Consider the following 72,089-nt stretch of genomic DNA (forward strand, 5'->3'; position numbering starts at 1 on the left):
TCAGGAACCCACCTGGAGAACAAAGGGAAGCAGTTCAAGTTCGAGGAAAAACTGTGTAAATGTTGGTAATCAAGAGCCCACCTGGAGAACAAAGAGAAAGCAAGAATGTTCAAAGGAGGATGGTGCAACTTCGGCAATCAGGCGTTCACCTGGAAAACAAAGGGAAAACAAGTCAAGTGTCAGAGGAAAGGAAGATAATTCAAATGTTGGTAATCAGGCGCCCACCTGGAGAACAAAGGGAAAACAACAATGTTCAAAGAAAGATGGTTCAAGTTCAGCAATCAGGTACCCACCTAGAGAATAAAGGGAAAGCACCTCAAAATACGGTTCAAGTCAGCAACAAAGTAATTTCGCTTGGAGAGTACAAGTCAACAGAGCAACAGAAATTGCAAGATCAAGTTTGAAGAAATAGATAAGATTCTTGTAATTCATAGATCATAGTTTAGTCTAGCTTCTTTTATTTTGTCTTGGTATAATAAGGAGTTCAACAAGCAGTAGCAGCAGTGAAATCACAGCTTCCTGGTAGTCCCAGCTACCAAAACTTTCGGAACTACACTGACTTGATTCCTTTATAGCCAAGGATATATAGGCAACCTCGGAAGCAGGGTGTGGCCAAATCTTTCAAAAATGCTTCCCACGGAGTATTCAAGCGGGCAAAAATCACTCGTATCCGCTCACTTTATCTTTGCACGAAAAGTCTTCATGTTTCCGAGCAAAGAGGGGCAGCTGTGATCACGTGATTTTTGCCCTATATGAAATACTCCTACAGAATCCCAAAGAAATAGATTTTTCTTTTAATTATTTGCCATTTTAGGAATTTTGTAGAGTTTTCTTAATTATTTGCATTTTCTGTGCATGATTAATTTTTATTTAAATCATGAAAATACAACAATACTCTGCATTTGCATTTAGGATTTATTTTTACACATATAGGTTAATTAGTAAATTAGTTGTTTTATAAAAATAAAAAATCACAAAAATGACTCACTTTACATTTTTAACCTTTTTAATTTTAAATTTTGTAGTTCTTCTTTTAATTTAGGAGTTAATCAATTTTTGTAAATACTATGATTAGTAATTAGCTTAATTTGGTAAATTAATTTAGTTTAAGAGTTAATTTAGATTTTAAATTAATTTGAAAAGGAAAAAGAAAAATTGAAAAGAAAAGAAAAGAAAAGAAATCAGCAAAAGGCTTTTACAACTAATAAGACCAAACGATTTTCTCCTCTAATTTCAGGCCCAAACTCCACCCCAAACCCGGTACAAACCATTCAGCCATGTAGACAACTCAAACGACGCCGTTTTGAGTTGGATTGTTTTAAGCAAATCCTGGCCCTCCATCTCAGGTTCATCCAATGGCCCTAAACACTTCCCCCATCTTTATTTAAAAGTGTCCGAATTCCATTAGAAAACTTAGTACCTTTTTTCACTTCACTTCCCCCATCTCTCAGACCTCTAACCCTAGCCCGCCGCCCTAAAAAACTTTCACCATTTCCATCGGCGACTGACTTCCCTAATCAACCCCAAATCTTTACCACACAACCACCACCCACACCTGATTCCCAATCTACCACCATATCTCCTCAAATCCTCACCAAATCGGACCAGTTTTGGATCTAAAAGAAAAGCAGAAAAAAAAAGAAACATCTTCCAAATTTTGGAGCTTCAATGAACGATTAGGGTTGAAATTGGTGTTGTTCCTCTGTTTTCAACGAGAACACGCAATTAATGCCAATTTCAGCTCAAAATTGAAAGTGTTGAAGGTCCGTTCAAGTCCAATGTTCGTTTGCCTATTCTAGGTATTTTCCATACATTTTTCTTTCTTTCGTGCTTTATTCTCATTCTCATCTCCTTCTGATTCTTTCTTTTTCTTCCTTGTTTATTCTGTTTTTCAATCGCGTCTGTGTGCATGTTAATCTTAAGTTTATTTTAGTCAGTATGTTTTTAATTCATTTAATTTTGTTTGTTTGATTTTGCTCAAATTTCCTCCTGCTTTTGTTTTCTTTGGAATCAGGGCTTCAGGAGTTCCTATAACTTCGATTGGACCATTTTCTCGTGGTTTTCTGTTGGTTTTGAATTACAACTTGGGCTCTATCAGTCAGAAGCCCAAATAGGGAATGGGTAAATGTTGGTCTGTCAGGCCCATGGGGTTAAGTTTGGTTCTGTTTTAACTTGACCCATGTTTGTTCTTGAGAGTAATTAACAGGTGACTAAAGGGTATTTGGGGAATATAAATTAAGGGAATCTTTTAAAAATTGATTGGGAAGCTTCCATGAAAGAGGGGATTGGGTAGTTTCAGTAATTGGTTTTAAAATTCAGGGTTAAAAGTGAAAAATGAAAATTGGGGGAAAAGGTGAATTGATAAAATAGGGAAATCAGTTCTGCTGCCCTAGGACCCTCTATATAAGCTTGCTTTCAGTAAAATGAGCGGAGTTTTTTACAAGATAAAAAGTTAGAAACAGCTGAAGAAATACAAAACATGGAGAGAGTCTGAAAAATCAGAAAGAAAAATACAAAAAAAATTACCATTACTGTTCCATTGAAGATGGCGTATTCATTTTTCTTTGGTTTTTGAATTGCTCCTTTCTTCTGGGTTCAAAATATGAGAAGCTGACTGATAAGTTGTTTTGCTGCTGCTTTAAGACCTGTTGTCATTTAGATTTCCCTGCTGAAGCTCTGTTGGTCTTTTTATTGTCTTTTCAGGTATGTTTGAACTTTGAAAGTGCAAAAATGAAGGATTCAGTGTGCTTTGAATGAAATTAGACTTGTCTGCCAGATTTTGATTTCTTTTATTCAGCATTACTATGAGCACATGATTTTTGCCTCACATGAATTACTCCTACAAAATTCTCAAAAATTAGATTTTCTTTTAATTATTTGTTATTTTAGGAGTCATTGTAGAATTTTCTGATTATCTGCATGTTTTTGCCTTGTTTAATTTTTTTTTTAATTTATAAAAATCCAAAAATACATTGCGCTTGCATTTAGGATTTAATTTTACATTTTTAGATTAATTAGTAAATTAGTTTGTTTTACAAAAATCGAAAAAATCACAAAATATCTCTCTTTTTTTGCATTTTTAATTTTTAGCTTCGAATTTTGGTAGTTTTCTTTTAATTTGGTATTTAATTAGTTGTGACAATTATTATTTAGAGTTAATTAATCTAATTTGGTAGGATAATTTGATTTAGGGATTAATTTAGGTTTTATTTTTATTTTTGAAAAAGAAAAAGAACTTTGAAATAAAAAAGAAAAGGAAAAGAATTGAAAGAAGTCTGATTTTGAGCCTTTCAATTGATTTCCCCTAGCCCAAATAATTTTACCCAAAGAACCCGTCCAAATCTCTAGCACCCAAACGACCCAGTTTTTTTTATCCCCAATCCCAGCCTTTGATCTCCCTCAATCAAACGGTCGAGAACTAGGGTCTGTGACAGTATAAGACTGTCCGAAGGGTTGCACCTCCCCCCCACCCGTTTCATCTCTTCACTTCACCTCAATCTTCAGAGACACTTTCCTAACCCTAGAGCCGCCCCCAAACCCTCCACCCTCTCCGGTGGCGGCGCCGCCTCAGACTAGTCCCAAATCAATACCATGAAATCCCCATGGTTCCCTCTCCCCCAATCTGTAACTGGTTTCCTTCGAATCACCCTAATCTTCGTCGAATCTTGAATCGAAGTTGAAGCCCCAAAAGCCCAAAATCAAATATGTGCATGCAAGGCTATTTCTCCGAGTTTCCTGGATGTTCAAGGTTGGTTTATCACAAAATAATGTTGTTCATTTGTTCTTGATAAAGAACAAGCGATTGACATTATTTTGGGTTAAATGAGAATGTCAGTCTCGATTTCGAGCTTAGTCGGTGAGTTCCTTCATTCTTCTATTCATTTTTGTGTTATTTCAACCCTTATTCCTCCTCATTTCTTCTCCCTTTCTTTGGTTAATTTGACTGAAACTCGACCAAAGTTCTGAACCTAGGTCCTCCCTTTTAGATTGATTTGTTTCGTTTGTTCCATTTGTTATTCTTTAAAGTTTTTTCTCTGATTCATTTTGGTTCAGCCTTATAGGCAATTTAGTTAGTTTTTTTCAATTTAGTATCTTAGCTAATTCTGTAATTATTTATGTCATTGATCAAGTCGTGTAATTAGATTTTTAGTATTGAAATCATTTAAGTGTTTTCTTTTGTTTGTCATAAATTACTGATTTGGCTCGGATCATTCTTGCTTTTTGGGCTTTGAGGACATTTTAGACCCCACTTCAGGGTGTTTGTTTAAGTTCTTGGGTCAAAAATTGGGCCCATGTCCAGCTGACCTTTGGGTCCTTTTGACCCGTTGGGTCCCTGAAGTAAAAATAGGGTTTCTAAGGGTTACATTAGGAATTTTTGGATAGGAAATCCCTTGTAACTGAATGGGAAAACTTCTAGGAAGGTGGGATGGGGATTAATTCTGAAAAACTGATTCTAAGCTAAGGGTATAACATCAAAAACGAAAATTGCAAAAGGATTAAAAGTGCAAAACTGAATTCATTTTAGGCTGCCCTAAGGCTTGCTTATAAAGGCCTAGTTGCTTCATTCTCAAGGGAGAATTTTTCAGAGACTAAAAAAATTTAAAAAGTAAGAAAACGGCTTGGTCTTTTCCAAGCTCTAAAACACTGAAATTTTGCTAAAAATTTGGTTTCTGGCTTCTGGTTTTTGCTTCCTTTTGGTTCATTAGAATTTCTGAAAGATCAAAATCAAGTAGCTGGGTTTTTGTTTGGTATTGCTGGTTGAAAATGATTTGAGTTTGGGATTTTTAAAGTCTGGGTTGAGCTGCTATTAAGATATTGTTTCATTGCTGGTTCTTAAGCTGATTTCTGCTACTGTTGATTGCTGATTCTTCACTTCTTTTGTTTCCTTTTCTGTTTTCAGGTATTTCCTTGAACTATTGAGTGGCAAATGAAGCTATGAATGTGGTTGTTGTGTTTGGAAAATAGGGAATCTATTGAAATGTAATAAGCTTGTTTATTTTTGAAGATCAATTTCCATATGTTCACTTAAGCTATCCAGTTCTTGTCTATCTCCCCTACTTCCTTCTTAAATGTCATAAATATGTAGTAGCAGATGTTTTACTCGTTTCATGTTTGAAATATTGAATTTGTGCAAAACTCTAAAGTAGGGTTCTAATTCTCTCATTTCTGAAGTATTCTATGTGTAAATCCTAAACTATACATATTGTTTCGGCTCTTCTCTTATTACTAATAGGTTGTGGAAATAGATCCATGACGTTAAGAATTTTAGTATGACTTTTGGGATTCAAGTGAATAATATATTGACTCTCTGGATCCTGTTACTGTTGGTAGTAAGAAAGAGTTTAACTGAGTTTAAATTTCATATTATTCATTTGTGAGATTAGCTTAGAATTGAATGTAAGCATGAACATCTGTTTGGTTTGGTTATCAGTGAAATTGGGGATAAGAATGTGTTATTTTAGTGAAATGTGAGTCAATGGCCTGTAAAGCTTCTGCGTTGGTAGGGACTCGACATTGAGTCCTGCTCTTCCGCCTTGGCTCTTGCAAGGTTTAAATTTCTTGGGCCTAGGACTTTAAGGTCACTTGCAAGGAAGAATGGTGTGCCCATTGCTATTTGGGCCTGCTTCTTAAGCCCAGTAACTTGTTCATTTGCTACTGCTATATTTTTCCATAGCGGGATTGGCCCAAAGATGCATGAAAGTTAAAATCCAGAAGTCCAACTAGTTGGTTCATGTTTAAGTAGTTGAAATTCAGAAATAAAATGTTAGTTCGATTTCATGTTTCGTATAGTCTTAGTGGATTTGCATTTAAATGATTTTGCACAAATGTTTGGTTCTGAAAATTGGGCCTAATTCTGGCCCAGTTGATGAAAGTTCAATTTTAGACTCAACTGCATGTTCTATGGCTTGGACGCTCATCCTTCCACTGAAAATGGGGCTCATTTTGGGCCCAAGCCTGAAGGCATCTATAAATAGGATTGTTTACCTTTTGTTATTTGGGTCTGTTTCGTTTCGTCAAATTCAGTTCCTTCGTTTAGTTGCTTTATTGTGGAGGCAATTTCTTTTTAGACAATTGGTTACTTAATATAATGTCTTGCATGTTAGTTGCTACATAGGTTCAAACATTTAGCATAAATTAATTAGAATCCCTTTAAGTTTTTTCTTAATTAACTAGATTCTTAAAATGGATTTGACGCGAGCCATATTAGACAAGTTATAACTTATGGCCCTCAAAAGCTAATTTGAAAATCCATTTAATTTGAGGCGTGCCATGCCAAATAAAATCTTAAAACGCATGGCATTTACTTAATTATTTTTTAATCCTTTAGAAATCGATGTGTGCCATTTAGTTGAATTTTCATGGCCCTCGCAAGTTTGAAAGTGCGTAGGCGCGTAATTTGAATTAACTTCCTTAAACTCGGGTGTGCATTTCATGTGACCCAAATCCAAATCTCAACAACGCTAGATAAAATGTGTCGTGGACCGCGGGTGCATTTCATGTGACGTGGTCCAAGACGTATTTTAGATGACGTTGAATCTTCCTTAAAATAATTAAAAGCGGTTTAATAAGTTAAAATATATTATAGGTTAAAACATGTATTAAAATCTGATAATAAGGTCAATTATGATAGTTTAAACGACCGTGCTATAACCACGGAATCCGGGTGTGCCTAACACCTTCCCTCAGGTTAACAGAATTCCTTATTCAGAATTTTTAGTTTGCAGACTTCAAAAGGAAAGTCGAAATTTCCTCGATTTGGCATTTAAAATAAACCGGTGACTTGGAACACCAATAAATATATTCCAAGTGGCGACTCTGAAATCAAATAAATAATCTCATTTCGAATAATGTCACTTAAATTGGAAAAACTCCCTTATTTCCCCCCTCCGGTGGTGAAAAAGGAGGTGTGATAATTACATGTGTTAATTAGTTTGATAGTCATTTTTTTTAGTTGTAATTAAATGTCAGCCCTAATACCCTATCCCCTAGTAAGATTCAGAGTTCATATGCTTAAGATCTAAGTCTGTATAGTATTCTATTTTGGGGACTGTGCTAAACTATGGTTGTGAGGCTATCATGTGAGTTTGGACATTTGAAAAATTTGACATGTTTGGCAAGAAACCAGTAGGCATTCATGTTTTTTTTTAGATTTGGAATTGGACAGGGTTGAATCCATTCTAGTAGATGAATTTTTCTGAAAATCATGTTAGTTTTGTTTGGTTTTAAAAATCGAATTCTGTTATGATGTAAATAACAAGACAAACTGTATATGAGTTATTATGACATTAAGGGTTGCATTTTATTATAGAATGTGATTTGGCCTCAAAAAATATGTTTTGCATCTGTTTTAAAACTTGCAAGAATTGCTAGTATTTGTTTTAATTTCAAGATTTTCATGAAGAAGTGTAATGTGTTTCAATTGGTTATGCTGAGTCATGCAATTGGGCTTTTGGCGTTGGCCCAGTTGTGCCCAAATTCCCCTTCGCTGATCACATGTGCATTCTGGGCTTCGTGTGAGCCCAGTCGTCCTTTTTGCCTTGATATGGAAGCTTTCAAAAAGACATTTGGGCCTGCTGCCAGTTCAGGCCCTTCAAACAACCGAATACCCAATTTCTTTCAACACCAGCCCTTTAATTATTAAGTTTTAGTTTGAACATTAGCTAAAAATAGATTCAAACTCCATTAGTCTTTTTTAATTAGTTGGACTCTTTTAAATTAGATTGAGGTCTCCCATGTTACCAAAACCAATGATCCATGGCCCTCAAAAGATTAGTTCAAACATCCTTTGAAAGAATAGACTTGAGGTGTGCCATTTCCAGTAAATAACCCATGGCCCTCATATAATTGTTACTGACTCTTTAAAATCGGGGTGTGCCATCAATTGAATTTTCCATGACCCTCGCAAACTTCATTATTAATTTGAACTTTCGTAGTCGCTTTCGTTCTTTAAATTGATTTTCTTTAATTACTAATTTCGGGTGTGCATTTCATGTGACCCAATTTCAATTCTTAACAACGTTAAATAGAACGTGTCGCGAACCGCGGGTGCATTTCATGTGGTGTAGTTCAAGGCATGTTTTAAATAACGTTGAATCTTCCTAAAAGCGATTTGAAATAATTGAAAGCGGTTAATAAGCTAAAAATGCATCATAGGCTAAAACATGTAATTAATCAGATAATTAGGCCTATAATAATAGTTGAACGACCGTGCTAGAACCACAGAACTCGGGAATGCCTAACACCTTCTCCCGGGTTAACAAAATTCCTTACTCGGCTTTCTGTGTTCGCAGACCATAAATAAGAGTCAACTTTCCTCGATTCGGGATTTAAAACCGGTGACTTGAGACACCATAAATTATCGCAAGTGGCGACTCTGAATAAATCAATAAATCTTGTCTCGATTATCACTTAAATTGGAAAAACTCTCTTATACCCCTCTGAGGGCAGGAAAAAGGAAGTGTGACAGCTACAAATGTTGACTTATCAACAGAAATTTTTCAAGTGTGGCTGAAAATTCTTATAATCGTCAAGATTCAGCACGGGGTTATTTCCTAATACTTTTCTTAACAGGGTCAAAATATAAATGGTGGTCCTAAATATATCCATCCAGCGAACCTGACCCAAATTAAAAATCTTTTTTGTGGGTAATTTAATCTCAGAATTGGTGTTTCGGAACGTGTGATACACTTCTCACATAGAGAGGAAAAAACTTAATAGAACATTAACCAAATCTCTCTTTCCATTATTACTTAATAGAGAGAGGTATATTTACTCTCTAAGATCACGAACTTCTTATATTTCTGCATTTTTTTTTCTATCTAAAAGAATAAAACCAAAGAGCCAAAATTTAGTCATTTGAGTTCACTAACATTTCTGATATACAATAGCGAACATGATGTTTTTTCAGTAGGGACGAGAATTATACAAATGGCTAATTCAGTAAAGCCAATGTGCCAATCACGTGCATGAGAAATGCTAGCGCAAAATAAAAATAAAATAAATGTTTGATACAGAGTGAAATCATTGAATCAATCATATTGTTGCAAGAGAACATATAGTAAAAGTTAAGTTACAAATACACATCTATCTTCCCAGAAACCTATACTTTGGCGACATTGCACAACATGAAATTCGACAACACAGTAATAGATGTGGATCTCTGTCCACGTTTCAGCAAGTCCAAATCTGATCACGACAACACAGCATTGCTTCTTAACTTGTTAATCAGCATGAATGTATGTCTATAGTTCCTTTAGTTCAAGTTCATAAGACAACAACCACTGCTTTGTTTTCTGTACATCTGCACAACGTAACTTCACCTGATGGTTTGTGTTGGCAAGATAGATTAAGCTATTCTTGAATGTTTCAAAGGGACAGATTATACCAGGGAGAAAAGGAGACCACTTCAAATGCAACTAAATTGTTGCCTTAGCGTGGTACCCTCTTTCTACTCAGTATTTCCTGCTCTTTCAATCGATGCTGGAATCTGGAAAGGCGAGCCTGAAGGCTAACCAGGCTTGCTGCTTTTCGTGACAGCACATAGCTCAACTGCGATACATAATTGTCTATTAGACTTCCAGGCTGATCTACTTCTGCCAGCAGTTTCATTTCCTGGTAGAGAAAAGGCAACATATGTTAATTATCTTAAGTGAATAGCTTATACCCTTCTTTCTTCTGGATCCAACCTTTCATTTGTATGTTGATAGGTAGTCAGAGGACATAATAACAAGTTCACTACATATGGCTATTCCCTCATAAAATAATCACCCTTAAAGATGGGACAAAATTTCAAAACTATAGCATCTATTTTCACAATGCTGAAAGAAAATCATTTAGTTTGTCTTGAGCGAGAGAAAAGACAGAAATAGGTGACAAGTCCTGGATGAGCAAAGTAGCAACTAAGTGATAAAAATCCTACTACCCTCCTCTTCAAATCCAAACTTAAAAAGCCAAAAGTTATAAAAATGCCAGCAGATAGTATAGTTTTAAAGGGAGACAAACGGATAAAGATTAAAAAGAAAAAGAAAAAGCATAACTTTGTGCAGAAAACCAGTGCAAGACTTTTATAGTTTCACAAACAAAGCATCCGGACTCTTAGTCAGCGTAGTAGAGCATCCAAGGAAAATGCTAAGGAGATACCAGAATTAGGATAGAACTCAAGGAAGAGTGACTTGCAGTTAGGTTTTAGCAATTGTCATGCATGTTGTAGAAATGCAGGAACCTTCCCGGACACACCTATAAATATTCCTAATTTGCAGGGAGATAAAGTATTAAGAACTTTATTAGACTAGAATAACAATGACTTCGCTTACTTCACGAACAATGTCCATTGTATCTTCAATTTCTTTCCTGTGCGCAGCCATCAGGGCTTCTTCTTCCTTTACAACAAAAAGAGGAAAAGTACACATATGTGAATGTAAGGTCATAACTGTTATTAGTAAGGATATCTCATGAGATAACAAGTTACATCGAAGTCTAACCTGCAGTAATTCATTGATATTCTCATCACAAGGGGGTGAACTAGGTTCATTTTGTCCCGACCCATTACTTCTTATATTAGGAATACTTGCGCTTTGCTGTTTATAACTTGTTGAGAATGACTCAGAGCTTGATACATCTTTTCTTGACCATTTTCCCGGCTTTTCAAGTTTCTCATCACGATAAACTTTCCTCCGAGGTGGAGACACTTTCTGCACCTTGTCCTCTGTATCAGTTGAGCTCTGCAAATTTGATGCCGAGATCATTCTTTGACCAGCTGGAACACCATAGCTATTCTTAACCTCAAACCTGTCCCTATCTGTCCCACCAAAATTTGCTCCTTCCTCCAGACAATTGAAAGTATGATTTGAAGAAAATCTACAGGTTTGTTTATCAAAATCATTTGTGGAATTGTATGATGTGCTTTCTTTCTCCATAACTCTCCTACTTGCTTCTGATACTTTAGATTCATGGGGTTGCTCATAAGCGTTTTCTGCCTCAACAGAAGCAGCCAATGTAGTCGCTAAAGGAGGTTCCTTGATTGTAGGAGGTATTATGCTTGCACTCTGATCTTTTTTGGTGTTTCCACCTTTGGATAGACTTTTAACCCTGTAAATACAATGTCAATAGGTTCATCCACATAATCAAACGAATAAAACATTCAATTTGTACAAAAAAGGCAAGAGCTACCTGTCAGCATATCTCAAGGTATTTAGTGTATGTTCACATGATCCAGCATTGGGAGAAATGCAGGAAATCATAACAGTTTTTGAGTTGCCAACAAAGGAGTCACGAAGTACTTCAGTGAGTTTGCTCCCACGGAACGGTATATGAAGCTGATCATTGTCAAGAGCACGAATACACTCTTTAAGAGCCAACAAGCTCTTGTTAATTTCTGCTCCCTCAATCCTAAACCAGACAAAAATGAAGATTTCAAAGTATTCTACTTCAACATATTGGCAGCAAAGGGCCATAAAAGTGCTTTTTTTTGGGGGGGTGGGGGTGAGGTGGGGTGGGGTGGGGATAAGGAATAATCTGGACCTCAAGCATTTTATGCAACAAACAAGCTTCAAGTGTTGCGGTTTCTAACTGGCCAAAGTGAAAACTCAGAACATCTCTACAATAGAACTGAATGTACTTGCTACAGTCAAGATCTTTTCCAGAGTAAAAGAAAACCATCCCTTGAGCATTAATACAGAATAGTAATATGAAACATACAACTCTCTTGAACTTCATCCAAAACAAAGCCATACAACTGTGCTGATCACCGTAGCCTTTTCTCCTTACTGGAGAATCAATCAATACCATCGGAACTCCAGCTTGGCCTATGTTCAGTGTGGTGGTTCGACATATAACTTCATGAAATAGATTTCTTTCCCTTTATTTTTGACAAGTCAAACTTTTCGAAACAGATGCAATGACACGGACTAGTTCAACCTCTAAAGAAAAAAAATAGAATGAAGAAGTCCAAAGAGTTCCAGGAAAGGAATATACAAGAGCAGCCAGATGCATTCATAAGAAGGTACCTTGTCTGTCTGTCATTATCAGTTGTGTCCGCCCCCCTCTCACTACCAGCAAGGTCAATAAAAGAAATCTTTCCGACGACTTTCCCACCCTTGGATTCATTTCCATCATTATTTCGCCTAGAGTCCTTTACTTCATTGTGTTTCTTGATGACAAGTTGTAATATCGCGTGTGATCTTGACGATTCCTCATTTGCACCAGTGGAACCTGTACTTCTTGCAGCACTTCCCCTCTCAATATACTCTTTCACAACCTGCACATCTGAAACTTCAAATTCCTGGAGCCCAACGATGCAAACCTGCTGACGCCCATCTTCTCTCATACAAAGTTTCCTACATAAGAGCGCAAAGGAACAAATGATAAGAAAATGACAGAATATACATGTTTCAAACATGAAGCTCCATATTGGTGAAACAAACAATAAGAAAGGTTTGACAATGATTTATTCTTCAATATGTTGGAGAACCAAGACACCTGAAAATGACATTGAATTGCTGGCAAGGGCAGATAGTGGAAAAGAGATGAAGACATAATTGGAAGATCACACCTTTATGCTTATTGTGGACTGTTTGGGTAGAGAGGAACCTTATAACTTTTGAAGCAAAAAAGAAGACACTGCTTTTTATCATCAAATCAATGAAGATACTTTAAATCTTCAAGTGTCTTCCTCTCTCTTTTTTTTTTTTGATAACCGTGGTGTCTGGGCCAGCTTGCGCGCACCTCTACTAATTCCACGGGATACCTACCACCTCCCACCAGTAACAGGTAACTCTATCCACTAAGGCTTGGATAGATGGGAAGAAATCACCTGGTGTTTTTTGCCTCCGCTGGGATTTGAACCTGAGACCTCATGGTTCTCACCCACTTTATTGACCACTAGGCCACACCCTTGGGTGCTTCCTCTCTATTTTTTATCTTCATCTTTAGTGGAAAGTTATCTATAAGATCAGATACCACCAAAGGATGAATGTTGGAGACCCATTCAGAGGTTCTAGATTAACCATTCTAATTTTTGTGTTATGCAGGGTATAACCTACTTGAAAAGGGGGGGGGGGAAATTACGCATTTAAAATTCTATTGACATTCAAAGGAGAGAGAGATTTTCAATGCAGGTAAGGATACTAACTTTCTATCACTGAGAAGATCGAACAGTTTCCCACCATATATTTCAAAAAAGCTGAGCCACAACTTGAACTTCTGATTACGATAAATTGGCTGATACAACAATCTGACAAGATCATCTGCAGCTCTGAGAGGCAATGGTTGCATCGTGTATGTCTTACCACTACCTGAACCATCAATAAGGGAAGGAAAAAGGAAAAAACATCAATTCTATGATAACTGATCGAGGAGCTGCCCACAATAGCAATGCCCAAATGCAAACAAACTAGTAGTGATAAGAGGCATAAACTTAAAAGCAATGACACTGAGAAATTCATATGATTGGCTTACAGTAAAACATGTATCGCTCATGAACATGCGAGAAAGATGTCAAGAAGAATATGGAGTGCAACACTTTCATAATTTGAAACATCTAAAAGCAGAAATATGAAGAATGAGATGTGGCAAACCATTCCATCAACTCCAGAAGAAAAGGTATCCAAGAAAAATTAGAATAATCTAATCTCTACTCGATCAAATATGTTGTTTATAAGCATGCTGGTCAAACAAGTCTGGATCCCAAACAATCTCTATATTCCTAATCGTAAAAGTCACAAATTTAAAGGGCCATTTCAGAAACATGCGCACTTCAACCTGAAAGCAAGGAACTGGCAACTCGAAAAACCGGATAACTCAAATTTAGACATATTTTTTCTAGATGCATCTCTTTTACTGACAAAATAAATCAAGCTTGTGGAAAATATAGCAAACCTGTCTGGCCATAAGCAAAACATGTTGCTTTTGTGCGCTGAAAGATGGTAGGAATAATTGGTTCCACGGTAGCACGATAAACCTGCAAAATGCATGAGGAAAGATAATGTTTAAGCCGAAAACTTGACATAAGCAAGTAAAACCACATAAACAAAAGTCGAACCAAGCACTTTTGCGCAGTAATTAGTGTTTGGCCAAGCTTTTAAAAAGTATTTCTAAGTGTATTTTCTTGAAAAGTACTTTTGGGGAGAAACAACTTTTTTCAGCTTCTCAAAAACAACTTCTGCTTCTACTCAAAAACACTTTTTTCCTTCTAAAAGTTTGGCCAAACACCTAAACTTTGGGAAAAAAACATTTTTGGCAAAGAAAAGCTTGGCCAAAACAGGCTATAAATCTCAAATCCCAATACTTGGATAGGTTATATAAATCCTCTATATCCGTCACGTTCTATTCGAGCACGTTCATTCCAATTCTAGTAAATAATTTGTTTCATAAAGCAAATTAGGGGTTCCTAAGAACTAAAGGTTCTCTAAATCTCACACTTACCCAACACTGACATACAAACATCAAACCAAATTAGACCAAATAACCTATAAAGACCTAACATAAGTACCAAAATAAAACAATTAAGATTTAATTCCAACAAGTTGGTATTGCCTATATGATCTTTTTCTTTCATTATGGTATTGTCTTAGCTACAATCATACTGATTCTGAGAGATTATAGGTCTTTAAAACAACTTCTATCCATATAATTTTGGATCTACATTATTCCTTTTAGCACCTTCAATAATCTTAGTGTTGCACCTATTGACTGATGCACTTGGAGGTCCACATAGGACATGACTAAACCATCTCCAGCAACCCTCTTTCATTTTATCCTCTATGTGGGTTATTTACTATCAGTCTAACGTGATTATTTCAAATCTTGTCCGATCTTGTATGAAGGCACACCATCTTAAGATCTGCATTATTATGTCACAAATGTTGTGGATATGTTCCGCCTTAGAGGCCCAACATTCACTCTCAAATAACATTACCAATCCCATGACCATTTTTCTAGGTATCTCATTATAGCATAAAAAGCGCTCTCCCATTTTTCACCATCATATTTTACTTCTATATATTACATCTTCATCTACCATGCCATTCTCTTGAAAGATTAATCCTAGATATCGAAATTGCCTACATTTAGGCAACACAGTAAATCACCAATTATGGGGGGGAAAGATTGAAGGCAGTCCATATCTTATTCCAAATTGTTGTTTGGAATAATACCTCATCATTTGTAATGTGCTCGTCTAGAATAGCATCAAAACAGAACTCATGCTTCTCAACATAAGCAGTCAAGTCCACCTTCAATAGTGAAACAAACCTTAGTTAGTCTCAGACATAAGCTGATGCCTGATGCATAATCAGAACAATGAATTCCAAACCTTTAGTTTGGGTTCATGGACAGTGAGACAAGCATTGTCTGTTACAGTGACGATGTCATCCTCCTTCCGAGAAATTTCTTTCTTGTTTAGAGGTCTTTTCCGCACCTGGTCAAACATCATGATCGCTCTTAGAAATTTTAGACAGGAAGTAACTCGAATCATCAACCGAACCGCCATATGACACACATAGAAAGGGATTAAAACAGAAGATGAAACAACAACAATAACTACGCCTCAGTCCCAAACAAGTTGGGGTCGGCTATATGAATCCTCACTAACCATGTTACTCCATATAAACTCAGGCTAATTTATACAAAAGAAAAAAAAAAGAAAAATAGAAGTACTAGAAGTTCTTTATATTTTCTACTGACATACGACATATAAATCTCAAAGGCTAAAAAACTCCTACAAAAGCAGGAGTACTACATATAAGCATAACTATGACAAATCAGTTTCTTTTATACCTCTCAGGAAACAGAAAAAATGTCATCTTATTTCTAATAGAGCCACAAATATTTCCAAAGCTGCTGCTTACAAGTACGGCAATCGAAATGATTTCAAATGTTCACCTTTACAGAGAATAACAAGGGTTTTCACAGCCTCAATGGTGTTTCATTACCATAGTTTACATGTGTCCATGATTGATGGTTCAAGCACAAGTGACATACCACTACTTTAATCTTTGCCACATTGTTTTCTCTTGCGTTGCTTTCCTTTTCAATTATGGGCAATCCATCTGCAATATCAGCTTCTGGTTGTGCTTTTTGTTGCCAATGGGTTGGGGCATCAAAGTTACTATCAAATGCTCCATTCACCGCAGGCACGAAAGGTGACTGCTCAAATGGTTCTGAAGTTACATGCTATCAAAAAGTAAAGCAACAGTTATTGAACAGCAATTGCCCTCTAGACAACAAGTAAACAGCAAGTATGGTTTTCACTCTTCACATAAAAAGAATTCCAATCCCATAGCTATTCTACCAATATGTGAAGACACTTCTAACTTCAAACTTCAATTGGGCATTTTTTGACTAAAAATCTCTTATCTTTGATTTCAAAATAGTCTACTGTTAAATAGAACCCAAATAATTAGGATTCTTGTGCCATCTGAACGTATTCGACGAGGATACAAGATAGCTCCTCCACCATTGGATAACCTTCCAGAGAATGGACAAAAAGACTCCAAATAGAGCACAACTATGTTCTCTAAATGAAAAAAAAGTCTCAGTACACTTCCTTTCTCGTCTCGTTACTCCCTTTCTTTTTACTGGAGGGTGGGGATGGAGCGTAATTGGTGGCAGAAAGGGAGTCAGCTAGAGGAATCCTAGTCCAACCAATGTTCCCAGCAAAAGAATGTATACTCAAACAGGAGCAGTGGACTGCAGAACTATGTGCTAAATATCATGCCTCCAAATAATATTTCCATACCTCAGATAAGAGCTCTGTGTCATCCATAGAATGCAGATCCAGAAGCCCAGCACCAAAGTCTCCTCTGAACTCAGGAGAGTAGAAACCATCTGATGCTCCGATCCCTCCTGAACTTTCAGCAGTAGGAGTATATGGCTCGGATGCAGATTCGCTGTTAAAGTTGAGGTTTCTCATTAATTTGAAAAGCCTCTGTTTCTCTTCCATAGACTGAGCTCCATATCCCTTCAAACAACATCCCAAGCTTCAATTATTGAAAAAATCAATACGGCAACATCTAAACAAGACCAAGAATGCCAAAATAAACACACATGACCCAGAACCATAAGAAAGAGAAAGGGTGAAAATCAGACAAAATGATCAATATTTATTTCTAGAGCCTTTAGACGCTACATCAGACAGAACCTCGGAACAATTCAATTTTAACTAATGTAGCAATTATGCTATCGACTGGTGCAGTGCCTTGTGCTCAAACTATAAAGTCCAGATTTGAACAAAATATATGAAATATTCATCTGATACATGAGAACTATTATTAAATCAACAATGCTTCAATCTCAAACTAGTTCTGATCAGCTATATGAAACCTCTAAGTACCTTATGTTCTATTCAGGATCATTTTATTCCAATACTCATTCTATCCCAATTTGAGTGATATTATCTGACTGAACACGAAGCTTAAGAAAGAAAGAAAGAAAGAATTTTAAAACTTGAGATCTAAAACAAGTCAGAGATATTTAAGTGGCTATAAATCATCTCATTAAGGGTTAAATGAGAAGTTTCTAACTTAAATTATTTCTAAATACAGAAATGTATCACTCTTTTGGAATAAAATAAAAAGGAAAGAGTATCACGGAGGGGTATTAAATAACTTGTCAAGGCAATTATGGGAATATTACCTGCATAATTAGGAGTCGGTGATCCACACCGGTAGAGGCTGCCATTGGGGAGGCCAGATGCTGCAAGCCCGCAGACTGAAGCCATCGCGCCATGACAGCATCTCCTGCATCAGCAGCGGGGCTGGCATTGCCCTGCTGCTGATCATACAGACCAGCAGTAGCCGCCCCGTTGCTCTGCTGCATCTGGCCACCCACGTGGCGCTGTGATCTGCGTTGCGGCGCCAATTTCACGATCTGTTATTATACACTTCAACAACAACATCCAAAAAACCCCCAACATCAAAATACAGCAATATCACTGATACCGATCCCAAAACACACACACAAAAAATGAAGAAAACATTATAGATCGTAATTGAAGAACTTACAGGGAGATGTAAAGTCGAAATCGAAGCAGCACATTTACGTGCTTAACACGTTAACAAAACGACTGCGTTTTGAAACGATAAATGCGATTACTTGAATTATAATGCACCGGTTCAAATTTGTCCTAATACACAATGCATGTAAAAATTGCATAAATCCATTGAGAAAAATTGAAATTAAACACGTAGAATAGTCCAATTTGCAGAATTTTATACACACACAGTAGATATTTATGAATAAGAAAATGCCGTACCTGATAAAGATTAAGAAAGTGAATCTGGCGATCCGAATACTTTAATTGTATAGGGATAGATCTGAGAGCGATAAGAGCAAAAAAGGAAACCCTAAATTTGTTTGTTGGATTCAATTCAATGTGGAGAATTCATGGAATTGTTGCTTGGAAGCAATGATAATGGAGAGAGAGAGAATGCCTTTTATCATGAGCTAATTCATTTTCTAACTTTCATGACTCAGAAATTACATATATCTATTTAATTTTTTAATTTTTTATTTTTAAATTTTTAAATGTAGATGTAGGACTCTTTTATTTTTATTTTTATTTTTTATTTTTACATCCGCTGATGTGGTTCTTTTTTCAATTTTTTTTTCCTTGGATTATTATATTTTCCATTCCTCATTTGTTAGCAGGGGGTGATCGTCGGTTGGTACGGTACGGTATTTGGACATTTCAGTTCGGTATTCGGTTTCTTAAAATCCTATACCAATACCGTACTTAATTAAATTCGGTATGGTTCAGGTTTTCTCCTTTCGATTTTGGTTCATTCGGTTCGGTAACTTCGGTTTATTCGGTTTGAATATTAACTAGTGCATAGAGCCATAGACTCTAATATTCTTAATTAAAGTACTCAAAAATACAAAACTAAAAATATTTGTAGACAAAAATATTGTCCAAAACTAGTAAATATCGACCCAAATAGAGAAAATTGTACATAAAAGAATATTTGATCATTAGAAATGTCTTGTTACCTGTTTAGAGTTAATTGATGAACTTAGAGAATAAAGAAAAGTAAAATTTTAGATTTTTTATATTTGTGTTATAATTAATAATATATGTTTTGTATAATATAATATATATTTCGGTACGGTATCATTATTTCGGTATTTTATTTTAAAGTACCAAATACCATACCTAATACCAATTTTTTTTAAAAAACTTAAACCAAATACCAAAATACTGTATACCAAATACCAAAATTTTCGGTTTTGGTACGATAATTCGGTATTTACCAAATTATGCACAGCCCTAGTTATTAGTAAATTCTTATTTCAAATCAATCCTCAGGTATTGTATTGTCTGTTGTTATTATTTGGTATTTACTTATCTTATCTCCCTCTTTTTTTTCTCTCTTCCTTTCTTGCTTTCCTTCTTCTTTTTTTTCTTCTTCCTCTTCTTCTCCTTCTTTTTTCCGAGCCGATGGTCTATTGGAAATAGCCTCTCTACCTTCATTAGATAGGGATAAGTTCTGCGTACAAATTACTTTTTCCAGACCCCACCTATTGAGAATATACTGAGTATGTTGTGTTGTTATTGTTCTTATTTCAAATCAATATTTGATAAATAATACTACTATTTAAAATTCAATTAGCATAAACACATGCTATTGGTCCCTCTATGTAAAAATGTACTATGTTTAGAATATTTTTTCAATTATATTACCTCAAAATATTATCTAGAAAAAGAAACTTAGTATAACATAAGTGTAATTACAAAGTTTAGTAGTTAGTGTGTTATTTTTTGGGGAATTGTTGAAAGATCAAAACGGAGTATTTACCTAGATTGTTGATGTCAATTGCCAAATGTTATATTTCTCTTATAAAAGAGCCTTTTTAAATATAATTGACGAAAAACACAAAAAAAACATAACATTAGATTGACAATCCTAAATTGAGATTTAATTAAAAAAAAAAAACTAAGTATGTATTTACAACTAAGAGGATTATATTTGCTTCTAAAAACGCATATTTTTGTATCAGCAAAAAAAATTGACATATCAAAAGGGAGTAATTATAAAATCAGAAGCTAAATAAAAAATATTCTCAAACATATTTTTTACTATTAATTTTTGTAAAATCTAAAAAGTTCAATTAATATTTCTGTAGTGACCAAGAGATCATTAAGGTGTGTTTGGTACGAAGGAAAATATTTTTCGGAAAATATTTTCTAATTTTCCATATTTAGTTGGCTTAAATGTTTTGAAAAATATTTTCCTCATGAATTTATTTTCTTCCAATTGGGTCTACCTATCACAAGAAGGGAAAATATTTTCCAAAACTCCTTCTCAACCTTTCTCACCCTATTCCCTAGCACACCCCACCCCATTCACCCAATCCCTACCCCAACCCCAACTCCCACTTATCCACCCCACGCCCCCACGCCTAAATAAAAATATTATTAATAGTACTTTATTTTCATGTTATAGATAAAAAATCATTTCAATAAATGAGTTTTTTTTTTCATGATATGAAAAATATCTTTTCCATTTTAACAAAAAAAATACTTTCTTTTCATGTAGAAAAAAGTATTTTTTTTTTTGGTTAAATTACAAACTTTTATTTAACCAAGTGAAATATGTACATCCACCCACTCATTTGACTCTAGAGTCGGGTCCTACAAAAATAGCCTATTTTTGACACTTTAGTTCCATATCCGGAACTTACTATCTATGTTAACATGGATACCTATTTATCTTTTCTAAGACTCCTCTTCATTTACAGTAGCTCTCACCTTTAACGTGTAAATGTAATATAATTTCTATAACTATATCCCTACTTTCTCTTCTTGACTGTTGAAATCTTCGCAGGTTTCTTTCCATCCATATTTGATATATTGCTGCTGCAAATGCACTTCCCAGGATCTTCCATAGTTCATTTCTGCTCTTTGTTCTTGTTGTCAGCCATGTAGTTTCCTTTTGCCATCTTCCTACTTGTCGACTTATTCCAAAGAGTTTTAGCAGCTGTTCCCATATAAATCTTGAATATGAACACTCAAAGAACAAATGTTCATGAGTTTCCTCTGTATCAGTCATACATAAAACACATTCCTTAGGCACTATTATTCCCCATTTGCTTAGCTTGTCCACCGTTGCTAATCTCTGATGCAATGACATCCACAAAACAAACTGATGTCTAGGTAATATTCCTTGTGTCAAGAGCAATGTTTTCCAGCTGACCTTTGGATATTGTGGCATAATTGAAGTATACGTTTTACTGATTAGATACTTCCCCTTTACTGCATATAACTCCAACTCCTTCACTCCAGTAGTTAGCCATCTCCTTGCTTCAAAAATTTTCCTTATCACCCAGCTAACTTGTTTTGGAGTTTTCATATTTTCCAAATCCTTCTTCTTCATATAGTGATGATGAATCCACAGAACCCATAACTTGTCCTTCTTTTGTGCAATTGCCCATAGTAGTTTGCATATTGCTGCCTTGTTCCATACTAAGAAGTTTATGACATTCAAGCCTCCTGCTGCTTTTGGTTTACAGACAATTTCACATGCTATTGGTACCTTCTTCCCTTCAATGCTTCCTTTCCATAGAAAATTCCTACATATAGTAGTAACCATTTCATGAACTTTTTTTGGAATCAGAAACACTTGTGCCTAGTAGGTTTGCATTTCAAACAATACACTTTTGATCAACTGAACCCTTCATGCATATGATAAAAATCTGGTTGTCCAGCATCTAATTATTCCTACTATTCTATCCACCAGTGGCATGCATTGGTTAATGTTGAGCTTCTTTGAGGATAGTGGAACTCCTAAGTATTTGAATGGTATTTCTCCAATGGTCAGCTTCAACTTCTGCAGAATTTCTTCTCTATACTGTGTAGATATTCCTGCCATATAGAGTGAGCTCTTCTCCATATTTGCTTGTAAACCAGACACAGTCGAGAATTCCTCAAACTGTTTCATCATCAATTCAATAGATACCTTGTCCGCTCTACAACACATTAGTAAATCATCAGCAAAACATATATGAATCACTCTCAGTTTTGCATACTTGGGATGATAGTTGAAATCTGGATTTGAATCCAGTTGCTTCAGATCCATGTTCAAGTACTCTATCACTAAAACAAATAGATAAGGTGACATTGGATCACCTTGTCTTAGCCCCTTCTTTGCCTGAAACTTTGGTGTCAAACCTCCGTTAATCAGAAGTGAATAAGAGACTGTACTTACACATTCCATAATAAGGTTGACCATTTTGTATGGGATACCCAATTCCAGCATTAGAGTCCTTAAGAAGTTCCAGCCAACAGAGTCATATGCCTTTTTTATATCCACTTTTAGTATACATCTTGGAGAGACTGTTTTGTAGTTGTATCCTTTAATTAGTTCATGGGCCAGTAGGACATTGTCCAAATGTTTCTTCCTTCTATGAAAGCCGACTGTGAAGGTCCCACCAAATAATCTACTACCAACTTTAGTTTGTTAGTAAGCTGCTTAGCAATGATCTTGTACATGGTCGAGCAGCATGCAATAGGTCTGAACTCCTTTACAAAGTTGGGATTTACTACCTTAGGAATGAGTGTGATAGTAGTACAATTTATTTCTTTAAGCAGCTTCCCTGTATCAAAAAATTTCAGTACTGCCTTTATAACATCTTCACCAATTATTTGCCAGTTTTCTTTAAAGAACTCTGCTGGATATCCATCTATTCCTGGAGCTTTGTCTCTTGATAATTCTTGAACCACCTTTATAATCTCCTCTCTTGTTATAGGTACCATCATTTCTTGTTGTTGTGCTAGTGATAAACAGGGTCCATCTCTAGCTATAGTAACATCAATTCCAGTCATTATTGGGGCAGCTTCACCTAACAACTTTTTGAAGAACTGTATGAACTTCTGCTGGATCTGCTTTGGATCAGTCACTCTCACATTCTGTTCTGTACAAATAGAACTGACTTTATTCCTTTCTTGCCTAGCCTTCAATTGTGCATGGAAGTATTTGGTGTTTGAGTATCTATATTTGATCTATATTGCCCTTGACTTCTGTCTTAAAATCTTCTCATATACTGCATCCCATTTTTCAATTAGCATCAGCACTTTCTTCTCTTGTTCAATGAGAGTTGGATTTAAATGATCATCATTTATATCATGTTGTATATCATTTAACTCCTCATTTAATTGTTTGAGTTTCACCTCTACTGATGAGTATTGTCTCTGAATCTCCCTAGTATGAATCTACAATTATTTCAGCTTTCTGCATATTTTATACATGGTGTATCCTTGTATGTTTTGGTTCCATATAAACTCGACTGCTCCCTTGAATTCTTCTTGCTGTAGTAGTACATTTAGTAATCTATAAGGTTTCCTCATCTTCATTCTGTGCACCTATGAATTTAACAATATAGGTGTATGATCAGAACATCCTGGGACTAGATATACTGCTTTAATTCTTGCATACATTCCAAACCAATCTGCATTTTCAAACACCCAGTCTATATGACTATAGATCCTGTCATCAGCCCTTCTCTTATTGCTCCATGAATATTGTATCCCTTTTTTATTGATCAGTCCTACTCCAATATCCTCAATGCACTGATTGAAATCAATTACTTCATTTTGATGAACGGGAGCCCCATTTATTCTATCCTCTACTATCATTATACTATTGAAGTCACCTAGAGTTAACCAAGGACCTATAGTCACTGCATTTATACTACTTAGTTGAGCCCATAAAGCTTTCCTATCAGCAATAGTATGTAGGCCATACACAATAGTCAAGTAACTCTGAAAATCAGAATTATTATCTTGTATATGGCAATGAACCAGTTGTGATGATAACTGTAGCAAGTCTAGCTTCACTTCTGCCTCTTTCCAACACACCCATATTCTACCATTAGGTGCTTCTGAATAGTTATCTATCACTTTTCATTCTCTTCCAAACTTCATCTGAATCTTCTTTGCTCTTCTTTGTTTTACTCTAGTCTCCAAACATCCTACCAAATCTACTTTATTCTTATTCAGAAATTCTTTAAACTCTCTCTGTTTAAAGGACTTATTGAGTCCTCTAATATTCCAAGTACTGAATATCATATTGGTGGAATGGTAGTTGGAGTAGACCCTTTTGTAATCCCTTGTATATGCTTATTGCTTTCAATCTTGTCAAGTGGCTCATTCTCCTGAATTCTCAATACTGCATACTTGTTCCTTCTTGTTAGCTTCTCAAGTTCGATAGCTAGTTGTCCTTTTGTTCTAGATTTGCCATGATATATCTTAATCTGTTTGCCTCTTTCTTCAATCTGCATTTGGACCTCCTGAGTCTTTTCTTGTGTATTCTCTTCTCCATTCTTTGTCTCCTCAGCAAGTGGTACTATGTTATCCTCATTATTATCTGCTTTGGTTTTCCTCACCCATTTTTGCTTTTTGTCCTTTTTCCTCTGTATCCCTGGCTATGATTCCCATTTGCATTCACCATTAGGATGCCCAAATCTGTTGCATTCTTGACAGAACACTGGTTTCCATTCATATTCCACTGTTTGCACCCTAATTTTACCATCTGGCTATTCTAAGGTCAGCTCATCTGGTAATGGTTGTGTTATATCCATCTCAATTAACACACGAGCATAAGGTATTCTCTCACATTTTGCTGCTAATCTATCAGTACATACAGGCTTCCCCAAGCAGCTAGCAATTCTTCCCAGGTTTTCCTCTGCCCAACATTGGATAGGTAGTCCTGGAAAAGTGACCCACAGTGGCATCACACGCATAGGCTCCTTGTCAATTTCAAAATCCGGCTCCCAGTTCTTTAACACCAGTGGTCTATTATTGAAAGTATAATGCCCTTTTGCCATAATCAGCATTTTTTCCTCAATTGATTCAGACCTAAATATGAAGTAGCCATCATCGTGCATAAGAACCGTAGGAGTAGTTACTGAATTTCACACTCCATAGGTAAATTTCAACATCTCCTTGAATGTAGGGTTACCTCCCATAACATACCCTATAAGAGCTGATTCCCATTTTTTACACTGTATTTCAATTTCTTTCTGATTCAGCTTTACAATTTTAACTCCATCTCTCACTTTTGGTGGATAGAGTTTCAGTTGTAATCCCTGTTGCACTATTCTATTGCCTTTAACCACGTCTGCCATAGTTCGCTTTTGTTCTCCAGATCCAGCAGAATAGGTCAATACAGTTGTAGTTTCAGTATCCTTCGGTTGTGGTCCTTGCCTGATCGTCGGTGCACTCTCCATTCCGGTCATCCATTGTACAAGTTGAATTGGAGCTAGCTGTTGTGTAGTTCGTGATTCCGGCGTAACCATTCGATTCGATGTTTCCTCAGTACTCTCCTCCGTTTGTGCTTGCTGAGAATTACCTTTCCGACCTGTTTTCCGGCGAGTCATCGTTATCAGCGTACATTAGCTATTCCTTGCTAAACGTGCACCTCTATAGCGATAACCCCCTTTCTTTTCATGATTAAAAAAGTATTTTTTTTCATTTCAACAAAAAAGTATTTTCTTTTCATGATGTAAAAAAGTATTTTTTTTCCATTTTAACAAAATGAGTATTTTCTTTTCATGATATAGATAAAGTATTTTTTTATTTCAATAAAATGAATACTTTATTTTTTATTGTAGAAAGAGTACTTTCTTTTTCAACCAAAAAAAGAGTATTTTTTTTAGTTATGGAGCACAAATTTCAACGTTATTTTTGCATAAAAAAGTAAAGCAACACATTAGTTCCTTTGGGTTTGTATAAATTTTTAGAGACTTGGGGGAGGAGGGAGAGGAGAGTAGCATAAAAAAATATTTTTTACTCTCTAACCAAACACTAAAAAATACTTTCTGGAAAAATTTTCCACTCACCAACCAAACAAGGAAAAATAAGTGAAAAAGAGAGTGATTTTATTTTGTGTCTCACACAACGGACACTAGTTGTGTGAGACCTTTTTTTATCTCACATATTTGTGGACCCATATCTTACACATCCGGGTCCACAAAATTCTGGGACCATACAGTTGTGAGATAAAAATAGGCCTCACACAACTAGTGTTAGTTATGTGAGGCACAAAATAAAAATTTTCAGTGAAAAAAACCCACTTATTTTCCATGAAAATATTTTCTAGGAAAACATTATCCTTCGTACCAAACACACCCTTTATTAGAACCCTTAGTTTCTATTGAAATGGCAGCTATTAGTTTAAGGTGCACACCTTAAGGAAAGTTTTAGAGTAAAATTCAATTTACCGCTTTATAACTTGGGAAAAATACCCCCCTCCCCCCCCCCCCGAATGGGAAAGGGAACTTATGTATTCTTTTTCTCATTAGGCTTTCTCTTTCTTTTGTTTCTTCTTTTCTTTCAAAAAAAAAATATTGCCCATAAATATAAAAAGTCAAAATAGTCCATTTTTGGAGGAATATTATTTTAGTACTAGAAAATATTTTTGGCGCTATATTCCCGTAAAATTTTGGTTGCACAAGTTAGTAATTTATTTTTAAGTGAAATCTTAGACTAGTGGCTCTGGAACTTGGTGAAAACCTAAACTCATCTCAATGCCAGACAAACTTTTCAAGCTGAGTTACTTTGTTTAGAGTCATTGAAAATACGTTGAACATCTTCGAGTAATGACATTGTATTCTATGATCCTTTAACTTACTTTTGCTGGTTTGATTTTTAGTAAAGAATGGTTGTAGTTGGCTTTCATCCGGAAGAACAACAATGTAGCAGATTGTCCTAAGGACTTTAGTCACACTTCTATATTTAATCATGGTTAGTTAATGTGTAAGTTCAAGAATAAATAAGGCATTGTTTTTTCAAATAAAAGAAGAAGAAGAAACAGAAAAGTTAATTGGAAAAAGAATGCATAAGGGGATTCCCTTTCTGTGAAGGGGTATCATTTCTCAAGCTATAAAGATTAAAGAAGTAAACTGGGTTTTACTCAAAGTTTTAACACTCAACGGTAGCAACTAACCACGGGGCTATTTCCGTAGAGACACTTTTAGCGGTCGTTTGGTAGGAGGTATTAGAAAAAATAATGCAAACATTAGCTTTATGCATTACTAATACCTTGTTTGGTACCTTTTTTCAACTTGTGTATAACTAAACATCATACTTGGCATTATCCTATACATAAGTAATGCATAGAAAATCATGGCATTAGTAATACCAAGGCTTTAATGCATGCATTAGCATGGTTAAAGACAAAATTGTCCTTAAAGTCTCTTAAAGCTAGAGAATATGGAGGACATTTTTGTAAGCAACTATTTTTAAAAAAAATTATGCAATACATTATAATTTTAATACACCACACCAAATAATAGATAAGAAATAATATTTGCATAACTAATGCTTGCATTACTAATACATACATTACTAATACATGCATTACTAATACACATTATTCCGCACTATTCTTATACACCCTACCAAAAATAGTTTCACTTATGTAAAGTCAACACTTACCGAGATACTTCCGTCGAATAATAAAAGGGAAAAAATTAAGTTATAGTCAAGAAATAACTTTTTTAGGTAATATGTCAAGTATTTCATACATAGTTTATAGCGGTGGGCATAGTTTGGCAAACTTGAGATCCAAATTTTTTGAATTTCTGGTTTGGATTTTTAGATTGTGGATTGCATTTCGGATTTTATTTTAAAAATTTTTGAATTTGGAATTTGGGATTTCGAATTTTTGAATATAAGAAAATTAGATATTTTTATACCTTATATTTAGCACTATCCATTAAACACTAGTCTATTATTCATATACTCAAGTTACTAATAAATCCAATACCCCACTCATTAGACAATAGCTCATGTTTCACTGTGAGAATATTTTCTATTTTAGATTTTCAGCATGGTTTACTATGTGGTACTTATTAATTTTTAACGCTTTGTTAATGCTTCTTGTATTTTCTTGATAATGGTTTCATTATTTGTAATATGACTAGTATGAATACTTTATTTGGGTGACTATGGTGGGAATACTTTATTTGGATTTTATTTTTTTGCAAGAAGAAAAAGCTAACTTATAAGATCAAAATTGAAAATTCAAAATATTCAAACTGTTTAATTCGAATCGAACTGAAAAAATCCAATTCAACTCGAGCTTATTTAGATTATAATTTCTTCAATTATTTAAAAATATAAAATCTAAACCGAAATTTTTATATTCAATTTAAACTGTCCAAACGCAAACCCTAATAATTTATATGTCTTGTCGATGACAATGATTACTCAACGTGTGGGTGATGGAGCATTATGTGCTGACATGAAAAATAATTTTGAATATCTGGAAAGAAATATCTACTAAGACAATGGTATTTTTTATAATTTTGAGATCTTGAGGAGGTCTGCTAAAGCATCAATATTGCTGGTTCTATCTTTTTTGGGGGACTTAATTTGGAAAGCTTAGCAGTTAGCACGTAAAATGGTCTACGTTGCTGACCACATGAGCATTTCTCAACCAAGCAGGAAAAAGAAAAAGAAAAAAAGCAAAAGAATGCACCAAAGAAATGGACATTTAGCCTAATTAATGAAAAGCAAAAAGATAAAATAATGGTTTAGTCTTATATATAAATTTGTGATTCATGCAGGGTGTACGGAATGTTATTTCTGTGTGATCTATAAATCACGCGTTCGCGAGCCGTGGAAGTAGTCAGTAATGTTTGCAATAGGGTTGAATATCTATATCACATTTCTTGAAATATAATCCTTCCTCAAACCTTATGTATATACTGGATATTTTGTGCATCGAACTGTCCGCATAAGGTGCACAAAAACCTTGCAATTGGTAACTAAAATAAATATCCGAAAAAAGAAAACAAAAGGAAAGGAAATAGTTAGGCCAAAGTAGTGGAGCCTTTACGTAGTGCTTGGCATGATATTATTTTTGTCATTTTCCCAATCACTTGACCAATTAAACCCTAGCTATACCTTGATATCCAAAGAGGGAATAAAAAGTTAGAGAAAAATAAGAGTCCCGAAGGGACGGCCCAGTTGGTTTGGAGGGTGTTGTCTACACGGGCGACGCGAGTTCGATCCCTTTTAATGTTCTCGGTATCTAAGCCTATTGCACGAGGCTTATCTAGTGCATTTTATATTCACTGTATGGTTTGCATGCTATTATACAGTGAGGGATTTATCCAGTGCGCATAGAGAGCTCACCACAGAGTGCTCACCCGAAGGGCAGAGGCCGTAACAACTATGGGTTTTCCTGAGGTTCAAAAAAATGTCAGTTTGTTTTTCTTTTTTCGAATATTGTTAGGACTTAACTCGTACTTACTTCGACTAATTTATCATACCATTTGTTCATCTCATATATGTATAGATTGTCACTGTCAAGATAATCTCTTGTTCACCTAAATCAAAGTAGATGGACTCACGCCAGTTGTGGTATGTAACTGAGACTCGAACTTGTGAAATCTCGAGATTATTATAATCTTGTTACAATTTGAACCATTTTATATATACGAAAGAAAATTATAAAAACGATTGGATATACACTTCAAAACTCACATTCTCACTTCAGAAACTGCAGCATAAAAATTTTAGATCCAACATTTTATCTAAGTAATTGCTAAGCAATTAATGCTAGCTAGGGCACATATTTAACTTAATTACCACTAAGTTGGAGTAGCACTTTCATAAATTTGGATATTTACATGTTTAGTTTATTAGTGGCCTGACTTATCATTCCTTACAGAGTACTTCTGTTTTAATAAAGCAATTCTACTTCAATTTAAAGCAACCGCGTGAGATGGAAATGCAACAATTATTATTGTAAAACTTAATTGAAGTCCCAATCAATACATAGACTTCGGCAAAGAGCGAACATATTAATAAAAATTTAACAACGTGGACAGAAAAATATTGAAGCTGCTATCTAGCAGTGGCGGCTCAACCCTAAAGCCACTAAAGCAGTGGCTTTAGGCCCCCAAAAAATTAAGGCCTCAAATTTACTTAAATTATATAGCATAAATAATTATGTATTTATTATTAGTGATAAATAAATTAGTTTTAATTATTTGTTGTCAATTTTTAATTGTTATACTAAAAATTGTAGATTATTAAATTTGCATTTACTTCCTATTTTTTATTATTCTTTTTTGTTACCTCACGCATGGTGGATGGGCTCAACTTCCTAATTTTTGTCTAACTCACTTTAACTTGAATCAATTTTGTTTATAACTATGATTTTGTATAATCTTCTTCTATTCTTTAAGTGCTTTTTCGACAATTTTTCAATCTTGAGCTAATGAAATTATCAAAGGATCAAATATGAAAAAGCATTTCTTAATCTCGAATGTCTTTTGAGGCCTCTTTTTAAATTTTCGCTTTAAGCCACATGTAGTGTTGAGCAGCCTCTGCTATCTAGTTAGTAAAATAGATATGAAACGAGAGGTTATATATAGTAAAGCACATATACATGCAAAAGCCTAAACTGTCTTTGAGTATAAATACAATGGCAAAACACATGAGTTGACACATGAACTAAGGATTAAATCCCTTTACATATTTTTTGTAGACGATAATGTATTACACACGCTATTTTTCTATAGCGTATCTAGTGCACATCTTCTTTGACCAGGTCCAAGCATGTGTAAAACAAAATGTCAGAAGCACGTAAAAAGTAGAAGTAGACATTTTTTTGACTTAAATCAACGGTCTGAAACATATCCCAATGGCCATTTTTAATTAAATAAAAGGGCCCTCAACCCATTTCTCGTAAAATTGGACCCATTTCCCCCTTTAGTTATTCCTCATTTAAAGCTCGATAGTTGCAGAAATATTCTTCTTCTTGACATCTTCTTATGTGATTTTTGTTGCCAATATAATCATCTTCTTCTGCTTCTTCCTTCTCTGTTTTTACATTGTAATTTTTAGGGTGCAAATTTAGGGTTAGGAAAAATGCATAATCTGAGAAAAAATTGTTATTGTAATGAAGAAGCTGTGGTGACACAGTTATGGAGTGTTGATAATCCTGATCGTCGATTTTACGGATGTAAATTTTATGATGTAAATATCAATTGTACTATTATAATCGATTTTATATTCCTTAATAATTTTTTTCCTTCGATTTTCAGAGGGACAATGGCTCGGGATGTAATTTCTTTGTGTGGTTTGATCCCCCAACTCCAGAACACTTTAAAGTTCTAATTTTGGGATTACTTAAGAAGAAGAGGGGTTTGATGCATTATTGAAGGAAAATAAAAATTAAATTTTTTTAGAGGAGATTGTGTGTATTGATTTTAATTATAATTGTATTGAAGTTAATTGTGTTTAGTAGTTCTACAGATTGCTATATAATGTAAGACAATGAATGGAAATTTTTGATGGATTTTGCATGCATTTGTTGCAAATGAATGAAAATCTTTGTAACCGTTAATGTTGTTTGGTTTGTGATTGTTGTTATGTGAGCTGAAAATGCAGATAATACACTCTACCTAAAAGTTAAATGGTGGTTGAAATTGCTGCCTAAAAATACAGCTCAAGTGCTTAAACACTGAAGTGGTAAAATGATGATAAAGAGCTAAAATGTAGTAATAATAAAGAGATGAACAACTACCCAGAAATTTTCAGTTTAAAACATATAGCACCATAGAGTAAGGTGTTCATTACAGTCACCTAGTAATATCAGCCACGCTTAACAAAAATAAGTACATCTTGTCTTAACCAACACTAAACATCACAATAATAACCCTAACAGTTTGAATGCAAATTCTAGTGTTTCAAAATAACTTAACAGTATAAGATTCTGTCACACCCCAAACCTGAGGAGGCGTGGCTGGTACCTGGTACCGTTGTGGCCCGAACGAGTCACTCTGTAACTCATCCATTCCTTTTGTAACTATCGTGGGCCAACATGACCACAACTCGTAATGTACAATTGTAAGTGGGCAAATGTCATATTACTAAACCATCGTTCTTAAAATATGAATACATATATGCCGTCAAGGCCACTGACATACTGCACAAAATGAACCTCTACCTACAAAGCCTCTAAGATTAACTGACATTAAATGAGACAGGGTACCGGCCTACCCATAAGTCTGTAACAAAATTATGACACGATGACTCATAGATTCGGCTGCACTCCGAATGAGATGGAGTCTTACCGATCCTCGGCTGAATGCTAATCTCGTCTACTATAAGGGCTCATCAAATTGATTACTTATACCTGCAGGCATGAATGCAACGTCCCCAACAAAAGAACGTTAGTATGAATAATATATCGAGTATGTAATGTATGTAAATTAATATATAAAGGGCATGAAAGAAACATGGAGTACATAACTCAACCTGTAAGTCTGGATAACTTTGTATATTATTTAATACTTATAGTGTCATGCATATGCATATGAATGTCATGTAATGCATAGGTCTGTACGAACATAACATCATCAAGCCTCTGAGGGCATCCCATCATATCATTTAGCCACTGTGGGCAACATCATCATCGTATACTAGCTGATCAGGTGGTGATGCTTATATAACGCCGTAACCTTTTCCCATACCCCATATACATATATATACATATATACGCGTATATAACACCGTCTGAATCATGGGTAAATTGTCATGACCACAAAATTGACCAGATCGTGATGGCGCCTATCGTGAAACTAGGCCAGCCAACTCATTTCCAAAACCAACCACATTTTCATTTAAAACTTAAGTAAAACCAATTTTTCAACAGAAATCCGATAAAGATATAAAATCAAGTTTAACAAAGTAGAAAAATACAAGCTCGACCTCTAGTGTCACTAAGTCATGAGCAAACTACTACAACTATTCGAAATAAACAAGACTAATATGGTCTGAGATTATCCAACAAATACACTAAGAGGAAGATAAGGAAGGAGAAGGAGGAACTGTGATCGCCAGGCAGCTACCTCGCTTTCTCCAAGGAAATTCCACAACTGATATGATCAGCAACCACTACCGTGGCCTGAGATACCTGGATCTGCACCAACTCAGTAAGTAACAAGTCCAAACTATGGACTAACAGGTAGTGACGAACCAAAGCTTAACAAGTAATACAAATAAACTGTACGGAAAAGTAGACATGCTTGCAGTTCAAGTAAAAACTCAGCAGTAAATAAATACAGTATGCAGTACGGAGTAATAAGCTCAAGAATCTCTATGTACCAATGCATAGATAGCATGAACAATGTTCTGTGTACCTCCACTCATAAGTGCTCAACCACTCGGTACAGTATATGGCCATCCGGCCCAGGGAAGATCCATCTCGGAAAATATACACCTCACTAACTGTAGTCATCCAGTACCAAGGAAGATCCATCTCTAGGTGTAAATACTTCGGACAAGATCCATGTCCAGGGAAGATCCATTCTTCAATATCATCAACTGCGCTCACTAGGGGTGTAAAGACTCTGGAGGGGCTCCTTTTAGCCCAAGCGCTATAATAAGCCAACAAAGGCATAATCAATATCTCGCTACGGCGTGCATCACGATACCATACTGTCACTCACTATCAGGCTCTTGGCCTCACTCAGTCATCACTCTCCAGTCTCACATACATGGGCTCAAAATGTCATGATACTAGCCCGAACAATGATAGGATGTGCCAAATAACAATAATCAAGACTAAAGCATGATATAATATGCATGAACAGGACTGAGTACATAATATCAATGAAGCTAATAATATGACAACAAGAAACGACCTCTCGAGTCTCAACAATATTGGTGTAAAGCCCTAACATGATAATTAGCATGATTTACAGCTCATTAACTTAATCACATAGTTACAACATAGATATCAGCAAGAAATAGTCACTAGGCGGTGTCATGGAATGATTTTGGCCGTGATCCTCACGGTGCCCGCCCACACGCCCGTCACTTGGCATTTGCATCACCTCAATAATAATCATAGAACATATAGTTCGAGGTTTCGAACCCTCAGAACCAAGTTTGGAAGCGTTACTTACCTCAAGCCAAGCCAAACTTTAGCCTGCGGTGCCCTGGTCTCTCGATTCGGCCTCTAAATGCCACAAATCTAACCAAAATCAGTATATTATCATCAATATATGCTAAAGGAATGAAACCCAGACAAAAATTATCAATTTAATTCAAAAATCCCGAAATTGGCCAAACCCAACCCCCGAGCCCACATCTTGGAATCCAATAAAAATTATAAAATTGGAAAACTCATTCGCTCACGAGTCTACCCATATCAAATTCATCAAAATCCAACGTCAAAAGGTCATCCAAATCCCAAAAATCCATTCTCCAATTTTCTTTCATTTTCTCCAATTTTTAGCACAAATTCTCAAATTAAATGATAAGAATCAAGACATAATCATGAAATTTAACCCAAACAAGTGAAGTACACTTACCCCAATCACTCCTCTGAAAATCCTCTTTAAATTCACCTTCTCCCAAGCTCTCTAATGAGTTTTTGAAAATATGGACTAAACCTCGTTTTTGAACTTAAAGATTCTGCCCAGGTGCTGCCTTCTTCGCGAACGCGGTCAAGCATAAATATCCACTGCCCAATTATTCCTCTTTCGCGAACGTGAACCTTCAGCTGCCAAAGCCTTCGCGAACGCGACCCTTCCTACGCGAACGTGATGCACAAACTCCTGGGGTCTCAGCTGCTCCAACTTCCCTGCGCGAACACGACTCCTCTCACGCGTTCGCGATTCACTGGAATGAAAACCTACGCGAACGCGTCCCCCGAATCGCGAACGTGAAGAGAATTTTCTCCCCTAGACCCAACTCTTCTTTGCGAATGTGGGACAATCTTCACGAACGCGAAAAACAAATTCTTCTACAACAGAAACCAGCAAAATCTGCAACTCTCTAAAACTAAGAATTGGTTCGTTAACCATCCGAAACTCACCCGAGGCTTCGGGGACCTCAACCAAACATACCAACACATCCCATAACATCATTCAAACTTAGTCGAGTCTTCAAATCACTCAAAACAACATCAAAACACCAAATCAACCTCGGATTCAAGCATAAGAATTTAGAAACTTCCAAATTCCACAAACGACGCCAAAATTGATCAAATCAACTCCGAATGACTTGAAATTTTGCCCACGCGTCACAAATGACACTATAGATCTACTCCAATTTTCAGAATTCCAGTACAACGATGATATCAAGATTTCCACTGCCGACCGAAAATGCCAAATTTTCAATTTTTCCAATTCAAGCCTAAATCTTCCACGGACCTCCAAATTGCATTCCGAACACGCTCCTAAGTCCCAAATCACCTAGCGAAGCTATCCGAACCATAAAAACCAAATTCCGAGATCTTTTACTCACAAGTCAACTTTTGGTTGACTTTTCCAACTAAATGGCCAACTTAAGAGACTATGTATCTCATAACACTCCAAAACTACTCCAAACTCGAACCAACCAACACAACACGAACGTAGCTAAACAACACATAAGAAAGCAGGAATAGGGGAAACAGGGCTGAAATTCATAAAACGACCGGTCGAGTCATTACATCCTCCCCCTCTTAAACAAACGTTCGTCCTTGAACGAGTCAAGAAACATACCTGAAGCCTCAAACATGTGTGGATATCTGCTCCGCATCTCCCGCTCGGTCTCCCGGGTAGCCTCCTCCACGGGTCGACCTCTCCACTACACTTTCACTGAAGCTATATCCTTTGACCTCAACTTTCGAACCTAACGCTCCAAAATAGCCACTGGCTCCACATCATAAGTCAAATCATTGTCTAACTAAACCGTGCTGAAGTCCAAAACATGAGATGGATCACCAATATACTTTCGGATCACAGAAACATGAAATATCGGATGCACACTTGATAAGCTGGGTGGCAAGGCAAGCTCATAAGCCACCTCCCCAATCCTCTGAAGCACCTCAAAAGGCCCAATGAACCGATGACTCAATTTACCGTTCTTCCCAAATCTTATAACACCCTTCATGGGTGAAACCTTCAATAGAACTTTCTCCCCAACTATGTAGGACACATCACGAACTTTCCTGTCACCATAACTCTTTTATCTCGACTTCGCTGTACGAAGCCGCTCCTGAATCACCTTCACCTTGTCTAAAGCATCCTGCACCAAGTATGTTCCCAAAAACCTAGCCGGGCTCAAACCAACCGCCGGGCTCAGACCCAAAAACCTCGCTGGGCTCAAACCAACCAACTGGAGATCTACACCGTCTCCCATATAAAGCCTTATATGGGGCCATCTGAATGCTCGACTGATAACTGTTGTTATATGCAAACTCCGCAAGCGGCAGAAACTGATCCCATGAACCACCAAAATCAATGACATAAGCGAGCAACATGTCCTCCAATATCTGAATAGTGCGCTCGGACTGCCCGTCCGTATGAGGGTGAAAAGCTGTGCTCAACTCAACCTGAGTACACAACTCTAGCTGCATGGCCCTCAAAAACTGCAAAGTAAACTGAGTACCTCTATCTGAAATGATGGAAACTGGGATGCCATGCAAGCGAACAATCTCTCGGATATATATCTCTGCCAACCGCTCTGAAGAATAGGTAGTGCACACAGGAATGAAGTGCACAGACTTGGTCAGTCGATCCACAATTACCCTAATTGCATCAAACTTCTTCAAAGTCCGTGGGAGTCCAACTACAAAATCTATGGTTATTCGCTCCCACTTCCACTCTGGAATATCAAACCGCTGAAGTAAGCTACTGTCACGACCCGGATTTTCTACCCTCGGGAGTTGTGACGGCGCCTACTAGTGAAAGCTAGGCAAGCCAATTATTCCAATTATTTTACCTTTTTTTCTTTTTAATCCATTAACAATTATTAGTTAATATTTTATAAACAACGAAAATAATAAAATGGAAGAATGAAATGTAACAATTTAACACAATACCAATACAAATCCATAAACATAAACCACCCAGAACTAGTGTCACAATCTCACAGACTATCTAAGAATACTACAAATAGGGTCCGAACAAAATAGATACATGTCTGTCTCTGAAATAGTAAAGAATAGAAGAAAAACTAGATAGGAAGGGGACGCCAAGGCCTGCGGATGCCTGCAAGACTACCTCGGGTCGCTTGATGGACTGAAGGCAGCAACCTCACTGTGGTCCAAAAGCTGCAGCATCAGGATCTGCACACAGTGCAAAGTGTAGTATCAGCACAACCGACCCCATGTGTTGGTAAGTTCCTAGCCTAACCTCGGTGAAGTAGTGACGAGGCTAGGACAAGACTACCAAATAAACCCGTGCAGTTATATCATATACAACAAGTAATAATGACATAAACTAGCAGTTAAAGATGGGAAGGGGAAACAGGCTGCGGAGAATACAATGTACCGCCAAAATTTTAGTAAAGAAGTGAAAGGAATACAAAAAATCCAACTATAAGGAAATCAATGATAAGTGCACGACATCACCCTTAGTGCTTTTACTCTCAACCTCACCATAAAAATCAATATAATCGGCACGACATCACCCTTCGTGCTTTTACCTCACATAATCATGGCACGGAATTATCCTTCGTGCATTATCACTCATATCATGGCACGACATTGTACATCGTGCGACACGACATCACCTTTCGTGCTTTTACCTCACAATATCAGCATGGCATCACCCTTCGTGCATTAACACTCTCAAAATCATGCATGACATCACCCTTCGTGCTTTATACTCTTCCTCACCCAAGCAACAATCACAAAGCAATTTGGGCAAGGGAATCAATAATATCACAATAAAATCCTTGCAAGGGAACAATAGCATAACAACAATATCCCGGCAAGGGAAATAATATCATGAATAATAACATCCCGGCAAGGGAGATAATATCAAAAGCAATAACATCTCGGCAAGGGAGACAGTATCATAAAACTCTTCTCTTTTCCACAATTACTTCATAACCCAATTCTCAGCTTGAGCCAACGCTCTACAATGTTCAATTACCAATAATACTTCCACAAACCTTGTTCAACAATAGAAATCATCATATAAAAGTATGAACAATACAAAACAAAATCACATCAATCATAGTATAAGACTCACGAGCATACTTGACACCGACGTATAGATACTCGTCACCACACCTATACGTCGTACTCAACAATTAACACATAGCATATAAGACACAACTCTTAACCCCTCAAGCTAAGGTTACACCAAACACTTACCTCAATGCCACGAACACAATTTAAGCCTCAACTACCGCTTTACCTCTTGTTTCCACCACCAATTCACTTGTATCTAGCCACAATTTACTTAATGATATCAATAAATGCTAAATGAATCAATTCTAATGCATGAAAATAGGTTTTCTAATGTTTTTCCCAAAAAGTCAAAAATCGACCCCATGCCCACATGGTCAAAACCCGAGGTTCGAACCAAAACCTGATACCCATTCACCCACGAACTCAAATATATAATTTGTTTTGAAATCAGACCTCAAATCGAGGTCCAAATCCCCAAAAATTGAAAATCCTAAGTCCTACCCAAAACACCCAATTTCTCTAATGAAAACCCTTGATTTTGAGTTGAAATCATGCGAAAAGATGTTATAGATTAAAGAAAATGAGTTATAAATGACTTACAATTGATTTGGAGAAGAACTTTTCTTTAGAAAATCGCCCAAGAGAGCTTAGGGTTTGAGGGAGTTTGAAAAATGAAGAAAAATCCGTCTAAGTCCTAATTAACTGGTCGCAGATGTCGCAATTGCGACAAGGGTTCACACCCCTTTAGGACCTATTGCCTTCGCATTTGTGAGGTGCTAGTTGCATTTGCAACATCACATTTGCGATAAAAGGGTCGCATTTGCGACCAAGGCCTTCCTAGACTAGGTTCGCATTTGCGACGCCTGGGTCACAATACCCATGCCTGAGGACTTCGCAATTGCGAAGCCTGATCTCGCAATTGCGAGATTAGAGGCCTGGGCAAAAATATCAGATACCGACAACTTTTTACTAAGTCCAATTACACTCTGTGGCCTATCTAAAACTTACCCGAGCCCTCGGGGCTCCAAACCAAACATGCACGCAAGTCCAAAAATATCATACAAACTTGCTCGTGCAATCAAATCATCAAAATAACATCAACAACTATGAATTAAACCCCAAATTCATGAAATCACTTAAGAACATCAAAATTTTCAATTTCTCAATTAAAGGTCCGATTTATACTAAACGAACTCCGATTCTTACCAAACTTCACAGATTCAACTTAATTACTATATAAGACCTGTACCGGGCTCCAGAACCAAAATACCGCCTGATACCATCAATTTCAAACCTCTTTTCATTTCCAAAAACTCTTATAATTTAAGTTAAATAATTTCTTTCAAAAATTTATTTCTCAGGCTTGGGACCTCGGAATTCGATTTCGGGCATACGCCCAAGTGCCATATTTTACTACAGACCCTACGAGACCGTTGGATCACGGGTCCGAGCCCGTTTACCAAGAATGTTGACCAAAGTCAACTTTATTCAATTTTAAAAGTTAATTTCCTTATTTTACTTAGTTTTCACATAAATGCTTTCTGAAAATATGTGCGGACTGCACACACAAATCGAGGAGAGACATAAAGAGGTTTTTAAGGCCTCCGAACACAGAATTTTCTTTCAAAACGGGTGATGACCTTTTGGGTCATCACATTAAAAGGTCATCACATTCTCCACCTCTAAAACAACCGTTCATCCTCGAACAGACATAAGAAAAGTACCTGAGTCGGAAAAAAAATGGGGATATCGACTTCGCATATCAGACTCGGACTCCCAGGTTGCTGCCTCAACAGGCTGACCTCTCCACTGAACACGAACAGAAGGGAAACTCTTCGATCTCAACTGACGAACCTGCCGGTCTAGAATATCTACCGGCTCCTCCTCATAGGACAAGTCCTTGTCCAACTGGACAGTGCTGAAGTCTAACATGTGGGATGGATCGCCGTGATGCTTTCGAAGCATGGACACATAAAACACTGGATGCATGACTGATAAACTCGTCAACAACGCAAGTCTGTAAGCTACCTCTCCCACTCGATCAAGATTCTCAAAAGGACCAATAAATCTAGGGCTTAGCTTGCCCTTCTTTCTAAATCTCATCACGTCCTTCATAGGCGACACCCGAAGCAACACCCGCTCGCCGACCATGAATGCCACATCACGAATCTTACGATTGGCATAACTCTTTTGCCTGGACTGAGCTGTACGAAGCCTATCCTGAATAATCTTAACCTTGTCCAAGGCATACTGTACTAGATCCGTACCCAACAACCGAGCCTCTCCCAGCTCAAACCACCCAATTGGCGACCGACACCGCCTACCATATAAAGTCTCATAAGGAGCCATCTGGATGCTCAACTGGTAGCTGTTGTTGTAGGCAAACTCCGCTAAAGGCAAGAACTGATACCACGAGCCTCCAAAGTCAATGACACAAGCTTGGAGCATATCCTCCAAAATATGAATAGTACACTCGGACTGCCCGTCCGTCTGAGGATGAAATGTTGTACTCAACTTGACCCGTGTACCCAACTTACGCTAAACTGCCCTCTAGAAATGTGAGGTAAACTGCGTACCTCGATCTGAAATGATAGACACGGGTACACTATGAAGATATATAATCTCCCGGATATAGATCTCAGCTAACCTCTCAGAAGAATAGGAAACCACCACAGGAATGAAATTTGCTGACTTGGTCAGCCTATCAATACAATAACCTACACTGCATCGAACTTCCTCTGAGTCCGTGGGAGTCCAACAACGAAGTCCATAGTGATACGCTCCCACTTCCACTCAGGAATCTCAATCTTTTGGAACAAACCACCAGGTCTCTGATGCTTGTACTTTACCTGCTGACAATTCAAACACCGAGCCACAGGTGCAACAATATCCTTCTTCATCCTCCTTCACCAATAATGCTGTTGCAAATCCTGATACATCTTAGAGGCGCCCGGATGAATAGAGTACCAGGAACTATGGGCCTCCTCTAAAATCAAATATCTAAGTCCATCCATATTAGGCACACAAATACGACCCTGCATTCTCAAAACTCCATCATCTCCAACTGTAACCTACTTGGCACCTCCGTGCCATACTGTGTCTCTAAGGACAAGGAAATGAGGATCATCATATTGTTGATCTCTGATATGCTCAAATAATGAAGGACGAGCAACTGTGCAAGCTAACACATAGCTGGGCTCAGAAACATCCAACCTCATGAAGTGATTGGCCAAAGCCTGAACATCCAAAGCAAGCGGTCTCTCACCGACCGGAATATATGCAAGACTGCCCATACTGGCTGAATTTCTACTCAAAGCATCAACCACCACATTGGCCTTTTCCAGATGATATAAGATGGTGATATCATAGTCTTTCAATAGCTCCAACCACCTTCTCTGCCTCAAATTTAGCTCCTTCTACTTGAACAAATACTGTAGACTCTTGTGATCCGTGAACACCTCACACGACACACCATACAGATAATGCCTCCAAATCTTCAATGCGTGAACAATGGCTGCTAACTCCAAATCATGAACTGGATAATTCTTCTCATAAATCTTCAACTGTCGTGAAGCATAATTAATGACCTTGCCATCCTGCATCAACACCGCACCAAGTCCAATACGAGATGCGTCACAATACATTGTATATGGCCTTGAACCTATAGGCAAAACCAACACTGGCACCATAGTCAAAGCTGTCTTGAGCTTCTGAAAGCTCACCTTACACTCGTCCGACTACCTGAACTAGGCACCCTTATGGTTCAACCTGGTCATCGAGCCTGCAATAGATGAAAACCCCTCCACAAACTAACGGTAATAGCCTGCCAAACCCAAGAAACTCCGGATCTATGTAGCTAATGCGGGTCAAGGCCAGTTCTTGACTGCCTCTATCTTTTTCGGATCCACCTGAATATCCTCTGCTGAGACAACGTGACCCAAGAATGCAACTGAACTCAACCAGAACTCACACTTTGAAAATTTAGCATACAACTGACTATCTCTCAAGGTCTGAAAAACAACTCTCAGATGCTGCTCATGCTCCTCCCGGCTGTGGGAATAGATCAAAATATCATCAATGAAGACTATCACGAATGAATACAAGTAAGGTTTGAACACTCGGATCATCAAATCCATGAAAGCTGCTAGGGCATTTGTCAACCCAAATGACATCACCAAGAACTCATAATGCCAGTACCGAGTGTAGAAAGCTGTCTTAGGGACATCGGATGCCCTAATCCTCAACTGATGGTAGCCATATCTCAAATCAATCTTCGAAAATACCTTGGCACCCTGAAGCTGATCAAACAAATCATCAATCCTCGGCAATGGATACTTATTCTTGATTGTGACCTTGTTCAACTGCCGGTAGTCTATATACATCCTCATCAATCTTTCCTTCTTCTTAACAAACAACACTGGCGCACCCCAAGGCGAGACACTAGGTCTATTAAAGCCTTTATCAAGCAAGTCTTGCAACTGCTCCTTCAATTCTTTCAACTCAGGCGGGGCCATACGATACGGCAGAATAGAAATGGGCTGAGTGCCAGGAGCCAAATTAATACAGAAGTCAATATCCCTGTCGGGCGGCATATCCGCCAGGTATGAAGGATTACCTCAGGAAACTCACGAACAACAGGCACAGAATCCATAGAAGGAACCTCGACACTAGAATCGCGAATATACGCCAAATAGGCCAAACATCCCTTATCAACCATACACTGAGCCTTCATATATGAGATAACCTTACGGGTAGAATGACCAGGAGCCCCTCTCCACTCTAAATAAGGTAAAACCGGCAAGGCTAAGGTCACAGTCTTTGCAAGACAGTCCAAATAGCATGGTAAGGTGATAACCAATCCATCCCCAATATGACATCAAAATCAACCATATCTAGAAGTAACAAATCTACTCGAGTCTCAAGACCCCCAATCACAACTATACATGAACGATGGACACAATCTACCACAATAGAATCACCCACCGGTGTAGACACATATACAGGAGCACTCGAGGAATCACTAGGCATGACCAGATACGGTGCAAAATATGATGACACATAGGAGTATGTAGATCCTAGATCAAATAGAACTGAAGCATCTCTATTACAAACCAGAACAATACCTGTGATAACTGCATCGGAAGCCTCAGCCTCAAGCATGGCTGGAAGAGCATAACATCAGGGCTGGGCCCCACCACTCTGAACTACACCTCTGGGACGGCCTCCTGCTGGCTGGCCTCCACCTCTAGTGGCATGACCTCCACCTCTAATACCTCTACCTACACCCTAGCACCTCTACCTCTACCTCTAGCTGGCTGAGCGGGCGGTGGAACACTCGGTTCCTGAACCATGGCACGGGAACCCTGATGCTGAGAGCTGCTCGGTGCTCGAGGGCAAAATCTAGCAATATGCCTCGTGTCAACGCAAGTATAACAAGCCCTCGGCTGCTGAGACTGCTAACCCTGACGCCTAAATAACCACTCTGAAAACTCTAGAGCGAAGCTGCACTAATAGGAGCTAACGATGCACTGTAGGACAACTGATCTAAATATTGCATATGAGAACCACGACCACCTGGAGCACCATGAGAAGCCTGAAGTGCTGAATGAAACAGATTGGGAGGATGGCCCCTGCCAAAAGAATCCATGCCTCCAGATGAGGCACTACTGAACCTGCCCGAATGACGAGGCCTCTCATCAGACCCCTAACCACCCCTTGTGATAGAACCATCTCAACTCTCCTGGCCACATTGGCCGCATCTTGAAATGAAATCTCGCTCCCTGTCTCCTTAGCCATCTACAATCGAATAGGCTGAACGAGTCCCTCAATGAACCTCCTCACTCTCTCTCTCTCTCTCAGTGGGAAATATAAAAAGAGCATGATGGGCCAAGTCAATGAATCTGGTCTCGTACTGAGTGACAGTCATAGAACCCTGTTGGAGACGCTCAAACTGCCTCCGATAGTTCTCCCTCTAAATGATAGGAAGAAACTTCTCCAGAAATAGTTGAGAGAAATGATCCCAAGTCAAAGTTGGTGACTCACCCGGTCTAGCCAAACAATAATCTCTCCACCAAGTCTTGGCAGATCTAGACAAATGAAAAGCAGCAAAGTCGACCTTATTGGTCTCCACTATCCTCATCTTCCAAAGAACCTCATGATAGCTGTCCAAATAATCCTGGGGATCCTCAGAAGATGTACCACCAAAAGAAGTAGTGAAGAGCTTGGTGAACCTGTCCAACCTCCACAAGGCATTAGCAGACATAGCTGGCCCCTCTCCGGTCTGTGCCACAATATCAGGCTGAACTACCCTTACTAGCTGAGCTACTAGAGTCTGAATTGGGGAGCCATCTGCTCCGGAGTGCGAGTAGCAGGAGTCTGGGCTCCTCCTCCAGCCTGAGAGACGGCTGGTGCTATAGGAAGCAAGCCTGCCTGGGCGACACTCTCTATAAGGCCCACTAGACGGACTAGAGCATCCTGAAGTACCGGGGTGGAGTTGAACCCCTCTAGGACCTGAGCTGGTCCTACTGGAACTGTCTGGGCTGGAACCTCATTGTCAAACTCAACCTGAGGCTTCGTCGCTGGTGCTCCTGCTCGAGCTCTAGGCTGAGCTCTACCTCTGCCTCGGGCCCTAGCACGACCTCGACCTCTGCCCCTCGCAGGAGTTGCTACTGGGGGCTCGGGCTGCTGGTCAGCTGATGAAGAGATACGTGTTCTCACCGTCTGCGGAAGAACAAAGTGAAAGTTCAATTAGCATTGAGAAATCAAGTCGCACGATAGGAAATAATATATGCGAAGCTTTTCCTAACTATGTAGCCTTTGGGAAATAAATACAGATGTCTCCGTACCGATCCCTCAAACTCTACTAAGCTTGTCCGTGAATTGTGAGACCTAAGCAACCTAGAGCTCTGATACCAGCTTGTCATGATCCGGATTTTTCACCATTGGGAGTCATGATGGTGCCTACTAGTGAAAGCTAGGCAAGCCAATTATTCTAATTATTTTACCCTTTTTCCTTTTTAGTCTATTAGCAATTGTGAGTTAACATTTTATAAACAGTGGAAATAATAAAATGGAAGAATGAAATGTAACAATTTAACATAATACCAATACAAATCCATAAACATAAACCACCCAGAACTGGTGTCACAATCTCACAAACTATCTAAGAATCCTACAAATAGGGTCCGAAAAATATAGATACATGTCTGTCTCTGAAATAGTGAAGAACAGAAGAAAAACTAGATAGGAAGGGGACGCCAAGGCGTGCGGACGCCTGCAGGACTACCTCTGGTCGCCTGATAGACTAAAGGCAACAACCTCACTGTGGTCCAAAAACTGTAGCACTAGGATCTACACATAGTGTAGAGTGTAGTATCAGCACAACTGACCCCATGTGCTGGTAAGTGCCTAGCCTAACCTCGGCAAAGTAGTGACGAGGCTAGGACAAGACTACTAAATAAACCTGTGCGGTTATATCATATATAACAAGTAATAATGACAGAAACTAGCAGTTAAAGATGGGAAGGGGAAACAGGTTGCGGGGAATATAATGTACAACAAGAATTACAATAAAGAAGTGAAAGGAATACAAAAAAATCCAACTATAAGCAAGAATAAGGAAATCAATGACAAGTGCACGGCATCACCCTTCGTGCTTTTACCTCACATAATCATGACATGAAATTATCCTTCGTGCATTATCACTCATATTATGGCACGACATTGTACATCGTGCGGCACAGCATAACCCTTTGTGCATTAACACTCTCAAAATCATGCACAACATCACCCTTCGTGCATTAACACTCTCAAAATCATGCACGACATCACCCTTCGTGCTTTATACTCTTCCTCACCCAAGCAACAATCACAAAGCAATTTAGGCAAGGGAATCAATAATATCACAATAAAATCATGGCAAGGGAACAATAGCATAACAACAATATCCCGGTAAGGAAAACAAAATCATGAGTAATAACATCCCGGCAAGGGAGATATTATTAAAAACAATAACATTCTGGCAAGGGAGACAATATCATAAACCTCTTCTCTTTTCCACAACTACTTCACAACCCAATTCTCAACTTGAGCCAACGCTCTACAATGTTCAATTACCAATAATACTTCCACAAGCCTTGTTCAACAATAGAAATCATCATATAAAGCATGGACAATACGAAACAGAATCACATCAATCATAGTATAAAACTCAGGGGCATGCATGACACCAACGTATAGATACTCGTCACCACACCTATACCTCGTACTCAACAATTAACACATAGCAAATAAGACACAACTCCTAATCCCTCAAGCTAAGGTTAGACTAAACACTTACCTCAATGTCACGAACATAATTCAAGCCTTAACTACCGCTTTGCCTCTTGTTTCCACCACCAATTCACTTGTATCTAGCCATAATTTACTTAACGATATCAATAAATGCTAAATGAATCAATTCTAATGCATGAAAATAGGTTTTCTAATGTTTTTCCCAAAAAGTCAAAAATCGACCCCAAGCCTATATGGTCAAAACCCGAGGTTTGAACCAAAACTCGATTACCCATTCACCCACGAACTCAAATATATAATTTGTTATGAAATTGGACCTCAAATTGAGGTCCAAATCCCCAAAAATTGAAAATCCTAAGTTCTACCCAAAATGCCCAATTTCCCCCATGAAAACCCTTGATTTTGAGTTGAAATCATGTGAAAAGATGTTATAGATTAAAGAAAATGAGTTAGAAATGAGTTACAATTGATTTGGAGAAGAACTTTTCTTTAGAAAATCGCCCAAGAGAGCTTAGGTTTTGAGGGAGTTTGAAAAATGAAGAAAAATCAGTCTAAGTCTTAATTAACTGGTCGCAGATATCGCAATTGCGACCAGAGTTCGCAATTGCGAACCCCTTCAGGACCTGTTGCCTTCACATTTGGGAGTTTCTAGTCGCATTTGCGACATCGCATTTGCGACATCGCATTTGGATAAAAGGGTCGCATTTGCGACCAAGGCCTAACCAGGCTAGGTTTGCATTTGCGACGCTTGGGTCGCAATTCCCATGCCGGAGGACTTCGTAATTACGAAGCCTGATCTCGCAATTGCGAGATCAGAGGCCTACACAAAAATATCAGATACCAACAACTTTTTTCCTATGTATAATTTCACTCCGTGGCCTATCCAAACTCACCCGAGCCCTCAGGGCTCTAAATCAAACATGCACGCAAGTCCTAAAACATCATACGAACTTGATCATGCAATCAAATCATCAAAATAACATCAACAACTATGAATTAAACCCCAAATTCATGAAATCACTCAAGAACATCAAAATTTCTAATTTCTCAAATAAAGGTCCGATTTATACTAAACGAACTCCGATTCTTACCAAACTTCACAAATTCAACTTAATTACTATATAAAACTTGTACAGGGCTCCGAAACCAAAATACGGGCCCGACACCATCAACTTCAAACCTCTTTTCATTTCCAAAAACTCTTATAATTTTAGTAAAATAATTTCTTTCAAAAATTCATTTCTCGAGCTTGGGACCTCGGAATTCGATTCCGGGATTACGCCAAGTCCCATATTTTTCTATAGACACCATCGGATCATGGGTCCGAGTGTGTTTACCAAGAATGTTGACCAAAGTCAACTTTATTCAATTTTAAAAGCCAATTTCCTTATTTTACTTAGTTTTCACATAAAAACTTTCCGGAAACGCGCCCGGAATACGCACGCAAATCGAGGTGAGACATTAAGAGGTTTTAAGGCCTCAAAATACATAATTTTCTTTCAAAACGAGTGATGACCTTTTGGGTCATCACAGCCAGCCGGTCTCTGATGCTCTTATTTCACCTACTGACACTTGAGACACCGAGCTACAAATCCTACAATATCCTTCTTCATTCTCCTCCACCAATTATGCTGCCTCAAATCCTGATACATCTTCGCGGTAGTTGGATGGATGGAATACCGCGAGCGATGGGCCTCCTCCAGAATCAACTCCCGAAGTCCATCTATATTGGGCACACATATCTGGCCCTACATCCTTAATACCCTATCATCACCAATAGTCACATCTCTGGCATCGTCGTGCTGAACCTTATCCTTAAGGACAAGTAAATGAGGATCATCATACTGGCACTCTCCGATGCGATCAAACAAGGAAGACCGAGAAACCACACAAGCTAAGACCCAACTAGGCTCTGAAATATCCAACCTCACAAACCGATTGGCCAAGGCCTGAACATCAACTGCAAGAGGTCTCTCCCCAATAGGAATAAATGCAAGACTACCCATACTTACCGTCTTCCTACTCAAAGTATCAGCCACCACATTGGCCTTCCCCGGATGGTACAAGAGAGTAATATCATAGTCCTTTAGCAGCTCCAACCATCTTCTCTGCCTCAAATTGAGATCCTTTTGCTGGAACAAGTGCTGGAGGCTACGATGATCAGTAAACACCTCACAAGACACACCATCGAGATAATGCCTCCAAATCTTCAACGTGTGGACAATGACAGCCAACTCCAAATCATGAACGAGGTAGTTCTTCTCATGTGGCTTCAACTGATGAGAAGCATACTACCCTTCTGCATCAACACACACCCGATACCAACTCTCGAAGCGTCACAATACATTGTATATGAACTTGAAGCTGATGGCAAGACTAACACTAGAGTTGTGGTCAAGGCAGTCTTGAGCTTCTAAAAGCTCACCTCACACTCATCTGACCACCTGAAAGGAGCATCCTTTAAAGTCAATTTGGTCAAGGGTGATGCTATAGATGAAAATCCCTGAACGAACTGACGGTAATAGCCCGCCAAACCAAGAAAACTGCAAATCTTTGTGGCTGAGGATAGTCTGGGCCAACTCTAAACCGCCTCTATCTTCTTTAGATCAACCTAAATACCTTTATTGGACACCACGTGCCCCAAGAAAGCCACTGAACTGAGCCAAAACTCACATTTAGAGAACTTTGCATAAAGCTTCTCCTCCCTCAATCTCTGCAACATAACTCTCAAATGCTCCGCATACTCCTCCTGACTACACAAGTACACCAAAATATCATCAATGAAAACAATCACAAACGAGTCGAGATAAGGTCGAAACATGTTGTTCATCAGATGCGTGAACGCTACCGGGGCATTGGTTAGCCCAAATGACACCACAAGGAACTCATAATGATAATATCGGGTCCTGAAGGATGTCTTAAGAATGTCCGAGTTCCTGATCTTCAACTGGTGATACCTTGAACAAAGATTAATCTTGGAGAACACTCTCGCTCCCTAAAGCTATTCAAATAAATCATCAATACGAGGCAAATGATACTTGTTCTTGATTGTGACTTTGTACAACTTCCTGTAATCAATGCATATCCTCATCGTGCCATCCTTCTTCTTCACAAATAGAACATGCATACCCCAAGGTGACACACTAGGCCGAATAAACCCATTATCAAGGAGTTCCTAAAGTTTCTCCTTCAACTCTTTCAACTCCGCCGGTGCCATACGATACAGTGGAATAGAAATAGGCTGAGTGCCCGACACCAAATCAATACCAAAGTCAATATCCCTGTCCGGTGGCATGCCCGACAGGTCTGCAGGAAACACATAGGGAAAATCCCTCACTACTGGAACAGAATCAATACTGGGAGTCTCTACATTAGCATCCCTTACGAAGGCTAGATAAGAAAGACAACCCTTCCCAACCATCCGCTGGGCCTTCAAAAATGAAATCACTCTACTGGGAACATAATCCGTCGAACCTCGCCACTCAATCCATGGCACCCCCGGCATAGCCAACGTCACTGTCTTAGCATGAAAGTCCAAAATAGCACGACATAAAGATAACCAATCCATGCCAATATCGCATCAAAATCAACCATACTAAGCAACAAGAGATCCACTCGAGTATCCAAACCCCCAATAGTTACCACACACGACCGATATACATTTTCCACAACAATAGTATTGCCCACCGAAGTAGATACACGAACGAATGAAACAAAAGACTAGTGGGGCGTATCCAAATAATGAGAAAAATATGATGACATATATGAAAAAGTAGAATCGGGGTCAAATAATACAGAGGCATATCTGCGGCATATGGAGACAATACCTGTAATCATATCATTCGAAGCAATAACATATGGTCTAGCTGGAAGTGCATAGAAATGGGCATGACCACCACCTGATCGATTTCTCCCTCTACGGCGACCCCTAGCTGACTGACCTCCACTCCGAGCTAGCTGGGCGGGTGGGGAAGTAACTAGTGCTGAAGCCGAAGGCTGACTCCTCTGCTGGAATGAACCTCCCTTAAGACGGGGACAAAACCTCTTGGTATGACCCAAATCTCCACACTCAAAGCAACCCCTCGCAACAAATGGCAATGAGAACTAAAAGGAGCCCCGAGCACTGGGATAACCACTAGAAGAACCAGGCATAGATGAGCTCTGAACTGATGGTGCCTGAGTCGAACTCTGAGCTGGAAGAGCACTGAGTGATGAGTGACCCTGATGTGAACTGTGGTAACCATGGCCAGATGATCCACCACGATAACCTGAACGGGCTGGTTGAGCATGTTTGAAAGGACGACCTCTACCATGTTGAAACCGACCTCCCGAATGAACACCACCAAAATTACCGGATCTCCGAGGCCTTCCTCTCATCACGCTCATGGTGGTGAATTGACTCTATATCTCTAGCAATGTCAACTACATCCTCAAAAAAGCGCCAAATACTCTCTCTCTAGTCAGAAAAATCCGTAGCTGATAAGTGAGGCCATCAACGAACCTCCTGATCCTCTCTCTATCTGTGGGAACTAGCCAGATAGCATGACGGGCCAACTAGGAGAATCTCATCTCATACTTTGTCACGGTCATATCCCCTTGCAGCAGCTACTCGAACTGCCTACACAGCTTCTTTTTGCGGGAATGAGGAACATACTTCTCTAGGAAGAGAATAGAGAACTGATGCCAGGTAAGGGGCGCTGCACCAACAGGCCTATGCCTCTCATAAGCCTCTCACCAAGTGAAGGCAACTCCAGAAAACTAAAAAAGTAGTAAATGAGACCCCACTAGTCTCCAGAATACGCGCTGTACATAGAATCCTCTAACACTTGTCCAAGAAATCCTAGGCATCCTCGCCTTCTATACTACTAAAAGTCGGAGGCTGAAGTCTACAAAATCTCTCCAACCAATGATACTCATCATCAGGCATAATTGGAACCACATAATCCTGAGCAGGTGCAACCGGTTGGGCTGGTGGTACCTCCGGTGTCTGCAGTCCCTGAACAACCTGCTCGGGTGTATGAGTGGCGGGAGTCTGAATGCCTCCCCCGGCCTGAGAAGTAGCTGCTGTAGTAGAAAATGCGACCGCTTGAGCAAGACTAGTGCACACGGTCAAGATCTGAGCCAAGGTCTCCTGGAGACCCGAAATAACAATAGGCACAGTCGGTGCCTGAGCTGGTAGTGCTGGAGGATCCCCCGCTGGAGCCTAATCATGAACTGGGGTGGCTGGTGGATCTACAAGTGCTGCCATAGCTGCTATGCGAGCTATACCCCTACCCCTACCATGGCCTTGACTGCGACCTCGGCCTCTATTGGCCCCAACTGGCGGTACTGGTAGTCGTCCGTCCTGACCGGTAGCATGTGTCCTCACCATCTGTGACAGAATAGAATAATAGAAGTTTAGTACTAGAATCAACAAATTCGCACGACAAGAATTCAAGAATGTGAAGTTTTTCCTAAAGGTTCTGCAGCCTCAAGAGGATTAGTACAGACGTCTCTATACCGATCCGCGAGACTCTACTAAACCTGCTCATGACTCGTGAGACCTATGTAACCTAGGCTCTGATACCAACTTGTCACAACCCCAAAAGCGACCCGATCGTGATGACGCCTATCATGAAACTAGGCCAGCCAACTCGTTTCCAAAACAAACCACATTTTCATTTAAAACTTAAGTAAAACCAAATTTTCAACAGAAATCTGATAAAGATATAAAATCAAGTTTAACAAAGTTGAAAAATACAAGCCCGACCTCGGGTGTCACTAAGTCATGAGCAAACTACTACAACTGTTCGAAATAAACAAGACTAACATAGTCTAGGAATATTCAACAAATACACTAAGAGGAATATAAGGAAGGAGAAGGTGGAACTGCTATCGCCAGGTAACTACCTCCCTTTCTCCAAGGAAAGTCCACAACTAATATGATTAGCAACCGCTACCGTGGCCCGAGATAACTGGATCTGCACATAAGGTGCAAGGGATAATGTGAGTACACCAAATTAGTAAGTAACAAGTCCAAACTATGGACTGACCGGTAGTGACGAACCAAACCTTAACAGGTAATACAAATAAACTATATGGAAAAGTAGACGTGCTTACAGTTCAAGTAAAAGCTCAGCAATAAATAAATACAGTCTGCAGTACGGAGTAATAAGCTCAGGAATCTCTATGTACCAATGCACAGATAGCATGAATAATGTTCCGTGTACCTCCACTCACAAGTGCTCAAACACTCGGTACGGTATGTGGCCATCCGGTCCAGGAAAGATCCATCTCGAAAAATATACACCTCACTGATCGTAGTCATCCAGTACCGTTGAAGGCCATTCCAGCCCTATGAAGAAGATCTATCTCCAGGTGTAAATACTTTGGACAAGATCCATGTCCAGGGAAGATCCATCATTCAATATCATTAACTGCGCTCGCTGGGGGTTTAAAGACTTCATAAATGCGTGAACCCCAGCTTCTGCCTCCAATACCCTATACAAACGCGACCTTAGCCATTCGCGAATCACAACATCCTACAACTACATGTTCTCATCCTCCTTCTCGCAAATGCGTAGAACAAAATCCTCCACTACCCAGCTAAGACTATGCGATCGCGGACCTTCCCACGCGATCACGTACGAGGAAACTAGATCAGAGACACCAGAAAACTTTAGTTATAATACCAAGTCCAAAATTGATCCATTAACCATTCGAAACTCACCCGAGGCCCCCGGTACCTTAACCAAACTTACCAACAAGTCCTAAAATACAATACGAACTTAGTCGAGCCTTCAAATAACATCAAACAACATCAAAAACACGAATCGTACCCCAATTCAAGCCTATTGAAACTAAGGAATTCCAACTTCTACAAACGACGCTGAAACCTATCAAATCACGTCCGATTGACCTCAAATTTTGCACACAAGTCACAAATGACACCACGGACCTACTCCAACTCCCGGAATTGGAATCCGATCCAGATATTAAAAAGTTCACTCCCGGTCAAACTTTCCAAAAATTCAATTTTCGCCATTTCAAGCTTAATTCCATTACGAACCTCCAAATCACAATCCGTACACACTCCTTCATCTAAAATCACCCCACAGAGCTAATGGAACCACAAAAACTCCATTCCGGAGTCGTTTATACATAATTCAACATCCGATCAACCATGCTTTCAACCTTGAGACTAAGTGTCTCAATTCATTCTGAAATCTCTCCGGACCCGAACTGAATACCCTAACAAGTCACATAACAGCCATAAAGTACAAAATGAGTTATAAATAGGGGAACAAGGCTACAACTCTCAAAACGACCGGACATCCACCATCTCTTAAACAAATGTTCGTCCTCAAACGGTTCTAGAAATGTACTTGGAGTCTGAAATAGGTGTGGATATCTGCTCCGTATATACCGCTCAGTCTCCCAAGTAGCCTCTTCAATTGGCTGACCTCTCCACTGTACCTTAGATGAAGCTATATCTTTAGACTTCAACTTTCTAACCTGCCGACCAAAAATGGCCACCGGCTCTACATCGTAATTCAAATTACCATCCAACTGAATCGTGTTGAAATCCAAAACATGAGATGGATCACCGACATACTTTTGAAGCATAGAAATATGAAATACTGGGTGCACACTTGACAAACTAGGTGGAAAGGCAAGCTTGTAAGCCACCTCTCCAGTCTTCTGAAGCACCTCAAATGGCCCAATATACCGAGGGCTCAATTTACCCTTCTTCCCAAATCTCATAACACCATTCATGGGTGAAACCTTAAGAAGAACCTTCTCCTCGACCATGAAAGAAACATCACGAACCTTCCTATCGATGTAACTCTTTTGTATAGACTGCGATGTGCAAATCCGATCCTGAATTAATTTAACCTTGTCCAAAGTATCCTGAACCAAGCCAGTTCCCCATAGCCTAACCTTACCCGGCTGTCACGACCCGGATTTCCCACCTTTGGGAGTCGTGATGGCGCCTACTAATGTGAGCTAGGCAAGCCAATCATTTAACTACTTATTTCATTATTCAATTATTTCTTTAAAACAAATATAAGAAGATAACATGAAAACAACAGAACTTTAAATAAATAAGCGGAAGATAACAACTAAATATCTGAAATCTGCATCTATTACAACTCTTAAAACCTAAAGCACCCAAAACCTGGTGTCACAGTATCACAGACGGTCTAAGATTTACTACATACAAAGTCTGAAGAAATGACAATACACTGTTTCTGAATAAAGGGAAAATGAAATAGGGAATAGCAATAGAGGAGACACCAGGGCCTGCGGACGCCTGCAAGTCTACCTTGGATCTCCGCGTGGACTGAAGGTAGCCTCCACACTACGGTCCAAAAGCTGCTCCGGGATCTGCACATAGTGTAGAGTGTAGTATCATCACAACCGATCCCATGTGCTGGTAAGTGTCTAGCCTAACCTCGACGAAGTAGTGACGAGTCTAGGACCAGACTACCAAATAACCTGTGCAGTTCAAATACATATACAGCGGAAAGAAATACAGAAATAACCAGTCAATATAGGAGGGGGGAGCATGCTGTGGGGGAGATAACAATTTCGAATAGAAAGACATCAAGTAATGAAAGAAACAATATAACTCTGATATCAACAAAGAATCAGAAATCAACAAATGCATGGCATCACCCTTCGTGCTTTTACTCTCGTCCTCACCAAAGTAATCATATAATAAAAATGTGCACGTCATCACCCTTCGTGCATTTACTCTCTTTCCTCACCATATAATCAATAAAATCAGCACGGAATGGTACATCGTGCGGCACGACATCACCCTTCGTGCTTCACACGCTTTCTTCACAATAATACACAGCATCACCCTTCGTGCTTTAAACTCCTTCCTTACATAACAAACAATGCACGACATCACCCTTTATGCTTTAACTCTCTTCCTCACCCAAACAACAATCACAAACAATAGGTCAAGGGAATAAATGAAATTGCAATAAAGATACCAGCAAGGGAACAACAATTCAACAAATAAATCCCGGCAAGGGAACATCATCAATAACCTCAACATCCCGACAAGGGAGATAACGAATAAATCAACAATAGCCCGGAAAGGGCGACAACATAATGATCTCTTTTCTTTCTCACTTTTACTTCACAATTCACTTCACAACTCGAGCCAATGCTCTAGAGGTTCAATTATCACTTATACTTTCACAGTTTGTTATACAACTTGAACCAACGCTCCTCAATGTTCGTAGGTCACAATTCCTTCCACAAACTTTACACAACAAGTAGAAACCATTACCAAGGCATGAAAGATACAACGAAGTCATGATAATCACAATATAAGACTCACAGGCATGCTAGACACCAACGTATAGATACTCGTCACCATGCCTATACGTCGTACTCAACAATTACCACATAACAAATAGGACTCGACTCCTAATCCCTCAAGTTAAGGTTAGACCAAACACTTACCTCGATGCCACAGACATAATTCACGATTCAATTACAGCTTTACCCCTTGATTCCACCACCAATTCGCTCGTATCTTGTCACAAGTTACTTAATTACATCAATAAACGCTAAATGAATCAATTTGAATGCATGAAAATGAGTTTTCTAAAGTTTTACCCAAAAGTCAAAAATTGCCCCCGGGCCCACACTGTCAAAACCTGAGGTTCGAACCAAAACCCGATTACCCATTCCCCCACGAACTCAAATATATAATTTATTTTGAAATCGGACCTCAAATCGAGGTCCAAATCTCCAATTTTTGAAAAACCTAAGTTCTACCCAAAACACCCAATTTTCCGATGAAAATCATTGATTTTGAGTTGAAATCTTGTTAAAAGATGTTAAGGAGTGAAGAAAATAAGTTAGAAATCACTTACCAATGTTTTTGGAGAAGAAAGGTTGTTTAAAAAATCGTCTCTTATGTTTTTGGGGTTTTGAAAAATGAAAAATAACTGAAAATCCCGTCTAAATATACCCCTCTCAGACCCCCCCTGTGCGGATCGCACAAAATGGACTGCGGCCGCACAGTCCTTCCTGAGGATACTGCAGTCTAGTGCCCCGGTGCGGACCGTACAAAGTCAACTGCGGCCGCACAACCCTCCACTGCGCACCGCACAAAGTCGACCGCAGACCGCATTGGCCCCTTCCACGGTCGTACACGTTTTCATGCGAACCGCACTGGCGGGTTCAGAGACCTGCAACTTCTGGTTTTAAGCCTAAGACATCTCGGAACCTACCCGGAACTCACCCGAGCCCTCGGAACTCCAAACCAAGTATGCATACTAACTCAAAAATATCATATGGACCTACTCGTGCATTCATATCATCAAAATAACATGAAAATCACAAATTAAACCTCAAAACTCAACATTTTCATCTAGAACTCTCAAAGTTCACAACTCTTCAACCGGAAGTCCAACTCACGTAAAATAAACTCCGTTTTTCACCAAACTTTACAGTTATCTTTCAAATGCTATAACAAGTTTATACCAGGCTTCAGAACCAAAATACGGGCCCGATAACAATGGTTTCAAATATTGATTCTTTTCTTTTTTTCTTAGATAATTCAGTAAAACAATTTCTTTCAAAAATTGATTTCTAATGCTTAGGACCTCAGAATTCATTTCCGGGCATACGCCCAAGTCCCATATTTTACTGCAGACCTCCCGGGATCGTCGGAACACGGATCCGGGTCTGTTTTCTAAAAATATTGACCAAAGTCAACCATAATCAAAATTTTAACTCTAAAATTTCTATTTCTCATATTTTCACATAGAAGGCTTTCCGGATATAGGTTCGGACCATGCACGTAAATCAAGGTGGGGAAAAAGGAGGTTTTTAGGCCTCAGAACACTGAATACTCTTGCAACACAAGTGATGGCCTTTTAGGTCATCATATTCTCCATCTCTAAAACAACCGTTCGTCCTCGAACGGACAGAAGAAGGAACTACCTGAGTTAGGGAAAAGATGGGGATAACGGCTCCGCATATTAGACTCGAACTCCCAGGTCGATGCCTCAGGAGGCTGACCTCTCCACTGAACACGAACAGAAGGAAAACTCTTCGATCTCAACTGACGAACCTACCGATCTAGAATAGCTACCGGATTCTCCTCATAAGATAAGTCCTTGTCCAACTGGACAATGCTGAAATCTAACATGTGGGATGGATCACCGTGATATTTGCGAAGCATGGACACATGTAACATTGGATGCACAGCTGATAAGCTCGGCGGCAATGCAAGTCTATAAGCCACCTCTCCCACTCGATCAAGAATCTCAAACGGGCCAATGAACCTAGGGCTAAGCTTGCCCTTCTTCCCAAATCTCATCACGCCCTTCATAGGCGACACTCGAAGCAATACCCGCTCACTGACCATGAATGCCAAATCACAAACCTTGCGGTCGGCATAACTCTTTTGCTTGGACTGAGCTGTACGAAGCCTATCCTGAATAATCCTAACTTTGTCCAAAGCCTCCTGAACTAGATCCGTACCCAGCAGCCTAGCCTCTCCCGGCTCAAACCATCCAACCATAGACCAACACCGCCTACCATATAAAGCCTCATATAGAGCCATCTGGATACTCGACTGGTAGCTGTTGTTGTAGGCAAACTCTGCTAAAGGCAAAAACGGATCCCACGAGCCTCCAAAGTCAATGACACAAGCTCAGAGCATATCCTCCAAGATTTGAATAGTCCGCTCGGACTGCCCATCCGTCTGAGGATGAAATGCTGTGCTCAACTCAACCTGAGTGCCCAACTCTCGCTGAACTACTCTCCAGAAACGTAAGGTAAATTGCGTACCTCGATCCGAAATGATAGACGCGGGTACACTATGAAGACGGACAATCTCCTGGATATAGATCTCATCTAACTTCTCGGAAGAATAGGAGACTGCCACATAAATAAAATGCGCTGACTTGGTCAGCCTATCAACAATGACCCATACTGCGTCGAACTTCCTCCGAGTCTGCGGGAGTCCAACAACGAAATCCATAGTGATCTGAACCAACGCTCCTCAATGTTCGTAGGTCACAATTCCTTCCACAAACTTTACACAACAAGTAGAAACCATTACCAAGGCATGAAAGATACAATGAAGTCATGATAATCACAATATAAGACTCACAGGCATGCTAGACACCAACGTATAGATACTCGTCACCATGCCTATACGTCGTACTCAACAATTACCACATAGAAAATAGGACTCGACTCCTAATCCCTCAAGCTAAGGTTAGACCAAACACTTACCTCGATGCCACAAACATAATCCACGATTCAATTATAGCTTTACCCCTTGATTCCACCACCAATCCGCTCGTATCTAGTCACAAGTTACTTAATTACATCAATAAACGCTAAATGAATCAATTTGAATGCATGAAAATGAGTTTTCTGAAGTTTTACCCAAAAGTTAAAAATCACCCCCGGGCCCACATGGTCAAAACCCGAGGTTCGAACCAAAACCCGATTACCCATTCCCCCATGAACTCAAATATGTAATTTGTTTTGAAATCGGACCTCAAATTGAGGTCCAAATCCCCAATTTTTGAAAAAACTTAAGTTCTACCCAAAACAACCAATTCCCCCATGAAAATCATTGATTTTAAGTTGAAATCATGTTAAATGATGTTAAGGAATGAAGAAAATGAGTTAGAAATCACTTACCAACGTTTTTGGAGAAGAAATGTTGTTTGAAAAATTGCCTCTTGTGTTTTGGGGTTTTGAAAAATGAAAAATAACTGAAAATCCCGTCTAAATATACCCCTCTCAGACCCCCTGCGCGGACCGCACAGTCCTTTCTGAGGATACTGCAGTCCAGTGCCTCTGTGTAGACCACACAAAGTCGACTGTGGCCGCACAACCCTCTACCGCGCACCGCACAAGGTCGACTGCGGACCGCACTAGCCCCTTTCGCGATCGCACACATTTCATGCTGACCGCACTGGCGGGTTCAGAGACCTGCAACTTCTGGATTTAAGCCTAAGACATCCCGGAACCTACCCGAAACTCACCCGAGCCCTCGGAACTCCAAATCAAGTGTGCATACTAACTCAAAAACATCATATGGACCTACTCGTGCATTCACATCATCAAAATAACATGAAAATCACGAATTAAACCTCAAAACTCAACATTTTCATCAAGAACTCTCAAAGTTCACAACTCTTCAACCGGAAGTCCAACTCACGTCAAATAAACTCCGTTTTTCACCAAACTTTGCAGTTATCTTTCAAATGCTATAACAAGTTTGTACCGGGCTCCGGAACCAAAATACGAGCCCGATAACAATGGTTTCAAACATTAATTCTTTTCTTTATTTCTTAGATAATTCAGTAAAATAATTTCTTTCAAAAATTAATTTCTAAGGCTTAGGACCTCGGAATTCATTTCCGGGCATACGCTTAAGTCCCATATTTTACTGCGGACCTCCCGGGATTGTCGGAATACGAATCCGGGTTTGTTTGCTAAAAATGTTGACCAAAGTCAACCATAATCAAAATTTTAACTCTAAAATTTCTATTTCTCATATTTTCACATAGAAGGCTTTCCGGATATAGGTCCGGACCACACACGTAAATCAAGGTAGGGCAAAAGGGAGGTTTTTAGGCCTCGGAACACTGAATACACTTGCAACACAAGTGATGGCCTTTTGGGTGATCACACCGGCTCAAACCAACCCACCAGAGATAAAAACCGTCTCCCATACGAAGCCTCAAACGGAGCCATGTGAATGCTCGACTAGTAGTTGTTGTTGTAGGCAAGCTCTACGTGCGGTAGAAAGTGATCCCATGAACCCCCAAAATCAATAACACAAGCGCGTAGCATATCCTCCAATATCTGAATAGTGCGCTCAGACTATCCGTCCGTATGAGGATGGAATGAAGTACTCAACTCAACCTGGGTTCCCAACTCTCACTGCACGGCAAAACTGTAATGTAAACTACGTGCCCATATCTGAAATGATGGACACTGGCACACCGTGAAAGCGAACAATCTCGTGAATTTAAATCTCAGCCAATCGCTCCGAAGAATAAGTAGTCCCAACTGGAATAAAGTGCGCGGACTTGGTCAGCCGATCCACAATCACCCAAATAGCATCACATTTCCTCGAAGTCTATGGGAGCCCAACTACAAAATCCATGGTGATCCGCTCTCATTTCCACTCTAGAGTCTCTAGCCTCTAAAGCAATCCACCCGGTCTCTGGTGCTCATACATTACTTGCTGACAGTTGAGGCACCGAGCTACAAACCCCACTATATCCTTCTTCATTCTCCTCCACCAATAGTGCTGCCTCAAGTCCTGGTACATATTCGCGGCACCTAAATGAATGGAATACTGCGAACTGTGGGCCTCCTCAAGAATCAACTCACGTAGCCCATCTACATTATGCACACATAACTGGCCCTGCATCCTCAACACCCCATCATCCCCAATAGTAACATCTCTCGCATCACTGTGTTGAACATTGTCTTTGAGGACAAGCAAATGAAGATCATCATACTGGCACTCTCTGATGCAATCATATAAGGAAGACCGAGAAACCACACAAGCTAGAACTCTATTGGGCTCCGAAACATCTAGTCTCACGAAATGGTTGGCCAAGGCTTGAACATCAATTACAAGCGGTCTCTCACCAACAAGAATGAATGCAAGGCTACGCATACTCACTGACTTTCTACTCAAGGCACCGGCCACCATATTGGCCTTCCCGTGATGATACAAAATGGTAATATCATAGTCCTTTAGCAGCTTTAACTATCTCCGCTGCCTCAAATTTAGATCTTTTTGTTTTAACAAGTGCTGGAGACTCCGATGGTCTGTAAATAACTCGCAAGACAAACCATAGAGATAGTGCCTCCAAATCTTCAATACATGAACGATGTTAGCCAACTCTAAATCATGAATAGGGTAGTTCTTCTCATGGGGCTTCAACTACGGAAAGCATAAGCTATCACTACCCTCCTATATCAAGACACACCCAATACCAATCCGAGAAGCATCAAAATACATGGTATAAGAGCCTGAAGCTTAAGGCAAAACTAGAATTGGAGCTGTGGTCAAGGCAGTCTTGATCTTCTGAAAGCTCTCCTCACACTCATCTGACCACATGAAAGGAATACCCTTTTGGGTCAATTTGGTCAAAGGCGATGCAATAGATGAGAAACCCTCCATGAAGCGACGATAATAACCAGCCAAATCGAGAAAGCTCCGAATTTCCATAGCTAAGGACGGTCTAGGCCAACTCTAAACCGCCTTTATCTTATTTGGATCCACCTGAATCCCCTCACTAGACACCACGTGCCCCAAGAATGCCATTGAACTAAGCCAAAAGTCGCATTTGGAGAACTTGACATAAAACTTCTCCTCCCTCAACCGTTGCAACACAATCATCAAATGTTGGGCATGCTCCTCCTGGCTACGAGAGTACACCCCGATATCATCAATGACTGTGACAAATGAGTCAAGATAAGGCTAAAATACACTGTTCATCAGATGCATGAATGTTATTGGGGTGTTGGTCAGCCAAAAAGATATCACAAGGAACTCATAATGATCTTAACGGGTCCTGAATATTGTCTTTAGAATATCTGAGTCCCGAATCTTCAACTGATGATACCCAAACCTCAAATCAATCTTGGAGAACACCCTCGCTCCCTGAAGTTGGTCAAATAGATCATCAATGCGCGGCAAAGGATACTTTTTCTTGATTGTAACTTTGTTCAACTGCCTATAGTCAATGCACATCCGCATAGTACCATCCTTCTTCTTCACAAACACAACCGGTGCACCCCAAGACAACACACTAGGCCTAATATACCCCTTATCAAGAAGTTTTTGAGACTGCTTTTTCAATTCCTGCAACTCAACTGGTGCCATATGATACGAAGGAATAGAAACGGGATGAGTGCCCAACACCAAATCAATACCAAAGTCAATATCCCAGTCGGGTGGCACGCCTGACAGGTCCCTAGGAAACATACTCACAAAATCTCGCACCACCGAAACAGAATCAATAGTAGGAGTATTAGCACCAACATCCCTCATAAAGGCCAAATAAGACAGGCATCCCTTCCCAATCATCCGTTGGGCCTTCAAATATAAAATCACTCTGCTGGGAACATAATCTAGAGAACCTCTCCACTCGATCCTTGGCGACCTTGGCATCACCAACATCACGGTCTTAATCCATCATAGCATGACATGGAGACAACCAATCTATACCTAAGATCACGTCAAAATCAACCATACTAAGCAACATAAGATCAACTCTAGCCTCCAATCCCCCATTAGTCACTACACACAACCGATATACATGGTTCACAATAATAGTATCGCCCACTAGCGTAGATACATGAACAAATAAAGATAAGGACTCATGAGGCATATCTAGATAATGAGCAAAATACAATGATACATACGAATATGTGGAACCGGGGACAAATAATACAGAAGCATCCCTGTGGCATATTGAGACAATACTTGTGATCACTTTATCTGAAGCAACAACATCTGGACTAACATGAATAACATAGAATCGGGCCTGATTGCCACCTGATCGGCCTCCCCTTAGGGCAACTTTTAATTTCTTAGGCCTCACCGCGAGTTGGCTGGGCGAGTGGTGAAGTAACTGGTGCGGAAGTCGCAGCCTAATTCCTCTGCTGCACTGGACCTTTTAGACGATGAGGATACTACTTCCACATGTGCCCAAAATCCCTGCACTCGAAGCAACTTCCCAGTACTGGTGGTGGGGACTGAAGGGTGTTCCGAGCATCGAGATAACTGCTCGAAGGACCTGGAATAGATGAACCCTAAACTGATGGAGCACGGGGCAAACTCTGATCTGGAAGGGCACTGAGAGATGACTGATCCTGATGAGCACTGTATGAACTATGGCTAGATAATGCACCACAGTGAGTTGGATGAGCTGTCTTAGCGTGCATATAAGGACGACCCCTGGATATAAACCATCTCTATCTGCCGAGCTATATTAAATACCTCATCAAAAGTAGCACAAGATACCCTCTTCCGAGTCATAAGCAACCACAGTTGATATATGAGGCCATCAATGAAACTCTTAATCCTCTCCCTATCAGTAGGAACCAACCAAGATGCGTGACAAGCCAACTCCGAAAACCTCATCTCGTACTAGGTAACAGACATCCCCTCCTGACGTAGCTGCCCAAACTATCTACGCAGCTCCTTCCTACGAGACTGTGGCACAAACTTCTCTAAGAAGAGAATGGAGAGCTCTTGCCATGTAAGTGGTGCTGCACAGACCGGCCTACGTCTCTCATAAGCCTCCTACCATCTGAAGGCAGCCCCAATAAACTGAAAAGTAGTGAATGAGACCCCACTAGCCTCCAGAATGCCTACCGTGTGAAGAATCCGCTAGCACTTATCCAAGAAGCCCTAGGAATCCTCTAAATCAGCCCCGCTAAACGATGGAGGCTGAAGCCTCCCAAATCTCTCGAGTCTCCTTTGTTCATAATCAGTCATAATAGGGACCACCTGGGCTTGAGCGACTGCAACCGGTTAGGCTGGTAGTACTCCCGGTATTTGAAGTCCCTGCACCACCTGCTCTAGAGTACGGGCGGCGAGAGTCTGAGTACCTCCCCCAGCCTGAGAAGTGGCTACTACGGCCGGAAATAAGACCGCATTGGTGCACACAATCAGAATCTGATCCATAGCCTCCTAAAGGCCTGGAATTATAATGGGCACAACTGGTGCCTGAGCTGGTCCCACAGGCTCATCCATATCTGGAACCTGCTCCTGAAATGGGGTAACTGGTGGATCTGCAGGTGCTACTCTAGCTGCTGTACGAGCTATACCTCTGCCCTTATAGTGGCACCTACTATGACCTCGGCCTATCACGACTTTAGTTGGTGGTACTAGTGGCTATCCGTCCTGTCCGGTAGCACGTGTCCTCATCATCTGTGAGAGAATAGAATAATAAAAGTTTAGTTATCGAAATCAACAAATCTGTACGATAAAAATACAAGAATGTGAAGTTTCTTAAGGGTTCGACAACCTTTCGAAGATAAGTATAGATTTCTCTGTACCGATCCACAAGACTCTAATAAACCTGCTCATGACTCGTGAGATCTATGTAACCTAGGCTCTGATACCAGTTTGTCACGACCCAAAACTTAGCCTGTCGTGATGGCGCCTAATGTGGTACTAGGCAAGCCGATATTTTGAAATGATTCCAACACTTTTAATTGAAAAGTAAAACAATGCAGGTTTAAATTCATCAAACTCTCAAGAACTGGATAAAAAGTCAAAACCAATATAGAAATTCCCAACATCAGGGTGTCACTGAGTATATGAGTGTCTAAATATCACAAATCTAGGAGTACTGTCTATAATAGTCTGAAACTAAATACATAAAGAGGAAAGATAGGGAAGGAGAGACAAGGCCTATGAAATGACGGGTAACTACCTTGAAATCTCCAAACGATCAACTGTGCAAGGGAATCAACACCCACCGTGTCGGAAACACCTAGATCTGCACATGAAGTGTAGGGCATAGTGTGAGTACAACCAACTCAGTAAATAACAAGACTAAATAAAGGACTAAAAGTAGTGACGAGGTTCACAGTTATAGTTCAATTACATATTTTGATATAGGAAAGTAGACATGCTTTCAAGTTCGATAATTTAGGCCAAAACAGTTAATTCATGTCAAGTTCAAGTGAAACAGAATATAATATCTCTCAGAAATTACAAGACGATAATATATGACAGCTGAAGAGCAACAATAATGGAAGTCAAATGCATCCTCTCAGAGCAATAGTCACACAGTCCTCCTATTCACTCCAACCTCACAATCACTCATTCCTCTCAGTAGCTCAGCACACGACACTCGCACTTAGTAGGTACCTGTGCTCACTAGGGGTGTGTACAGACTCGGAGGGGCTCCTTCAGCCCAAGCGCTATAACAAGCCAATCATGGCATAAATCAATGAAACATGCTGCGACGTGTACCCCGATCCCATAAATATCCTCATAATCAGGCCCTCAGCCTCACTCAGTCATCAACCTCTCCAGCCTCTCGGGCTCTCAGAAATCACGAAAATCAGCCCAAACAGCGATGATATAATGTATCAACAAAGAATAATAGAGACTGAGATATGACATGCAAGTAAAACTGAGGCTGAGTACAAAACAATAATTTAGCAGATAATTTAACATGTACACGACCTCTAAGGGTCCTCATAGTACCAATACATGGCCTAAACATGATTTCTAGCATGATTAGCAACTCATATTCTATATCACATGGAGAATATACGGATAACAATAGATTGTTCAACTATAAAGTTCCATGGAATGGACCAAGTCACATTTCCTACAGTGCACACCCATATGCCCGCCAGCTAGCATGTGCGTCACCTCCAAAACCAAACATATGACACATAATACAGGGTTTTATACCCTCAAAACTAGATTTAGAACTGTTACTTACCTCAATCCGAGTGAATCTCTACTCCGACATACCTTTGCTATGCAAATCGGCCTCTCAAATGCCTAGAATCTACCCACAAACAATTCGATATGATGAACATGAGCTAAAGAAATCAATTCCATAAGAAAATACCAAGCTTTAAATCAAAAGTCAAAAAGTCAACTCAAAAATTAGTCCCCAGGCTCACGTCTCGAAATCGGGTAAAAATCACAAAATCCGAATACCCATTCAACCACAAGTCTACCCATACCAAAATTACTCAAATCCGATACCAAAATCTCAATCAAAACCTCAAAATTCGGCCTAAGAACTTTCCTCCATTTTCCCTCAAATCACTAATTTAAAGATGACATTAAAGACATAATCATGAAAATTAACCAAAACTAAGTAAGAATCACTTACCCCAATCACCCACTTGAAAACCTCTCCAAGAATCGCCTTCCACCGAGCTCCCAAAATCAATTTTGTGTTATGAACTCGAACCCTTGTTTTGATAATTTAAAGTTCTGCCCAGTGATCCTTAATCGCGATAGCGGAAATTGCCTCGAGATCATGAAGCACAACTTAGCTGCCCCATAAATTAAGCCTACGTGAACGCATCCCCACACCGGCGATCGTGTGCAACTGACTCCTCAGACCTACGCGATCTCGTCCTTCCTTCCCCGATCAAAAAGAACAAATGCGTGAACCCCATCTTCTACCTCCAATACCCTATGCAAACGCGACCTTAGCCATGCGTTCGCGAATCACAACATCCCATAACTACTCGTTCGCATCCTCCTTCTCGCGAATGTGTAGAACAAAATCCTCCACTGCCTAGCTAAACCTACGTGATCGCGGACCTTCCAACGCGGTCGCGTATGAGGAAACTAGAATAGAGACACCAAAAAACTTCAGCTATAATACCAAGTCCAAAATTGATTCGTTAACCATATGAAACTCACCCAAGGCCCCCGGAACCTCAACCAAACTTACCAACAAGTACTAAAATATGATACAAACTTAGTCGAGCCTTCAAATCACATCAAACAACATCAAAAATACGAATCACACCCCAATTCAAACCTATTGAAATGAAGGAATTCCAACTTTTACAAACGATGCCGAAACTTATTAAATCACGTCCGATTGACCTCAAATTTTGCAAACAAGTCACAAATAACACCTCGGACCTACTCCAACTCCCGAAATTAGAACCCGACCCCGATATCAAAAAGTCAACTCCTGGTCAAACTTTCCAAAAATTCAATTTTCGCCATTTCAAGCCTAATTCCACTACGACCTCCAAATCACAATTCAGACATGCTCCTAAGTCCATAATCAGCCCACAGAGCTAACGAAACCATAAAACTCCATTCCGAATTCATTTACACATAAGTCAACATCCAGTCAACTATTTCAACTTAAGCTTTCAACCTTGAGATTAAGTGTCTCAATTCATTCCGAAATTCCTTCGGACCCGAACCGACTACCCTGGCAAGTTACATAACAACTATAAAGTACAAAATAAGCAATAAATAGGGAACGAGGCTACAACTCTCAAAACGACCGACCGGATCGTTACAGCTACCACTTGAGTGTAATCAATTTAAAAGACATTTTTACGCAAACAAAAGAAGATAAATAAATCCACTGCCATATGCAACAACTGAAAATAAAGACATACAGAAATACAAAAGTAAAGACAAAGACAAGAGTATATCGCATTGTTCAAAGTAAGGGTATTACAATAATCACATAAACCCCGCCTTTACATTCTGTTTATAAACACAAAGTAAATCTCTTTATAAAAAACTCTCCGTAAAGGCAACAATACAACAACTTCACAGTAAAAATCTACAATGACAAAAAATTCCCCTTTTAAAAATTTCGAAAACCCTAAAGCAAATAGAAGAAATTTCAAAAAGTCCTAGGTTCAACCCACCCACTGCTAACAAAAACGGGTAATGCAAGAGGAAGAATACTAACCTAAAATTGCATAAATCTACCTCCCATAGAAGATGAAAGTCGCGCTTGAGATAGTCGCCGGAATCGCCTTCAATAGAGCTCCTTGGAGATGAATCGCAAAATGAGAGTTAATTTCGGATAAATTAGTTTTAACCCTTTCTACTGGATTGGTCGAGTCGGGTTAGGTCATAAATATAAAGGGTTAAAAATAGTGGGTCAAGTTTAATAATTGTCAAATGGCTAAAGTCAAATGCGTGAATTACACGGATAAACGTTTTACAGGACTTGGTCAAAGAAGGTGTATACTAGATACACTTTAGAAAAGTTGCGTACGTAATATTATTATCGTACACAAAAAATGTGTACGAGAGATTTGGTCCATAGTTCAGGTGCATGTCAATTTATGTATTTTGCCTAAATACAAGAGGAGTTTAAATAATGTGCACTTACATTATACAATTTTCTTACACATGTGAATCTTCATACATTATACATAGCAAGCTAGATGAGAGTATTACATGTTATGACCGATTATATTGCATTGATAATGTAATTTTTTAATACTATCTGTATATATTACTTAAATTTATACGAATATTTGGATCCAATTCTTCTCAAGTGGAGATCCTGATCTCCATTTCCTTCAGATCCAACATCTGATATATATCCGAATAAAAAATTTATCTTATATATACCGTGTAATTTCTCCATAATTTTCTAACCCTAACTCCGCCCATAGATTTTTGACGCGTGCTCCTCTGATAGGCACCCTTTTTACTCCGTTATTGACCAGGTAATTAATGTCCAAAAAGGTTCTAATTAGATCCATTTCTAACGGATCAGAGTTGTAAAAAAATAGCAACATATATAATTAATCCGTCAATAACATCATTATTAATTCAACCAAATAGAAAGACTAACATTTTCATCTTGTTTTGTGTATAGCAATGGCAGAGAAACAAGTGATGATCTTTGCCCTTGATGATAGTGACCATAGCTTCTATGCCCTTGAATGGACTCTCGATCATTTCTTCCCTTCTCCTTCAACTTCCAGCTTTAAACTCATCATTGTTCATGCAAAACCTAATCCAACTACTGTTATAGGAGCTGTTGGACCAGGTATTACAATTACTTGTATATTTCTTTTCGAATTTCCTCCAATATTTGGAGGATCAGAGGTACATTTAAAGATTAATTTGATGGTTTCAACCTTCGAGACATACCAACTGTTTGGCCAAGCTTCTGGGAAGCTTAAAGTTTATATTTTTTTTCCAATAAATAAATAAAATTGTTTTTATTTTTAGAGAATTGAGGTGTTTGGGCAAGCTTTTAGGAAAAATAAGTGCTTTTGAGTCGTAAAAGAAATTGTTTCCCGAAGGTGAAAAAGCAGCTTTTACCCAAAAGTACTTTTGAAGCCTCGGTGAAGCATAAATTGTAATATTAGCCAAAAATAATCAACAACTATCTCTCTCTCTCTCTCTATATATATATATATATATATTAAAGCAAGAAAGTTACCATATATAATTGACATTATGGTTCAGCCAAGTGGCAAGTGAATAAATATCAATAGTATATGGTAACTTTATTCTATAATTGACTATTTTAGTTAAATACAAATATTATATATATATATATATATATATATATATATATATATATATATATATATATATATATATATATATATAATTAAAAGATAATTTTGAATTTATAGATAAAGTTCTAAAATTCGATATATATATATATATATATATATATATATATTAAAGCAAGAAAGTTACCATATATAATTGACATTATGGTTAAGCCAAGTGGCAAGCTAATAAATATCAATAGTATATGGTAACTTTATTCTATATTTGACTATTTTAGTTAAATAATTCGAATTTTAAAACTTATCTATAAATTATATATATGAATTAAAAGACATATATATATATATATATTAAAGCAAGAAAGTTACCATATATAATTGACATTATGGTTCAGCCAAGTGGCAAGTGAATAAATATCAATAGTATATGGTAACTTTATTCTATAATTGACTATTTTAGTTAAATACAAATATTATATATATATATATATATATATATATATATATATATATATATAATTAAAAGATAATTTTGAATTTATAGATAATTGTATCTCACCTAATATATATCTATATATATATATATATTAAAGCAAGAAAGTTACCATATATAATTGACATTATGGTTAAGCCAAGTGGCAAGCTAATAAATGTCAATAGTATATGGTAACTTTATTCTATATTTGACTATTTTAGTTAAATATAAATATTATATATGTATATATACGAAATTTAAATTAAAAGATAATTTTGAATTTATAGATAAAATTCTAAAATTCGAATTTAAATTAAAAATAAAATTTATCTTTTTTTATCATGTTATCATACTTAATTTGGTTAATGATCATATGCAATCATGTTAGGAACTTTTGTTATTTTTTATAATTACTTAAATACTACTTTGCCTCTAGCAAAAAAAAAAAAAACTACTCCATATAATTATAAAACTCTTTCACATTTAAAATCCTATAAGTATAGTTCTTTGAAACGCTGTAGCTAGATTTGAATAAAACAAAATTCTTTTAAAATAAATGTAATATATAGGCTACACGTCTATGTTTATCTAAATAACAAAAAAGAGTTTACAAAACCAAATAAAAATTTACTTACATATATAATAAAGTAAACATACATGCTGGAGAAAAAAACAACACAAAATCAGTCAATATTAAAAAAAGAAAAAGAAAAAAAAAGTTTTTTTTTCTTGAAGAATATTTGTTTGAAAAGTCAATTTGCATAAATGGACTTCAAACAAATAACAAAACTTTGGCTATACAATTGCTATCATTAATTTCAGTTTAGCACATTCAAGGATCGAAGGGCATAAGTTGAAACCCCTTCATTTAGCTGTAGTCAAGCCAATATTGCAAGGATATAATATTTTTTTTGTCAAAGAATATTAGTTTTGAATTATTAGATTATGTGAAAGGTTTTTTTTCTTCAAACTCAACAAGAGATAAATTGGTTTCTAATTGATAGTTTCTATAGTGACTTTTAAATGTAACAAAGAGTATGTATAAAGAAAAAATTGGTATGACGTGAAATATTTTTTTTTAAATGTAAACAAATTATTTCAAAAAAACTCTTTACTTTTTTTAATTAAAATATAATAAAAAGATAAGATATTTTTGAACATTAGTAGAGAGTTTTAAAATTATTATAATAGAAGTTATATAATGGATAAACTCAAAAAATCAAAATCTTATGGAATATTTATATAATATCTGGTCATATTTATTATTTGCTTTTTATAGCTAACATAAATAGATGATATACCGACAACACACGATTATACACATATTATATATGGATTATATATAAATTACACATCATTTAATTTTTTAATTTAAGTGATCGGGTGAGCACCTATTTAGGCTGATTAGATAAAGCTAAAAGAAAAATATGAAATAATTTTAACCAAAGACTAACAATATAATTAAAGTTCATATGTATACAATTTTTATTAAAACTCAAAATAATGACATAAAAAATAAGATAAAAGAAAATATATATTGAAAAAAATGTTAGAAAAATCTAAAAACGAGAAATAAAATATGACAACAAATTTCTTCTTATGTTTCATCTTTGTTGAGTATAAAAGTTTTGAAAGTTAATCTCATCGATTTCAAATATATTTTTTTCAACTCAAATACATATATTATAAGATAAGGATCTCTTAGAATATTTTTTTAATTTACATTATGTGTCGTTTTAAAAAAATCACTATTACTAACAAACTGATATGGTATTTGAATTTGAATTGGAATACAATTTGAGTAGTTTGCATTAAGGTTAAGCCAAGTATGATGTCGAAAAATAAACTACTTGACAATTTTAGGACAATATATGCAATATTTTATAATAATAATAATCAACTAATTTAACGTTTAAAGATTCAAAGAACAAATTTTTTGTACATATAGGGTATTAAAAATTTAAATTCTGGGACTAGAGATATCGATAAACTTAAAGTGGAGTCGTACTGAAATAAATCCGGCCAAAGAATCATTTAAATTTTTGGATAGCCGATTAAAGTAAATTTTAAATTAAGGATAATATCTTCACTTGCATCATTATAAAGATAATCATTATTATAATATATATAAAGTTTTAGAAATTGAAATTTCAAAATAGAAATATTTTTTGAAAGATAAAATCATACCAAATAAGAATTCAAGTCGTAGTATAAGAGTCACGTCGTAATCAAAGAATCGTTTATATCATGTCAAGCTTTGTGCTTTGCCATAAATATGAGTTATTATTTCACTTTGTATTTTTAGGTTCCAATGGCACCTATGCGAATATTGCAAAAATAAAATTATCACTACGAGAACTGAGAAAATGTTAGTCTTTTTT

General features: G+C 38.3%; 4 protein-coding genes across 5 annotated transcripts in view; 1 reads left to right on the forward strand and 3 right to left on the reverse strand.

Moving 5' to 3' along the window:
- Positions 1-8,963: 8,963 nt before the first annotated feature.
- Positions 8,964-18,455, reverse strand: LOC104241891 (kinesin-like protein KIN-13A). Of its 2 annotated transcripts, none has more exons than XM_009796849.2 (14): positions 18,251-18,455; positions 18,000-18,121; positions 17,632-17,878; positions 16,736-16,957; positions 15,979-16,170; positions 15,311-15,415; positions 15,153-15,230; positions 13,876-13,957; positions 13,130-13,292; positions 12,006-12,335; positions 11,170-11,388; positions 10,482-11,088; positions 10,314-10,379; positions 8,964-9,612 (listed from the first exon to the last, which is right to left on the reverse strand). In XM_009796849.2, the coding sequence occupies exons 3-14, from the start codon at positions 17,812-17,814 to the stop codon at positions 9,430-9,432; spliced, it is 2,430 nt and encodes an 809-aa protein (XP_009795151.1). In that variant the 5' UTR covers positions 17,815-17,878; positions 18,000-18,121; positions 18,251-18,455; the 3' UTR covers positions 8,964-9,429. The 2 variants fall into 2 exon arrangements, with proteins under 2 accessions (XP_009795151.1, XP_009795152.1); XM_009796850.2 differs by having other exon boundaries at positions 18,000-18,061; positions 18,251-18,341.
- Positions 18,456-20,723: 2,268 nt separating this feature from the next.
- LOC138868359 (uncharacterized) lies at positions 20,724-21,584 on the reverse strand. Its single transcript, XM_070145910.1, has one exon. It carries the CDS (start codon positions 21,582-21,584, stop codon positions 20,724-20,726), a length of 861 nt encoding a protein of 286 aa, XP_070002011.1.
- Positions 21,585-60,402: 38,818 nt separating this feature from the next.
- On the reverse strand, positions 60,403-60,885 carry LOC138868361 (uncharacterized). Its single transcript, XM_070145911.1, has one exon. It carries the CDS (start codon positions 60,883-60,885, stop codon positions 60,403-60,405), a length of 483 nt encoding a protein of 160 aa, XP_070002012.1.
- A 7,662-nt stretch (positions 60,886-68,547) lies between these two features.
- LOC104241892 (universal stress protein A-like protein) overlaps positions 68,548-72,089 on the forward strand; it is a 6,195-nt gene continuing 2,653 nt past the window's right edge. Inside the window, exon 1 of the mRNA XM_009796851.2 lies at positions 68,548-68,755. Coding sequence (XP_009795153.1) covers positions 68,584-68,755 — 172 coding nt within the window. The 5' untranslated portion in view covers positions 68,548-68,583. The remainder of the gene's footprint in view (positions 68,756-72,089) is intronic.

The sequence above is a fragment of the Nicotiana sylvestris genome, chromosome 5 (genome assembly GCF_000393655.2).
Source record: "Nicotiana sylvestris chromosome 5, ASM39365v2, whole genome shotgun sequence".
NCBI classification, from domain to species: Eukaryota; Viridiplantae; Streptophyta; class Magnoliopsida; order Solanales; family Solanaceae; genus Nicotiana; species Nicotiana sylvestris.

Excerpts from the sequence above, each read along its gene's own strand:
- LOC104241891 (XM_009796849.2), bottom strand. The coding sequence starts at position 17,814 with ATGCAGCAGAGCAACGGGGCGGCTACTGCTGGTCTGTATGATCAGCAG. Across the intron at positions 10,380-10,481 it reads ATATCAATGAATTACTGCAG|GAAGAAGAAGCCCTGATGGC; the intron begins GTTAGACTTCGA and ends TTTGTTGTAAAG. Across the intron at positions 9,613-10,313 it reads CAATGGACATTGTTCGTGAA|GAAATGAAACTGCTGGCAGA; the intron begins GTAAGCGAAGTC and ends TTTCTCTACCAG.
- LOC138868359 (XM_070145910.1), bottom strand. The coding sequence starts at position 21,584 with ATGGTTACTACTATATGTAGGAATTTTCTATGGAAAGGAAGCATTGAA.
- LOC138868361 (XM_070145911.1), bottom strand. The coding sequence starts at position 60,885 with ATGCGTAGCCTTGCATTCATTCTTGTTGGTGAGAGACCGCTTGTAATT.